Genomic DNA, 72,089 nt, shown 5'->3' on the forward strand with positions numbered 1-72,089 from the left:
AACTCCATGTGGTATGCCTATTTCTGAATTCGTATCCTTTTGTCTCTTATTGGAAGATCAACAGGCATTTGGGCCTCATGTGGATGCTCCCCACCCTTGTATACCTTAAGATGGTTGAAAAGCGCTCTACCCAGCTGCACATACATACCCCATCCAGAAAAAACATCAAATCAGTGAACAGGGTAAGAAAAAACTATAACAAGTTGCATGCTCGTTTCTGCTCAATTCCTACAACAATGTTAAAAGAACTCAAAAGTAACGGGGAAACTTTGTTACAACTAGTGTTAACCAAGTTGTTAGATGCTCTGATTATCTGGATATAGACACCAAATTGCTTTAAGATTAAGTTAAATCCAACGAAGTATGCCAGTACCAAAGTAAATCGAAAACATGCTGATAACATAAGAAACACTTGGTACCACTCTAAATACTAGATAAACCTATGTAGCTCAACATCATTCAGCCTATTATAAATCATTCTTACATAACCTAACAATAAATCATAGCGTAGTAGTACCCAGTTACCAAAGCAAGAAACTGTTACTAAGAGAAAGGTTATCGAGCCTGTTTCTGATGGAGGAGGTGGATCATTTTTCTTACTGTGTTGTCACTATAAAAGTTCAGTTTCATCTTCTATCCAATTTTGGGTTTTTATTGAATATAGAGGCAAGGAGAGACATGTATCAAATGAAAAGAAAATTAACTTACTCTTCCTTTCGGAAGCATTCCGCGAACAGCATGCTCGACTATTCTTTCAGGAATTCTCTGTTGGAGCTGATCAAAAGTTTCTACTTTCATACCACCGGGTCTTCCAGAATGTCTCCTATATAGCTTTTGCAATCTTTTCTTTCCAGATACAGCAACTTTTTCTGCATTAATCTTTGTTCACAGATGCATATTTGTTAGCCATGCCATTAATGTAACAGAGGACAACCATTTATAATAGACAACAAGCTGAAACACTCAAAATTGCAGGTTGTAAAACTCTCAAACTCCGGAAAATAGACTCAAGCAAGGGCATAACTCATATGCAACAAAAACAAAAGATCTAATCAAAACCATGAGGCTGATAATCAGACCAATCTCACAAGCAACCATTTTGGTGATAAGATAGTGATTTGGTTCAGTAAAATATCAAGTAAGTACAGGCAAAATTACACTCACAGCAACAGTAATAATAACTTTAAACTAATCTTGTACTGTCGCTTGAAAATCAACAAGCAGGTTAACTGGTTTCAGTTGGAGAAAAGATTAGGATACTTTATCACCCAATAGAACAAGGTCAAACACTAGTCATTGTGAGACTGTTAAGATCCACATCAACACCGTACTTGGTCAGTTGGTTGAGGGCCATTTAAGAGCCATTGAAATGTACGCTGTGCACATGATAACAAGATTAAATACTTTCATTCGATAGCAAGATTTAAGATCAAGAGATTGGAGAGTATAACAAATGGTGCGAAAAATTACGCAATAGTGGATTACTGGATGATCCACTTATCATGCATAACATGATCTCATATTCAGGATTAGTTGACCATAAGCACATCCATACTGGTAAACAATCTATGTTCTGTATAAAACAAATGTGCAAGACATACCAATCCTTCTACATGCTCAGTAAAAGTAACTTAACTTTATGCACATTTTGATTTTTGAATTATCAAACAGCAAAAAACTACATAAGCAAGCTATTTTCTAATATTTGCAACAGGTAACAACTTGTTCCTTAGAAACCAAACACGCAACTAAAAACTACAATTATATAAGGCCATCAGATAGCAAGTAGGATAATAAGCTACATACCACAATTACAAAAGCCCCCATGTCAACACTGGGAGTATAGGTTGCGAGATTCTTCCCACGAATGTGAATGGCGATGGTTGACGCCATTCTGCCCAAAATTAAGTCAGTCGCATCAACTACATACCATTTCTTCTCTGTGTTTATGTGATCAGCAGCTTTAGGATACCAGGTCTTGTTCCAAATGTCCTGAAAAAAATAGAGGTTTAATCTACAATAGTGAAGAAGGGAGATGAGATTGCAAAAAAAGCATAATACTGATACAAGCATACAAAGTCCTAACTTCACACTTTCTAAATACTTGCACAGAATCAACAAAATGCCAAAATAGAAATTGTACCTCCTCGGTCCTCAGATAATACTATCAGAAGCAAATGGGCTACATGATATAAAGGGGTGTTCCTTACTTAAAGAAAAAAATGGCAGCATGCTTCCAAGAGTACTTTCTCTTGCTCTCAGTACTCAACGTTACAGTTTTACTTTCAAAGTAAAGCCAATTATTAGCATTTTCATCTGATAGCATTTCCCCTAAGTTCAAATGTGGTTCCCTGACATTGAGTGTTTAGTGTTACGTTGTTCCTTACAATGAGCATCCATTCAATACTAGATACTCTCATACAAAATCGATAAGAATCAGCAAGTTATTTACACCATCTAGTAATCCATACATAAGAAACCTAACATAATTCAACTTAGATTTCACTAACATTGCATCCACTTAGCTCAAAATTTAAGAAAAAAAAAAACAAAAAAACATGGAATAAAATACGAAATTGGATAAAGGAAGGAAAGGGGAAAGAGTAATTTACTGGTCCGCCGATTTCAGAATCTTCAAACATCCATCGTTCATCTTTAGGTACAGCAGTTAGGTTTTGACAACGAATAGAAAGAGATTGCTGCTTAGAATTATTATTATTTAAGGTTTTAACTAAAAAAGAAGGTTTCACAGAGGCAAATGTGAAACCCAGAAATGGGGTTTTGTTGTTGGTTGTTGATAATGTTGATGTTATTGCCGACGACGAAGCGTATGGTAACGCCATTTTTGAACTCTACTTTTGCTCTCTCTCTCACTCTCACTCTATCTATCCCCTTCCGGATGTCTTTCTGGTTTTTGGACCTTCAGATTTTAGGACTTGTAGAGGGAGGAGTGATGGCTCGCTTTGGATAAGGTGAGGAGGGTCTAGATAAGTAAACACTGAAGCGCAACAATAGCGATTAAGTTGGATTAGGGCTACCCTGATGGGGCTCCGTACAAAAATGCTACTTGCCCCTATTTTTTTTATTTTCCAGTATATGCCGTGTCGCGAAAGTACTGGCTCATCGAATTCAGTCCCGAACCCATAGAGTTTCCTAAGAATTCCACATTTCCAGGTAAAAGGTTTAGATTAATGCCACATTAGGAAAAAGAAAATGATGTTGGGCGAAGTTTAAGGGTACATTGCAGCTTCAGCTCCATACTCGAAAATGCTACAATCCACGAAGTTCGGACACCTACTTCATTGGAAGATGGCTTTGTTGGATGGACCTTGGGTTCGAACAGACTACTAGTAAAACATGAGTCTTATTTTCTTCTCTCACGTTTTCTATACCTTTTGTAAGCGTTTTTTTTTTTATCAGTATAAGCATATCAGGGAACAAAATGAATAAGCCTTAGGCCTATTCTTATGCACATGCCAAAATAAATCTGTTTGGCATACCAACTGACATGGCAAACCAATTGTGTCACTATGGGAAAACCACGGAGCGGCCGAGTTTCTGGCGAGCGTTATTGACAATATCGTCAGCGATAAAGATGGCAAACCAATTGTGTCATTGTGGGAAAACCACGGAGCGGCCGAGTTTCTAGCAAGCGTTATTGACTCCAGCGTTGGCGTTATAATTAATATCGCCAACGTTCAACTTTATAATGCTTATGAATACCGCTCTTGTTCGTCTATCCTTCACACTTGCCTTCTCAACTTTTCTCTGCTCTTCTATTCTAAAGAAATTATCTTTCGTTTTACTTCTTAAACAAATATGGAGAAAAGAAAAAGAAACAGAAGAGTCAAAGGATCTACTAGTACCCCAGCCAGTGGATTAAGCTTTGTTGTGGATAAAAATTATGAGTTTGATAATGTTAGACAAGTAGCCGGTGATGGTATGTTCTCTAATCACCTATCTGACCATCTGGAGCGAGTTAATTCGATAAATATAAGAGGTGGATGGTCTGAGTTCCATACGATTTTTCAGTTACTTCCCCTTGTTGTTTCAAGAGAGAATTAGAAGATATCATTGGCGACATTTATATCATATACAACCTAGAAACCACAGGATTCAAGGAGTTCAAGTTATATTAGAACTATGGTGGAAGACTAAAAACACGTTCTTTTTCAAGGACTTTGAATACGGTAAGTCAGTTTTTTCTAGTAATTTAATTTTTAAATTATGTATTTTGTTTTATAAAAATCAACAAACTCTAATTATGAATAATTGTTGTTAATAGGAGTTACATCGATAGATTTGTACAGGTTAACGGGAATTCCATGTGCTGGAAACTTACTTCTATTTAACAAACTAAATTGGTTATCAGAAGATAAATGGAAACAGAGACTTCTTTTATACTCAAATGAATTAGAAGGAAATGATACATATAGACAAATAAAAGCGCATGGTTAAAAGTGGCTGGGTTGAAAAGTTTTTTGAAGCGTTATGCTAGGAAAATGGATGAAAACGGGGTAATTGGTAATCAATATTTGTTCCCTGACCATTATGAGGAGCTCGAACGTCTGTTTGTATTGGGGACACTAGGCCAATGTCTATTTCGAAATGCTAGCTCAGTGGTGTTAATTGGTTTTTTCGAAGCATTAGAAGATTTAGAGCAAGCACCAACATATGATTGGGGGTCTCCGATTTTAATCAGAGATTTACATGTCCCTCGATGATTGCTCGACGTGTGTCAAAGATAGTTTTAATGCTTTTTGGGAAGTTCTGGAGGTAAGAACCAATATTTTTCACACTATTTGTTTGTTATTTTCACATGGAAAATTTAGTAACCAATAATGATATTATTTTCAGTATTGGTGGTATACATGGTTCCGTGTTTCGGAACCTTCTCTTAAGAATCATACAAATATTTTTTCGGTCATACTGAAGTACGATTCCGAGAATTGGCAACGAGAACACATTGAAGATGATCAACATACTTCTATTGTTCATAAGATTCAACAGTTGTGTAGAACAAGCCTTAACCTTGTCTCCCAGCCGTATGAAGCAATACCTGAGTTCGAAGAAGAACAAGCTTAGAGAATGGTACAGCTAAGCCTTACGAGGATGGTGTTATACATCCCTATTTCTGAAAAGGGTGTTTAGTATTATGGTGAAAGACAACTTCTTCGGTTGCAAAGAAGATCAGTGATAGCCGTCAACCCCTATCCAAGTTCAGAGGTTTCCGAAGACGACTACTTGAAATTGATAAGGGAAGGTCATCATTGGAAAGAAGCTGATGAATTGATCCAGGAGCCAATGGACAGAAATGACTACCTATTTTGGTTTAACACTATTTTCAAGCCCAATATTTCCATGCAACCACAAAGTTTGGGTCAGATGGATTTCCCAGCTTTAGGTAGGATGTCACTTGCCGATGAATTTCTTCCTTCTCAACCTCCACCAGAGATGGGCGACGCATTTGCATATCCTTCTCAAAGTTCATCGTCAACTATGCCACCATTTTCTTAGGATGTACAGACTATATCCACTACATCTAGAGATATTGTTACTTATCCAATTGCTTCAAGTGCACTTGATCGGACTATATCCACTACATCTGGAGATATTGTTACTTATCCATACTTGATCGGACTTACCCATACTGGGGGGGGGGGGGGGGGGGGGGGGGGTCAATGCTACACCAGAGCAGTATCAGGCCCATTTGAACGATTATCATGCTTTATTACAAGGATTTCAGAAATTCCACTTGGTCTGTTAGGACATCCTCTAAAACTGGAATGATACATAAAACATTAGCATGACCCTTGGACAAAGATAATACACGTGAAATCTCGTCATCGATCTTATTGGGATTCACAATTTTACGCTCCTCGGTGATATTCATACAGGGAGCGCATTCCCCAATGATATTCGTATTAGGAACGTGCTCCTAACATGAAGAACCATTGTTCCAATAAGTGAAAAACATGCTAGTTGAAATTTCTATAAAATTTCTTAAAATCCACGATTTCCAAGTCTTTGGGTGTTATCAAAAACTAAAGTTGACTTTTGTTATCATTCTAGATTTAGAAGCAAAGGTGACATCACCTCTAACTTCATTTCACTTTTGTACTTCAATCATAAAAAAGAAATGGCTCTTATTTTCTCTTTCTTCTCTCATGGATGTCTTTTCAAGTTCAGTAATAAACTTAGAAGAGGAGTTTGATAATGACCAAGTCGATAAATTAACAACTACTCCTATTTGGTTTATATTACAAAAGTTGAGAAGAAAAATGGTGATAGAGGAAGTGGCGGAGGGTGAAAGTTCATATGCATATTTGGGTGTAGAGTGGATCCTTATATAAGATCATATTCAAGGGATCGTCAACATTTGATTGGTATTTTACCGGGCAACGAAAATCAAGTAAAGTGTTACGTTCTAAAATTACAACCACAACAACAACAAAAAATGAGAGAGATTTTAGAATAAAAATACGATAATTTAATAAGTTATTAATATATCGAAACATACCAAATTTAGATTTCAAAAAGTAAGTGTGTCCTCGACAACATGTATCCATATTATTATGTATGTTCGTATAATGAGATTTCAAAAATAAGTGGAGAAAACAATTTTACTATAATAACACAAGTATTTAGATATTCTATTTTAAAATAAAATTATTTTCTCTTTATTTTGTGACGTAATATCAGATAGTATATTGCATATTATGTGTCTAAATATATAAACTCTGATGTTAAAATTAGAACAATAAGAAAAACAATACAACAAAATCACTGACGAACTTCTTAACATACTACAAAAAATTAGAGTTAAAGTCCAATATTATATAAATGTGAACAAGAAACAAACAACTTTGGATTCTTATTTTAATAAAGCGCCATAATGTAGTGCTACACTACACTAATTATTAATTTATATATTAGTTGAGATCTATTGGAAGCTTAAATTTTTTTATTATCTTATAAATTTAGCGAGGTTTAATTTAGCACACTAGCCCAAATCGGGACTGGCAAAAAAATATTATTTTAGTGAAGTTATTAATTTATCACGGATTAATTTAACGAAATTCTGCTGTACAAGCAACTCCAACAACAAAGGCTAGAAAGATATTGCACCGTGAGTGGGATCATCTGAGATCCGCTTATTGGAGATGCGTGTTAAAGAGATGAAAAATGGTAAGAAGATGCACTGGACAAACATGTTGGCAAGAGGAGGGTTTCAGGAAGGTCAGAATCCCAAACAACTTAGAAGCAAATGGCAGAGACTTGAAAAAGCTAGAAAGATTGTCAGAACTCCCACAAGTGGAAGTTTAAAGAAGCGAAGAGGGCGGCGTAAAGGTGGGTAAAACTGAGGAGAGAAAGATGCACAAAATTAACTAAAATCTTGAGTGATTGTATTTTCTTAATCGTTTATCTAAGAAACTTATACAACCTCCATATCCGATAGATATGAATTTATAATAACCATATGTGTTAGGAATTGTTGGAAATCAGTGTAATAAGAGAGTAACATGACTCTCCAATAACAAGGATTAGATTAGCTTAGTCCCGCAACTTTTCAGTTAAATTTTATTTATTTACCCATTGTTTGAATTGTTTTTCTTATCTTGGTACATTTTATGTTATATTTGCTTACTTGGTATATACCATTTACCAGAATTACTTGTATCTATAATAAAAATTGTTATGTACTTTTTAACAATTATTTTTAATAAGTTTAGTATCCTTTGAAAAAGTTAATATGATATTTCAAACAAAACAAAAATATATATATATAACTTATGTTTGAACTTTATACACAAGAATAAAATTACTTTCTCAGATGTCTGTTTTTATCATTCGATATAACAACAACAATACTTGAATTTGATATTTTACCAAACACAATTTGATTACTTTTTTAATCAACTTTACTTTTAGTTTATATTTTACCAAACGCTTAACAGTTTCTTTACACAATACAACAATGCAATTCACAACAAATAAGCGCTTTTGTAGAAAATACAATACTTACCAAAAAAAAAACTTGGAGTTAGAATCTTTGAAAGGAGGTATTCGACTAATATGCCATAGAAACCCAAAGAGATAACATAAAAAAAAAAAAAAAAAAAAAACAAGAACATAAATTCTTAGCAAAATAAAGGAATTAGGTAAAGATCAGAAGGTCTGGAGACAAACATAAAATTAAAAAAATAATAATAAAATCCAATTGGGCATCTGTATAACCACAAAGTTTCATCATTGTTCTCCAAACTCAACTAGCAAGAACTTCTAGCATAGGGATGGGTTCCATTCGGCTTCCTTTAGAACCTTTAGTATCTCCTCTGCAAATACATTGCTCCCTTCTGAAGATAAATGAACTTCATCTCCATCCCTGACACCAATATCCAAACAATAGATAGGCATTAGACATTTAACTCTATTGCAAAAACAAACATAACTAAAGGAATTTGTGCATAAACAATTTGTAATCTTACAAGAAGCTAGTATTCATCCAATCATTTGCATTTGCGGAATTGCAATCCACAAAATCCAAAAAATTGAAACCCTTCTCCTTGCACAGATTCATACAAGCTTCTGAATGAATCCGACAATTCTCATTTGTTCGTACTAGTTCACTGAGGAAGAGGAATCTCTAGTTAGTATATAAAACAAGAATTAAGTAAATAGAATAAATTAGCATAGATTTTTTAAATGATAAGAACATATATGATTCTCCATGTTTCTTTCACGAAAAATGTCATCATTCATCGGTAAAGGACTAAGATATACAACACGACCTTTATCTGATAGGATCAGATACAAAAAAAAATGCTTAGAATATGGTCGCATTATCCATTTTCATGTGAAAGAGTTTATTGTAATTCATTCATGTGATAATGCACTTTAAACAAAATTAGGTACCTTAAGATGAATAACAATCTTTCGCATGTTATCAATGTATTCTGGTAGTGGGACATGAGGGCCTAATCCAGTTGGATAAGGCACAACTGAATCATTACCCCCAAAGCATACTATAACCAAAGAAGGTTGCACAACTACATCCTAAGAAAATAAAATGGAGCAGTCAATTGGCCACCAAACTGCATCCTAAAAACACATTTCCCTAAATCCCTTTTGTTGAAATTGAAGTCAAAGCGATGTCGTGTTGAATGGTCGATGTTCTCGAATTTTGAATAACAAGTCATGAAATAACCAATAAAATTTGAACAAACCACCATTAAAATGAAGAAACAATCGCTCTTTAAGCGAAGACATTCGCCCAAAAACGAAGATAAAATGCCCAAAATAGTGGAAAAATGTGTCAAGAGACACCAAAATAAATTCAAAAAAAATAATATTTTATTAAAATTGGCACGAAAAAAAATATTTCTCAGATCTGGTCCAACAACAAGATTATAGTGGCGACTATTAGGGTTTTAGAAAGAGGGGTTTGGAGAGATATAATTTTTTTGTTATGATTGACAAAAGTTACCCTTAAATCATTTCCAACTAATTTTTTATTCCATACATCATATTCTTTAAAGATTATATACCATTTTAATGAAAATTCATTTTTCGTTTAATTTTAATTTGATTTTTTAACTTAAAATTATACCTATAATAAAAATGGTAATTCAAAATACTCCATCTATCTTTTATTAGATTAAGTCAAAATAAGGAAATTGGGGAAATGTCATGACTAACCTTATTAAACAAATGATTATTACTAAAATTAAACCCAACATGTGTAATATATAAAAGAAACATTTATCTTGGTGATTTATAATGGACGTTTAATGGGTGATTTATCGGGCGATTAAAAGCCAGGTTGATTCACCACATGATTTCACCTTTATCCATTTGATTTTTCATTCTCTTTTACGTCTTTAGTTTTGTTTTTCTTTTCCTTTCGTTTTCCTTCGACTGCTTTTGGGTTTTTATTTTTTCTTGTCGGCTTAGGGTTTAGCTTTCCGACTAGGGTTTTTGTACAACTTCATAATGCCCACAACAACTCGATCTTCAGTCCCTCGCAACCTGCAGAATCCATCCCCAACACCATCATCTTCACAACAGGCAGCATCCCAGGTTTTATCTTCATCTCTTATGGAGGATGTTACACAGCAGAATGGGTCTTTCCATTGTCCTTTCAAAAAATTTGACGGATGTAATGATGAGGTGCATGGCAGAGGCTATTGAAAGGGTTCTTTCTTCAAGCATTTGCATGATAAATATCTCTACTCAGAAGAGAACAAGCGCAGTTGCAGGGATTTAATCTCCAACGATTTACAGGTCTACACAGCTTGGGAGAGAGTTCTTCTTCACCTACGTATGTGGCTATGCACTAAGTGCATGCACCTGCATGCTTGGAGGCTTCCATGTAAGGGTCAGGGGGGCTTTCACAGTGACATTATTGTCGTACCAATTAATGGAACATCTGCAGATTTTCTCATCCACGGATTAAGCAGGCCAGTTGGGAATACAGAGTTTGGTAATGATATTGCAGAGGTGGGTAACGATATTGCAGAGGTGGGGGAGGCCGTGGCAGTGGAGAAAGAGGTGATCTCTCTTACTCCAGAACTGCTTAATGCTGTTTTTCAGCGGAAATATACCACTGTTTCTTGCATACCGCATCAGTGCATACTACACTTTTCCAGGACATTGAAGGTTTTTCTCGATAGGGTGTTAGCTAACCCAGCTGATATGTCTGCATGGATACGGCTTATTTTGCTCCTCATCTGAACCTTGACGTTGTATAGACCTAAACACACTGCAGAAAAGAGGTCGAGCAACAGAAAGAGGCTTCAAGTTGCTGCCATACATCAGGCTTTAACGACCTGGAAAGAGCCCAATGGATGCTACACATTAATCAACAAGTTTCTGCAGTCGCCAAGACATCAGTAGACTAATCCGGAGGCAAAAAATAAACCAAAAGTGGCCAATTTGAATGCTTGCAGGGAGAAACTAGGCTACGGACATTATACAGCTGCAATCCGGGTGTTGTCTTCGAACGTTATTGCACCTCACAACGAGAATACCTTTTCCGAATTGCAATCTAAACACCCAGATGCTCCTCCACCTTCTATTCAACAAGAAGCTAGCAGCTTTGACCCCATCATGGTCGACTCTAGGGAAGTCCTTGGTGCTATTGAGAGCTTCCCTAGAGGTACTTCTTGTGGTCGTGATGGTTTGCGTGCACAACACCTTATGGACGTTTTGAGTGGTGCAGCAGACCTAGTTGTGGATGAGTTCGTGGCTTCGATTACAGGGGTTGTCAATCTTTGGTTGGCAGGCAAATGTCTGGTGCTTTAGGCGAGCTCATTGCTAGTGCACCACTTACACCAATACTTAAACACGGGGGCGGGCTCAGGCCTATCGCAGTTGGTACTATTTGGCGCCGACTTGTGTCTAAGGTGGTGGCTTACTCTTTCGGCAAGTCCATGACATCTTATTTGGGGGATCATCGATTTGGTGTTGGTGTACCGGTCGTGGGAGAGTATTTTACATGTTGTAAATGGACTGCTGGAGCTGAAAGGTCATTCAGATAGGATGTCAACGATGCTTATTGACTTCTCTAATGCCTTCTACATGGTGTGCAGAACTCATCTCATCAAGGAGGTTCGACTTCATTGTCCAGGTATTTCACGTTGGGTTGAGTTTTGTTACGCTAGACCTGCTAGATTGTATTATGACCAACATATTTTGTCTCCTACGCTTGGTGTCCAACAAGGTGATCCTCTTGGTCCCCTTTTGTTCGCTCTGACACTTCATCCTCTCGTGAAGTCCATTGCACCTCATTGCAAGCTTGATTTACATGCTTGGTACCTTGGTGAAGGTACTATTATTTGTGATAACTGGAGATGGACAAAGCCTTGAGTATAATAGAGTATTAAGGGCCGACTAGGGGTTTACATCTTTATTTTAAGAAAACTGAAGTATTTTGGCCTTCAATGATTCTCAAAGCATTGTTGAAGGTGTTTTCCCCAATAATATTAGTAGGCCTAGTAATAGCGTTAAACTGTTGGAGGGGCCTGTGAGTATGGATTTGAATTTCATGAGTGACATGGTGTTGAGCAGGGTGAACAAGACATCCAACTAATGTCTGGTGATGGAAACTACCAATTGCAGCTGGTGTGTCCAGATTGAGATGTCATTGTTGTATTTTAAGAAAACTCAAAGACCCTCAGAGTGAGATGTCATTGCTTCATAATTGCAGCTGGTGTGTCCAGATTATATTTTGCAATGCATACTACCAATTCCTGCAGCTCTGCAACAAGCCATTGATATCTTTGATGACCATGTACTCCAGTATTTGAGACTTTTAGTCACTGGTGATGGAACCGATATAGGCCTCTGCAGCATAAACTTTCCACCTTGCCTATCAAAGATGGTGGTCTTGGTATCTACACATGGCGGACACTCGCACCTATCGTTACCTTGCCTCCCAGAGTCAGTCCGCTTTGGTGCAGAAGGTGATACTTGGTAGCTTATTCTCAACAGATAAAGGTTCTGATTATCAGTTGGCTCTTCAAAATTTCGTTCAGGTATGTGGATTTCCTTCCAATTATTGTGTCGATGATACTGGCCCCCCTTCCATGCATTCCCTAACAGTCACTTATTTTGATACAATTAAGAAGAAAATCCATGTCCAATTTCGATGTCTGCAAGAGACTCCATTCTGTGGAAATGTAACCGGGTCAAACATGCACACGATTATCTTTTGGCGGTACCCATTATCGGGCTTGACCAATGCCTTGGGACCAGACAGTTTAGGGCGGTAGTTTGCTACCGGCTTGGCATCCCCTTGTTTGTGGACGATGGTTTGTGCTCGAGTTGCAATAGACCTATGGATATTTTTGGTAATCACGCGCTCCATTGTGCCAAAGATGTCGGACTCAAGTTTCGACACGACCTTGTATGTGATGTAATCGCGGACATTTGTTATAAGGCTGGTGTGCCTGCGCGCAAAGAGGCTGCTTTGGGTTTTTTGTCAGATGATAACAAGGATTTACGTCCCACGGATATCCTTGTCCTGAACTGGAAGAATGGCCAAGATTTGTGTATGGATGTTACAGGTGTCTCGCCCTTCAATGGTGAAGGTACTCGTTTGTTCATTCCTTGAAAAGCTATTTCGAAAGTCGTATTGCGTAAACGTACTAAATATCTGGATGTATGTGCTTCACATGGCTATGGTTTGAGTGTTTTAGCCTTTACTACTTTGGGGGAGCTTGGTGAGGATACTATGTGTTTTTTCAAATGTTTGAAGAATTGTTTAGTTAATAATGATGCTAGTAGTGGTATAGGCAGTTTTGTTTTTCATAGACTAGGTATTGCTATTGAAAAAGGTGTTGGAGCCCAGCTTGTTGCTAGGTTACCAACCAAAAGAAAGGGATAAATTATGTATTTTTTTGTCTTAAAAATATATATTTGTTTTTTGTTTTATCTTGGTTAAAAGAAAATTAAAACAAATGTCATGGTTATATAATGGATTTTGTACTTATATTATGGGTGTTATATTTGGTTAGATTATGTATCAATATGTAGAAGTTTTATTAGGAATCTTATAGCCATAAATGTTTTTATTTAAAAAGGGAATGAACATCAATAGGACATATGTGATATAGATTTCATTTCTTTATGTATGTAGATATTATTTAAGATTCTGGATTGGGTTTATATTAAAAACGATTTTATAATTATAGAAAATGAAGGATATATTGGGTAGTTTAATGAAAAAATATGTCCACAAACAGAGCGAACAGATAAAAAAAGAACGATTAATTGGGTGATATGAAAATTAATTGGGGGATATCTTACTGTTCATGTGGCATGGTTTTTCCATGCCGGCAATCAAAATCGGCATGATTTTTCCATGCCGACATGAATAGTAAAATATCCCCCAATTTGGTGTTCTAAAAAAAGACGGACCATAATAGAATAGAGGACAGATAAAACAAGACAGAGGGAGTAATACTTTTTAACATCGATAAGTAATTATTTTTAATAAGTTTAATGCCCTTAAAAATGTGAATATAATATTGTGAATATATATATATATATATATATTATAAAAAGAAGTGGTGTTTGTGTACACTGACAAATCCGACCATCGATTTCGTCATCCCACGGCGCAGATCGAAGGTTGGGCGACGTATTTTCGATCGTCGGATGCCTGTGTTTGCCGATGCAGTTACGCTTCCGTTTATATTAGGGTTTCCTAATGCTAACTGTAAGAAGATATTTTAGCCTAAATACAACTCTATCTCCTTCCCGACTTTCCTAATCCCGATAGTTCTCTCGAGTTTCTCTTCTTTGTGTCATCGACAAACCTTAAGAATATATATTTTGTTTGTCTTCCGTTAATAACATCTTAAACTCATCTCATTGCACTGATTCATACAAGCTTCTGAATATATCTGTTCTCATTCGTTCATGATAGTTCACTGAGGAGGAGGAAACCCTAGTTAGTATATAAAACATTTTAATAAGAACTAAGCAAACTGAAGAAATTAACGTAATTTTGTAAATGATAAGATCCAATATGATTATACATGTTCCTTTTACGGAAGATTTTATCATTCATCAACGGAGGACTAAGATATATAACACGAGTTTTATCTAACAGGCCCTGATACCGAAAAAAACGGTTAGAATATGGTCGCATTAACCATTTTCATGTGAAAGAGTTTATTTCATTTCATTCGTGTGACTTCGAACAAAGTTAGGTACCTTTAGATGATTAGCAATCTTTCGCATGTTCTCAATGTATTCTAGTAGTGGGACATGAGGGCCTAATCCAGTTGGATGAGGCGCAATTGAATCATTACCACCAAAGTATATTATAACCAAAGAAGGTTGCGCAGCTGCATCCTAAGAAAATAAGATGGAGTAAGTCAATTGGCCATCAAACTGAAATTGGTTCGGTGAAAATATTTAGTTTAGGAATTTTGATCTTCATAAGGGCAAGTCTTATGGTGGAAGAATTTCATCTTCCAAATTACATGACATCTCACTATTTGGAGTACATCCTCGATGTGCAAGTCTAGTGGTGGAAATCTTTCAAAATGGCAAAAAGAAAAATAACTCTCTCTAAGCTATTCGGATTAGTTCCAAACTTATGATTCTGCAATTGGCCATTCACGTGGTTAATTTCTCTCGTTTTTCTATTTTTCATTTTAATACTACATTTGTCCCTAAATAAATGACCTAGCTCAAGTTTGCACAATTTTTAAGGAAAGGTGGAGAGGGGAGTATTTTTAAGCATTTTTTTTTATTTTTTTAATAGGAAAGAAGGTACATTAAGGACTTAAACTTTAAATTATCGTTTTTTGTTATAGGGTCTACGGTCCATGGATGTGCGGCTCAACTAGATCATAGGGTTTCCCTTTAGATGTGATAGACGCATTTATGTGCCTGAATTGTCCACGATTTTATATATTGTTAGTGCTCAGTTTTGTATTTATTTTATGTTTTTATGTCTTTGTAGGTATTTTTGGAGAAATAAGCTTTTGCGAAGAAATTGACTCTAAAAGTAGTATTTACACCTCCGGAGAAAAGTACTCAGGGCTCCCCCCAAAAGTGTTAAAGGCACCCAGGAATTTTGCTATTCGCACCCCGAAAATTACTATATACACCCAAATTGCTAAAGGCACCCTCAGACTAGATAGGGGAACTTCATCTTCAAGCTTTTGAATTTTGTTTTTGTCGGGAAATATTGGGGAAAAACAACAGAATTAGGATTTGTGAATTAGTGGCGTTCGAGTGAGATTAAATGGCTGAAATTTGTTGGGATTGTTTGTTTAAGCTAAACAGGGCTGCTAATGGTCTTAGTTTTGATCATAATTGGCTGGATGGTTGGGAAAAGAAGTGCAGTCACATGCAAAATTAGGGTTTCAAATTTGGAGGCTTTCTACTAAGACTAAATTGCTGAAAAAGAAAGGGTTTGTTCCAAATACTTAAACAACGCTGAATATGTTCTTTGTTTCTATCATAGTTAGATGGAAACCTAGATTTGGAGAAAGAACAGATTCTCGGGTTTATCTTCATGCGGAAACTCTGTTAAGAAATTGGACGAGTTTGAGTGAGACTATACCACTGGATTTGATTTCTTTGGGCCTGTTTGGATCAAACAGGGCTGGTAAGTCCTTTAGAATCGAGAAAATATGAAGGAGTACGTGGATTGGATAAAACAATGTAAATAGAATATTCACGGGATTGTGTCAGGTGGAAACGTGTACTGCACGTGTTAGGGGATCTCGAGCAACAGTTTGGAGTGTGAAGGAGTTATAAAAGGGGACTATGTCTGTATGGGCGTCGTAACCACAACAAATTAATAAAGATATTTCCCACTAATTAACTGGTAATATAGCGGTTGTAAGAGATCGTTCCCACAGAGAGCTGTGTAATTGATAGGTTATTTGTATTAGCAAAACAAAGTAAATAACAAAGGGGGGTTTTGGTTTTAAGATTAATAAAAAGATAATAATAAAAGAAAGATGATCAAGGAATCCTTCGCCGTTACCAAGCGATAACTGGATTAATATACTTATCTATTGTTCGTAAGAACCATTCATCACCAACCGTGGAATAACATCCAGCTCAGTGTTATCCCCAAAACTCCTTGTACCACGGATGCGGAAGCTCTCCAATATCAGATTCTATTCAACCGAACCACCAAGTAGTAGCTCACTCAAGGTGTAATCCGACGAATGCTTTAGGTTTTGTGAATTAGGTTGATCCTAGTAGTTAAACTCTTAGCTCAAGGTTTACTTGCTGGTGTTGTCTTCACACACGATTGCTCCACAGAATCCCTCTGTAAGGTCTCGCGATTTCTACTTGTGTAGAGAGTTAATCGACGATTACTTATCTCATAACTTCCACTAGCAATAGAACAATCAATATACTGATCTAGTAGGCCTCCCAAATCAATATAAGAATCACTCATAAAGACAAACGATGTTGATAAAAACTCTCAATAGATTTGTATTATTAATGAAGCTTCACGCTTAGAACATTGAATTCATCCTTAATCAACAAAGGATTTAGCTACTCATACTACAAAGAAGATGATAATGGTGGTTCCCCCTAAAGGGGTAAACCCTAGGTTTTGATGTAGAACTTGTGATATGAGATACGATTATTGATAGATATTTTACATAACCTAATACCTTTTTATAGGTTTACATTGCTTGGCTTCCAAGTATTTAGTTAGGTTTAAGAACCTGACCCGAAAATATGACCTAACGACTCCAAACGTGCCCTTAGGCCTTCCAAGGTGTGAATACACGTTTCCCATTTGATAAGTTCGCGTACCCAGTCCGCAAACTTCAAATTCCAGCAGATATTTTCAGAAATAAGTCTGCGAACCCCGTCTACATATCCAGTTCGCGGACTTCACTGTCTTCGGTATTCAATGAAAAATGTTTTGGCCACAACTTCTTCATCCGAACTCGGAATGACCTCATTCTTTTTGAATTCTTTTTATCTTTCAATTATATTCAATATGATGATGAGAAATCCTTAATTTTAATGAGTTAAGATCGGTATTTGGCTTGAGTCTTGATTATGAGCGTTTTGCTCCTTTTCGTCGCACTTCTTCTACTTGTCCTGGACTTGGGCACTTGGATACTTGGAATTCTTCTCTTCATATCTCTTTTCAGCACTTTGTATCTCCTTTGTGGATGATTCACCTATTGGAGGAAAATAAGAGAAAACCAAAGTAATAATACGAAAATATGCAAGAATAATAGCTAAAGCAAGTATGGAATGGATACTAAAATCATATGAATTATGCATTTATCAAATTCCCCCACACTTAGCTTTTGCTAGTCCTCGAGCAAACTAAATAAAACTAACCCTAAATACAACAAATCCATCTCGTTGAGGATACGGTTACTCTTAGCATGAATAACATGCCTTTAAACCCCTAGGTGTCCCTAGTGGACGAGTCATAGTCTCGTAAGGGCTTACAAGAGGTATACCCACAAAACCTACTCCGATTTCTCGCCTTGGAAGAACCACTGAGGATATACACAAAGCAAAAATCCAAAAAATTAGCTTGCATATGTTCTTTAGCTGCAAACATTCCACATACATTCCAATCCGCACACATAAGCAATTACTTACGTATGACATTCAACCTGATTGCAAAACTCTACTAAGATAGTCATCGTACTTGTTGCAACATTTGTAACAACACTCGCATACTGAAATCACATGAATAGATAAGAAAATGGAATAGAAAAGTGAAGTGTGCAAATGTTGACTAAAGTGAAAGATGTTACCCACAATACTTGTATGAATGTCGTCAAAGGAGATTTATTTATAGCGCACTAGTTGAGAGAAGCACCAATTTAACTCGACCACATGATTAGATACTCTAAGAGCATGTTCCTTTTCAGCAAGTACATGATAGTTGCCTTGGATCCTGCGTTCCACGCTTGCTTAGGCGACAGAGACAGGGACAACGTTTCACACATACTGCTATCAAAGTGTCAAGAACCTCATCAGTAGTCTCTTTGACTTGCTATATAATGATGATATGGTTTTTGTTTTCATCGACTATGATTATCCGCGATTCCGGACCTACCATTTATTAGTGTTGATAAATGAAGAGGAGCCTTATTTATATATATATATATATATATATATATATATATTTCTTCTCTTTTTTTTTCCGGCTCACACTTTACTCTTTAAGAGTGTAAGACAATTGTCTTATGGGGCTTTCAAATACTCAACCAATGATTACCTTGCTACAACATCCACGGCAGTATCAGGATCCCACCAAATCACTTTAGAGAAACATATAACTGCAAAAATAAAAAGAAAGTGATTCAGTAATGATTAATTGCGAGGATGACTCTTTCAAACGACTACCATAGCTTAGTTTCGCATTCAATTATGAACGTATATATTTAAGAATTGAAATAAATGGAACTTAATCTATAGCTGTAAGAACTGTTTCAACCTAAAAAGGTTTAGTGTGCCATCCTAGATAGCTCATAATTAACTCCAACAGATGAAGTCTCAAGAATGCAAGAAATCAAATAGTATGATTTATTTATTTATTTGTTTTTTTATGCAATCCAAACATGCTTAAATACTCCCCCACACTTAAACTCAACATTGTCCTCAATGTTCAAAACCGAAAATTCTGATTTCTGACATAACAGCCCTGAAAAACTCAAACATTGTACCAATAGGTAGGGAACTAGGAAAAACATCTTAAACGAAAGTTTTTCACCTACGTCTTTTATATGACATGTCAAAAGTGCACAGTGTTTCGAAAAACGGTATGACTTTGATAGCCTCCGTACTGACTGACATGCAATCTGAAAAAGTTCTGGAAAAATACCGAAACTCAAATGTCCAGGCCTATCGCTCCAAATTAATAGGCTCCGAATTCAAATTTTCTTTTTGGAAAAGAAAGGTATGTCTGTCCTATTTAAAATTTTGGGTTAACCACTCAAATCGGACTCTGTATGAAGTCTCGAGACCTGTTTTCGTGACAACTGCGCAGTCAGAATTTTCTGACGAGAATTCGTCAAAACTTTCATTATAGAAATAGGACTTGTAAAATCTAATATGGGAATGCAAGATATGATATGAAAAACTAATAAAACTAAAAACAAAAGGATATAAATACAAAACCGATGGGTTTCCTCCCACGAAGCGCTTGGTTTAACGTCGTCAAATCCCGACGTTATTGTTATCGTCCGTACACAACCAAATCTTCGTCACTTCCAAGTACTCCAATGATTCTAAATGTGTTCAAATCAACATCATAGTTGTTGAAGATCCATAGCTATAACAATGAGAAAACAGTTGCTCTCAATCATTGTTATACAGTGTCATAGTATTATTACACAACATCAAAGTTCAATTGTATCACAACTTTAATAACAATACTAAGGTGATATGTATCACTCCCCCTTAGTCAATACTTCATATCACAATGAAAACCACACCCCTTACATAATGATCCGTAAACCATATGTATTTGTAGTGTGAACTACACATTAATTCTCCCCCTTTTTGTCAATATAAATTGGCAAAGGTACGAAAACTAGTGGGATCCTCATGAAATTTTCATAGAGATACTTCATGACCAAAAGAAAACAACATACCAACTTGTTTCGATGAATTCACATAGTCGAAACTTAGTGTATTCATCAAGGAGTTTATAAAGATACAAGAAAACTCCTACAATATTCCACAGCCGCACTCCCCACAAAGATTTGGCAATTAAGCACAAGTTCAATTAAGAACTGTCCCCCATAAAATGTCGTTTCCGAAAGAACAACAAGAGCGACCTTACTTTTACAATAAAAGAAGGATTTCTTTGGACATTAACAAATCACATGAAACATGAATTTGTATCTGAAAAAGCGGGGGTCTAACAACACCACCCAATAATTCGATTATCAATCTGTATGGACAAACTCCGAAATACTTTGCTAGAGAATCAACTAGACAGTCAGACTCAATCTAGATTAAAGTATCCCAAGGAGTCAATATCTCTCACTTGTTTTGATTTACTCAAGCTAAAACAATAGCGAGTCTTTAATCAAACACAAGGAATAACTTGGACGGTACCAAAGACCAATATCCAAGGATCAATCAATATCAATCAACAACCAAAGGTTGGATTTCCAATTGATGATCTTAACGCACAACCTGTATTATTTCAATTATATAAAATATAACGCGGAAAAGAAATAACACAGACACCAGAAGTTTTGTTAACGAGGAAACCGCAAATGCAGAAAAACCCCGGGACCTAGTTCAGATTGAATACACATTGTATTAAGCCGCTACAGACACTAGGCTACTCCAAGCTAACTTCAGACTGGACTATAGTTGAACCCCAATCAGTCTCCCACCGATCCAAGGTACAGTTGTACTCCTACGCCTCTGATCCCAGCAGGATCCTGCGCACTTGATTCCCTTAGATGATCTCACCACAACTAAGAGTTGCTGCAACTCAAAATTGCAAACTTGATAATAAACAAATCTGCCTCACACAGAAAAGTCTATCAAAGGATAAATCTGTCTCCCACAGAAAAACCCTAGGTTTTGTTCCGTCTTAAGATATAAAATCAAGGTGAACAGGAACCAACTGATAATCCGGTCTTATATTTCCGAAGAACAGCCTAGATTAATCAATCACCTCTCAACAATCCTTCTTGACTACAAAAGCGGTTTGTCGAGGAATCACAAACAGTGAGACGAAGATATTTGTGACTTATTTATCTTTCCTATCGGATAACTCTCACGGCCGCAAGCCAATCAAAGATTGTACTCGTACGATAGAAGATGCAAGATCAGATCACACAACTACGATAAAAGTAGTATCGGTCTGGCTTCACAATCCCAATGAAGTCTTTAAGTCGTTAACCTGGTTTTAGAGAAGAAAACCAAAGGTTAAAGGAGAATCGACTATAGCGAGCGCACTAGTATCACACATACGTGTGGGGATTAGTTTTTCACAATGCTAGATGTCTCCTTTATATAGCCTTCAAATCAGGGTTTTTCCTTAGTTACAAAGCAATCCACATTCACCGTTAGATGAAAATCTGATTTAGATTCAAGCTAATATTTCTCAACCGTTAGATCAAAAACTTAGCTTGTCACACACACTTGGGTAGACGTTTACTGGGTTTGTAAAAACCATGACCAAACGTGTACGTGTATGTTGGTTCAACATAGTAACCCAAAATGTTAACCATATGAGCAATTCATATTAACCTAGTTCTTCTTCACCATAACTAGTTCAATTGACTCAAATGAACTAGTTATAGAGTTCTTCAATTGTTATGAGATCTTATGTAACTACACAAGACACAATTGAAACAAAGATGATTCGATTCGATGAATCGGCTCATGAACTTTATAGCCACGGTTTTCATAAAGCATTCCTTAGTAATTTAAGTTTCATGTTCAGAGCACATCTTTAGATCATAACCACTTAAGCTCACAAACAAGTTTGCGGACTTAAGGCAACCGACAGAGTTTTCCAAACTCAGAAGAAAATCTTGGCAAAGAGACTTCCGCCAGTTGGCGGACTAAACACGCAAACGAGTTTTTGGAAAATCCTAGCAGAAATTCTCGGCAAAAGAACTTCCGTCAGTTCGCGGACTGAGTTCGCAAACTGAATTCGCGGACTTGGCAAAGCCAATTCCTCCGATTTATCTCAATCAACAAAGTTCGAGAACTTCGGATTAAGGAATACATGGTTATGTAATCTAAACTCTCATTCCAATCATTGAGAAATTCTCAGAGGACGTTATATGGACGTTATTCACAGATCGTTTCACGTCAGAGCAATTCTCAAAGTAGTTGAAACTTTTCATGACTTTCGTCACTAAGTGAAGATAAACTTGACCAAAGCGAAACGCTTTACCAACACACGATTTTGAGAAAAAGATAAATAATGAATACTCAGCTCGAAATGTCAAATGTGTATGATCCAGTCTATATAGCATATGACTTTTTGTCTCATAAGAAGTAAGAGATAGAATAGATAAACTTTTGAGTGATAGATAAGTTCAAGTCTCCACATACCTTTTTGTTGATGAAGTTCCACGGTTCCTTGTGTAGATCTTCGTCATTGTATGATGAATCGCCATGAAGTCCTTGAGCTCAACTACACTTTTATATCCTAGTCCGAGACTTAGATATAATAGACTAGAAATCAAGACTCATAGTTTTGATCACTAACATTGACAAACATGCTTGATATAGCAACGCATGCGAGGTCGACCGAGCTATGCTCTAACAATCTCCCCCTTTGTAAATTTTAGTGACAAAACTATTAATACATATAGAATACAAAAAATAAACTTTAGTGGCTCCTATTCCATAGTATAATCTTGAACGTTCCTTGAAATCTTCGTCCTTCCAAGTACCCCAATGATCCCAAAGGTTGTAAGTTTAGCACCACCGTTGTTGAAGATCCGTAGCTATAACAATGAGAGAAATTGAGATTCTCGATCATTATTATACAGTGTCATATTATCATTATGTAACATCAAAGTCCAATTGCATCACGACTTTAACAACAATACTATGGTGATATGTATCAATCCCCCTTAGTCAATATTCCATCTCGATCATGGAAACCACTCCCCCTTACACAATTATCCGAAAACCATATGTATTTGTAGTGTGGACTACATTATTTCTCCCCCTTTTTGTCAATAAAATTGGCAAAGGTAAAAGAACGGGATCATAATGAAATTTCCACAAGAAACATTTCATAGACTAAAAGAAAAAAAATACATACCAACTTAATTTAGATGCAATCATAAAGCCGAACCCCGCAAGATATTACCATTAAGCACAAGTTCAAAAGAACTCTTCCCCATTTGATGTCATTCCCGAAAGAACAACAAGAGCGACCTTAATTTCGAAAGAAAAGAAGGATTTTTTAATTGGACACCAAAAACCATGGAAATGATTTTCCATATCCAAAACTCAACCAAATTAATCACAAGTAAACCCATGATTAATTTAATCGGAATACGCAACTAAACCAAACCAAAAAAGTGATCAATTTAATTGATTGTTCTCAGCATAAGAAAACTCACGGAGCTACGACTAAGATAACCACACGGAGATGACTGCCTTAATCGTTCAAATACTCAACATAATGAAAACTTTACGGAATATACGACTACATAAACCAATAGAACATGATTAGTATAGCCGTTCATATACTCAACACAAGAACTTGTGGAATATATGAAAAACTCGACTAGATTAATTACAAGAGAACCTATAATTAATCTAATTGGAATACACAACCAAACTAATCATCGAAGCAATCAATTTAATTGTCAAAATATTTTGCTCGACAAAAGAAGACTTTCGGAGCAAATAACTAAATAACCGATCAAGATGATTAATTTAGTTCAAGAATGATCAACATATAGCATTTCATGGAACAAACAACAAGGCCAATATTAATCGACATAGTTGTAAGGTTATCAACACAAGATACACAATAGAGCCTTCATGGTAACACATAACAAAATGGATCAATAAAGATCAATACCGTGGATAACATACAAGGATCTATTCTATTTTCCATCATTATTTACATAACGACATAATAGACTTTATCCTTGTCAAACAAAAGATTTCATCCTATTTTCCATCAAATAAATGACTGCATAGGCATAACTTTTGTAATTGTCAAAAGTCCATTCGTCCTTTCATCAATACGAACATCAATTTATGAACGACTTTACTTTTGACACAATATGGGACCTTCAAGTTCACGGATGCAAACAATACATATCCCATAAAAATATTGCAATACTTCAAAACAGATTAATATTGCAATAATATCATCCTCCAAATATTTTTAGAATTTAAAAACCAATAAACCTAAAAAATAAACATAAGAAGATGAAAACAAAAATAGCTATGTGTAGTCACAATCTTCGCTATTCAAATATCTAGTTATTCTTCCAACTAATCCAAAAAGAAGACATACTAGGTATATAAAACAGAGGACAAGCTAAAGGGAAACGGATTCCGGTGTATCCTCAACCGCGAATAGGAACACGGGAGGTTCAGGATCCATACGAGACAAGAAGTCTTCAAGCTTGTGATTGACAATCTTCTCAGTATCAACGAAGAGATGATTCTCTTTTCGAAGATCCTTGATTTGAGATTTTATGAGACCAAGGTTAGACACAACCTTTTCCAACTCAGTTTTCACCATATCAAGACCTTTAAGAGTATCAACAAGCTGTTGTTTTGCTTCCCCAAAGTACTTGAGAGAGTCATGAACAACTTCAACAGAAATCATATCATCCTTTTCAGCATCTTGGTGGGCCCGGGAAAGCGTATAAAATTGAAGCGAAATGAAACGGGCCTACAGTAATACCGCAAGTGCACGGTCGTCAGTTGTAGCTCGTGCAAGTACGGGTCGATCCACAGAGACTGGGTGTGTTTTGGAGTTTTCTAGCTATTTTGGGATCTAAATTGCTATTGTTGGGCTTTGGGTACCAATGGATTTTGGTAACCAATGGGTTATGATTGTGCTTTGGGCCTTTGAGTTCTTTGGGAATGAACTGGGCTTTAGCTTTAGCCTATCAGTAAACTAGGATTTGGAGAGAACTGTAGACTGGGCTCAATGATCTTGAAGTGCTCTTGGGCTCAGTGGTTTTGAAATGAATTAAACTGGGGTTTTGATGTGAGCTAAGCTTTGATTGAGTTGGGCTTTCACAGTGAACTGGGCCTGTCTTTAACCTTAAGAGTTTACAGTGGGCTTAAAGCAGAAGAGAAGTGACAGAGCTGAGAGCAAAGTGGGCAGTAACAAGAGAGCAGTGAACAAGAATGGTAAAGAAAGACAGTGAGCAAACAGAAAGTGACAGTGAGGAAGTAACAAAGTGAAACAATGTATGTACAAGGCCAACATGAGAGGGTATTTACAGGGTAGTGACAAGAGAGGACTGGTACTGTAGACAGCACAGGCAAAGGAAGAGAGGCACAACAGCAGCAGTAGGGTAATGCAGGCTGGGCAGGGAAGCAAAACAGGGCAGAACAAGGCAAAACAGGGCAATATATCAAAGGGAAAGTGGACAATGGCAATGGAGATAGTGTCATTATATACAATGTGGCAATATATACAATGATAAAACAACAGTGATCTACATGTGCATATTAACAATAGCATGGTAGTGGCAATGTGGTAGTGATAAATCAAGACAGTTGCAAACCAAGGCCTAAGCCAAGGGCAATGGCAGGGGAGCAAAACTACAGATACAAAACAGAGAAACAACACAACTAGGTTATGAATCCACCTTGTGACCTAGCCAGATAGTGTAATTCTATGTTAAATCCCTGTCCCTAATGGATCTAGGTGAAGGTTCAAGCCTGCCTATGTTCCAGGGCATACATAAATGGAATGGAAAGATAAAAAGCTTGCTCAACTGTTTACTCCTAGCATTGACTGTCTTTTGACAGCACAATCAATCACAAGCACAGTTGAGCACTAATTTCCTCCATTTCTCAATCAATTCTATTTACAAGAATTATAACCTATCATTCCACCACTAACAGTGACTTAAGGCATCATCTCAGCCTAGCTATACACATACACATGTGAGCTCACAAAACAGCAACAAAAAAAAAACATTTACTAAACAGAGAACTACAAACTAACATGTGAACTAGAATGAAATGTGAATTAAAACATAAAACAAACTGAATTGAAACAAGATAAACTAAAACTGAATTTGGAATTAAAATTGAAAATTGAAAATTAAATCTACAAATACAAAACAGGGAAGAAAAATATACCCAAGAGGAACTGGCTAGTCCAGCCCTCATGGGGATACACTGGCTAGTCCAGAGATGCCGAATTTTACAACCCCTAACACCCTTTTATAGTTACAACAAAAAAATTCCAAAATCCCCAAATCAGTGAAATTAGGGTTTTACAAAAAATCCTTACCTAATCTCTGAAAACGATTGATAGCTCTCACCCATGCTTCCTTGTCGTCTGCTGATGCTACCCATGCCTTCGATTTATCCTCTAACCTCACCTATTTCATCAACTCCTAACCTAGGGTTCCTGTGAGATGAAACGATTAGGAGGTGATGTAATAAGTGGCTAGAAAAGTATGTCTTGGTTGTTAGAAGTGATGATGGCTCGAGTGGTGGTGGTTGAGTGATTTGGGGGGAGAAGATGGTGGTGATTGAGTGATTTGGGGGAGAAGATGGTGGTGATGGAGACAGCGTCGCTGTTGCAGAAGAGGGGAAGAAGGAGATGGCTCGATGGATTTTGGGCTAGGGTGTGTTTGTTTTGGGTATAGGGTTAGGTTGTTCAAGTGTGAGGCGGGTACAACAAATCTTGATGTCTTGCGAAGCTGAGCCGTGGGATAATATCTTCTGGGACGGATCTAACGGCGAGATGGAGACAAATCAAGAGAGACCGTTGGATGCCTGATACAACGAAACTGACGGCTCAAGATGGAGTTAGGTGCTGTAGTGTTAGACAGGATCTTCAGACTTTGATGTAATGGCGATGCTGCGACCGTAGGATGCTGAGATGATCCAATCTGACGGCTAGAAAGGGAAACGGGTATGGATATAGGAAATGGACTTGGGTGAGGGTTTTGGGCATTGGGTATGCCAAGCCCATATCTTCTTTAAGAACAATTCTTCCTCTTCAAGCCCACTTCTAGCCTTTTGGTCTTGTGCACAACATTCTTCGCGGCTTCCTTGTGTAATTCCTCCCGGCTTTTCACTACTTTTCTGCTCTTTTCGCTCCGCTATTCATCCAAACTTTATTTATTACCTAAAAATGCAAAATTAATTAATAAAAATATTTATTCTTGAAAACTTTGAAAATACAGAATATGGGATAAAATGTAGAATTAATGCACAAAAGATGAGTTAAATGCCAAGAAAAATATATAGAAATATGCACTTTTTAGCACTCATCAAATACCCCCAAACCTGAATTTTACTTGTCCTCAAGTAAAACAAAACTAAGGAAATCCTACATATACCACTGTCGCTGGTCTCTCGAATGCATTTAGCATATGCACTAAGCCTTTTAAACCACTAAGTGTCCCTAGTGGACGAGTGAAGTCTCGTGAAGGTTTGCTTAGAACGTACCTACAAAGTTCTAGGACAAAATATAAGCTCAGATTCCATCAAATGTGACATGTGCAAGACAGTAGAAGCTCACAGCAAAATGGATATGTCAATCTAGCTATCTAAGGCACAATCCTAGCATTGATAACAACTAAAGACACGTGATAAGAGTGTAAAGTGTATCTACACATGTTTCTAGAATGACCTGAAGTTATGACTACTAATCACCAAGAGATAGTTTTTAGGCTAAGAACCGAATTCTAAGCCAAGCTAGCTATCCGGCTTTACGAGAATTGTGAATGTTCACCCAATGAGTTGGTGATATTTCAGTTTACCCGCGTTATACATCGATGGCTGCACCCTCCTTGCTTATTACAAGACTATTTACAACAAAAATATAACTCTTTACATGACTCTTATTTACATTGATTACTCTCTTTTATTTTTGGAACAAGAGAGAACTATTGTCTTTAACATGATAAAACATAGAATAAATAAATACTTGATTTTTTTTTATTTTTTTTTTTATTTTTTATTTTTTTTTATAAAAAACTTTGATCTTTACAACATCATGACACTTTTGATACATGAACAAAAAGAAAAACATAATTACATGACTCTTAGCAAGAGGTGGCCCTTATCGAATGCATCCGGTCAAATTCTATGGTTGCTTTTTTTAACGTATCCTCCAACTTCTATCCCAGCCAACCAAAGAACAAGCTAGTCAAGTCTCATTCAGTATTCTAAAGTGATTGGCAATCTAACTTCCTATCAAACACCTTGAAGATCGAGGCTATACATGTATTGGTAGATCGTGCGCGTGCAAATTTCTTATCACTATGTGAATTGTGCTAGAATCAGGGTGCCTAAATATCTAGACTAAGACTCCTAATAATTACATATTTGCACAAGAGTCAACATTTCAAGGTAAATGAGCTCCATTTTTTTTTTTTTTTTTTTTTTTTTTTTTTTTTTTTTTTTGAATTTTTAATTTTTCAAAAAGAAGGAGTTCTGTTTTCAATTATGGCATATTATCGTGGTATCTACTCTATACCCCCAAACCTAAACTAAACATTGTCCTCAATGTTTAAAATATGGAAAGAATTAAAATGCAACATATGGAAAGGGACATGCTGAGTAGAGTAAAAGGAGAGAGAATACCCGATTTCGGCGAAAGCAGAATTAAAACTCCGTTATCCAAGGCAAAACTCCAACATATTCGGAGTCACAATGGATGAGCACAAAATATATACAAAAGGAAATTTAACTAACACATTATCTACAAGAAAATTTGGTTTTTAATGGGATTGGACTTTTTGGGAAAAATTTGGTTTTGTCGGGAGTGAAAACTTTTTGGTTTTTTAGGGAAAAAGGCTTTTTGGTTTTCAATGGGAAGAAAACGCAGCTACTTATGTACAAGGGTGGACCAGCTTAGTCCACATAGACTGGGTCCTCCAGGTTGGTTGTTTCAGTGTCGGGTGGGAATGGTTCAAGGAATGGTTTTAATCTCTGCCCGTTGACTTTGAAAATGTTCTTGTTGGAGACATCTTCAAGCTCTACAGCTCCATGAGGGAAAACTGTGCGTACTAGGTACGGTCCCTTCCATCTGGAACGCAGTTTTCCTGGAAAAAGATGTAACCGGGAGTCATACAGCAAGACTTTCTGACCAGGAGTGAAGGATTTGCGTAGAATACGCTTGTCATGAAATATCTTCATCTTCTGCTTATATAACCTGGCACTGTCATAAGCCTCATTTCTCAATTCTTCCAACTCGTTGAGTTGAAGTTTCCGTTGAATTCCAGCTTCGTCCAGAGAAAAGTTCAGTTGCTTGATTGCCCAATAAGCTCGATGTTCTAACTCCACAGGAAGATGGCACGGCTTTCCATACACTAGACGATAGGGGGACATGCCAATTGGTGTCTTATACGCTGTTCTATAGGCCCACAAAGCATCATTCAATCTTATTGACCAATCTTTCCTAGACGGGTTAACCGTCTTTTCTAGAATGTGCTTGATTTCCCTATTAGACACTTCCACTTGTCCACTGGTCTGAGGGTGGTACGGAGTAGCAACCTTGTGAGTTATTCCATACTTGCGTACTAAAAACTCGAAGTGCCTATTGCAGAAATGTGAACCACCGTCACTGATGATAGCTCTCGGGGTACCAAAACGTGAAAATATGTTTTCCTTTAAAAAGGAAAGTACCACCTTGTGGTCATTTGTTCTGGTTGCGATGGCTTCTACCCACTTGGAGACGTAGTCAACGCGACTAAGATGTACAACTTGCTGTCAGACATGGGAAATGGACCCATGAAGTCGATCCCCCAAACATCAAAAATCTCAACAATCAGAATAGGATTCAATGGCATCATGTTTCTCCTTGAAATGCTTCCCAGCTTCTGACAACGTTCACAGGCAACACAGTAATCATGGTCCTTGAACAACGATGGCCAATAGAACCCACTGCAAGATCTTTGCAGCGGTTTTCTTGGCACTGAAATGGCCTCCACAGGCTTGGTCATGACAGAAAGATATCACATCTTTCTGTTCGGTGTTGGGGACACATTTCCTAATGATTTGGTCTGGGCAGTACTTAAACAAATATGGGTCATCCCAAAGGAAATGTTTAACTTCAGCCAGGAATTTAGAGCGGTCTTGTCTCGACCAACGTGAGGGCATCCTACCTGTAGCGAGGTAGTTAACAATATCAGCAAACCAAGGAAGGTCTGAGATAGACATCAGCTGTTCATCTGGGAATGATTCTCTAATCAGCTCAAATTCATCAATAGACTCTAAAGTTAATCTAGACAAATGATCAGCAACCACATTCTCACAACCTTTCTTATCACGGATTTCGAGATCGAATTCCTGTAATAATAGTATCCATCGAATAAGGCGAGCTTTAGCATCCTTCTTGGAAAGAAGATACTTCAAAGCCGCATGGTCTGTGTATATGATGATCTTAGACCCTATCAGATAAGATCTAAACTTGTCTAATGCGAAAACGACGGCAAGCAATTCCTTCTCGGTAGTTGAATAATTGAGTTGGGCATCATTAAGGGTTTTGCTAGCATAGTATATCACATATGGTAGTCTATCAACTCGCTGTCCTAAAACAGCACCAACAGCATAATCAGAGGCATCACACATAAGTTCGAACGGAAGCTTCCAATCGGGTGGTCGGACTATAGGAGCGGTGGTGAGAAGGGTTTTTAATTCCTCCCATGCCTTCACACAAGCAGCATCGAAATTGAAGGCAACATCTTTGGAGAGAAGACTGCACAGAGGTCTGGAGATTTTGCTGAAATCTTTGATGAATCGCCGGTAAAAACCAGCATGACCTAGAAATGATCTGATCTCCTTCACAGAGCGAGGTTGTGGTAGATGTTGAATGAGGTCAACTTTAGCTTTATCCACTTCAATTCCTTTTTCTGAGATGATGTGTCCTAGAACTATTCCTGAATTCACCATAAAATGGCATTTTTCCCAATTTAGAACAAGGTTCTTTTCTTTACATCTGGATATCACGAGGGCAAGATGCTTCAAACATTCGTCAAACGAGGAACCAAAAACAGAGAAATCATCCATAAAGATCTCGAGAAAACTATCTATCATGTCAGAAAAAATGCTCATCATGCAACGCTGAAAAGTAGCAGGTGCATTACACAACCCGAAGGGCATACGTCTATAAGCAAACGTCCCAAATGGACACGTGAATGTAGTTTTTTCCTGATCTTCCGGAGCAATGTGAATTTGGTTATAACCGGAAAAGCCATCTAGAAAACAGTAGTGACTGTGTCCAGACACACGTTCTAGCATTTGGTCAATGAAAGGGAGCGGGAAGTGATCCTTCCTTGTTACTGTGTTCAACTTCCTGTAGTCGATGCATACTCGCCATCCTGTGGTTGTACGAGTAGGGACTAATTCATTCTTGTCGTTCTGAACTACAGTAATGCCTGACTTCTTAGGCACAACTTGAATGGGACTAACCCATTGCTATCGGGAATTGGGTATATGATACCCGCATCAAGCAGTTTCAGGATTCTCCTTTGACTACATCTCTCATGTTAGGATTAAGTCTCCTTTGCATTTCCCTAGATGGTTTGGCACTCTCTTCAGATTAATGTGGTGCATGCAAATGGTGGACTATTCCTTTGAGGTCTGAGATGGTCCATCCTAAGGCCTCCTTGTGTTCCTTAAGTACTTCTAAAAGCTTACTTTCCTGTTCCGTGTCTAAACATGATGAAATAATGACAGGTAAAGTATCATAAGAACCTAGGAATGCGTACTTCAACGTACTAGGCAATGTTTTCAATTCAAGCTTGGGTGGCTCAACAATGGATGGAATGAGCTTGGAATCAGAGAGTAAGGGTGGTTCCACTTCATATTTCCTTTCAGTGACGTCCATTTGAGGTACAGATTCGAGCAGAGATAGGACGTCACTACAGTATGCATCATCATAGGAATCTGAGTTAAAGTTCTCCATACATGCTTGAAAGGGATCGACGGATAGAATGTTAGTCAACGAATCTTGTATTAATCCTTCAATCATATTAACTTCATGCACATCATCATCATCAAGATTCACAGGTTGTTGACTAATATCGAACACATTCAATTCTATCGTCATGTTGCCAAAAGACAGTTTCAACATTCCGTTACGACAATTAATATCGCATTGGACGTAGCTAAGAAAGGACGTCCTAAGATGACTGGAATGTGACAGTCTGGGTTTTGTACAGGTTGAGTGTCTAAGACAATGAAGTCTACGGGAAAATAGAATTTGTCAACCTTGATCAAAACGTCTTCGACCAATCCACGAGGAATCTTGACAGATCGGTCTGCCAGTTGTAGAGTGATAGATGTTGGCTTCAACTCCCCAAGACCTAACTGCTCATAAACAGAATATGGCAGAAGGTTAACACTTGCACCCAGGTCTAATAACGCTTTATTGACCGTGTGTTCTCCTATAGTGCAAGAAATTGTTGGACATCCTGGATCCCTAAACTTGGGTGGAGTTTTGTTCAGAATGATGGAACTCACCTGCTCAGCTAAGAAAGCACGTTTGTGCACATTGAGCTTGCGCTTTTGAGTACACAAGTCTTTGAGGAATTTGGCATAAGCAGGGATTTGCTTGATTGCTTCAAGAAAAGGAATGTTGATGTTGACTCTCTTGAACAGATCTAACATCTCATTGTAATGGGTACTTTTCTGTTGATAGATCAATCTTGAGGAAATGGGGCAACAGGAGAATGAGTTGGCAAAGGGACATTCACAGCAGTAGAATTGTCAGGCTTTCCAACTTGCTCAGATTCTTTGGTTTTCTGGGGTTGTGGAGACAGCGTGGAATTTGTATCAGATTCATTAGGTTCGCCCACTTGTTCTCGATGACTTTACCACTTCGGAGGGTGGTAATGGCATGGACTTGATCGGAGAGGTTTCCTTGCAGGATGATGAGCCTGTTTGAAATACTCTTTGGATTTTGTTGGGGTTGGCTCGGAAGTTTACCCTTTTCTCTCTCACTTATGGAATCACAGATTTGACCCATCTTTTGATCAAGACTTTTCTGACTTTGCACCAGACTCTGGACAATCTCCTCGATGTTGGATAGTCTCTTGTCGGTATTGTGTTGAGGATATGATTGTTGAGGGTTTGATTGTTGTTGAGGGTTTCTCGGGTGTTGATAACCTTGATTGTTCTGATATCCCTGATTGTTTTGATAGCTCTGATTGGGTTGAGATGGTCCTCCCTGAGTGGGTCCTTTGGACCATGAAAAGTTAGGGTGGTTTCTCCATCCTGGATTGTAGGTCTGTGAATAGGGGTTATGCTCTTGTTTTTGAAACATGGCATGTGCCTGTTCAAGCCTAGATTCCTGGACTGCAAGCAAATCGGGACAATTTTGGAATTGATGGTTGGGATCGTTACAAGCGGCACATACAGACGAAGCGACATGTTCTCGGAGAGTAGTGGTGGAAGGTTTTGAATTTTTATGTAGTTCTAACTCTTCTAATCTCCTAACTATTGATGCCATGTTTGCTTTTCCCTCGAAATTTGCTTCAATCCTAAAAGCCTTAGCTTCTGATGTAGTCTTTCTGGGTTCACGGATGGATTCCCACTGTTGCGTCTTTTCAGCTACTTCAATCAAGAAGTCCCAAGACGCATCAGCAGTTTTGTCTACGAATAGACCATTGCACATCGACTCAACAGTTGTTCGGGTGGACACATCTAGACCTTCATACAAAATTTGCACAAGTCTCCATTTTTCAAAACCATGATGGGGACATTGGAGCAATAATTCATTGAATCTCTCCAGGTATCTAGCTAAGGTCTCACCCTCTAATTGCACAAAGCTATTGACTTTGACGAATTGTCGCAGTCTTGTGATTTGGGAAAAACTTTTTGAAAAACTCCTTTATGAGGTCATCCCATGTCATGATGGATTGAGGCTGTAAAGCATACAGCCAGGCCTTTGCCTTATCTTTCAGGGAGAAAGGAAAGAGCCTTAACTTTAGGATTTCATCGGGCATTTGAGTGAAACGCAGAGTTCCACAAATCTCCTCGAATTCTCTCACGTGGTGATAAGGGTTTTCATTCTCAACACCTCTAAAAATAGGAAGCATTGTATTGTGCTCGATTTCAGCTCATAATGGCCATTAACATGGGTTAGCACAATACAAGAAGGTTGACTGGTTCTCGTTGGGTACATATAATCCTTGAGTGTACGGGGTTCTCCCATTTTTCTGGTTGATCTGGACTGTCTCCCTCAGAACTTAGAATTTTGATAGGTTCGTCTGGGTTAATTCTAACAAGTCTGTTTGTTTGGTCTCTGTAGGTCACAATCATGTCCTAGCAGGTACCTTAACTAACATTTTAGTCAGAGCAATCGGAAACAATTTTGGACCACAAAAAGGCCCAATATTTGGTTTAAATTGGGTTTGATGATTTGGTTTTGAGTGGGTTTTGGTTTTAATAAGGGATTTTGTTTTGGTTTAGAGATTGGGCTTTGGAAATTTTTTTTTTTTTTTTGAACTAAACCTAGCATAAATTAGCACAACCATAAAAGAAAATAAAAACAATAATAATAATTAAGACAAGCCCATAAAAGAAAAAGAAAAAGAAAAGAAAAATAAAGACAAAAAAAAAATAATTACAATCCCAAATAAAAAAAAGAAAAAGAAAATAAAAGAAAATAAAAATTATTACAATCCCAAATAAATAATTAAATTAATTATTACAAGCCCGAATTTGAATTTAAATGAAGCCCAAGTGGGTTAACTCATGGGTTAGGCTTACTTGATTTCTGGAGGGAAGCCCAAAAATAGGCTTTTGGTCCCCTTTTAGTTGCACATCCCAGTTGGGCTTTAGGATCGTCCTAAGTAGCTCACGCCCAAGCCCAGCAACAGTTGGAGTTGGTTCAGCAACACGAGCCCAGGAGGATCAGCTGCGAAGCCCAGGAGCAGAAGATCACGAGCCCAGCAACAGAAAAAGGCAGAGCCCAGCAGCAGCAGGTGACTAAGCCCAGTTGCAAAGTTTGGCGAAGCCCAGCTCAGGTGGCCAGTAACACAGCTCTGCAGCAACTCAGTGGCACCTGCAATGATAGTGAAGAAGCTCAGACAACTCAGTGCAATGATCACAGTGCAATCATTGTAGTGCAATGATAGCAAGGCAGAACTGCAATGATTGCACAAGCAGTGTGCAATGATAGTGAAGAGGCTAAACAGAAGTTGCAATCATTGCAGTGCAACGATTGCAGAGGTTATGCTGCAATGATCTGGTGCAAGTATGCAATGATTTGCTGCAATGATTGCAGGTCAGGACAGCAAAGTAAATCAGCAGCAGCAAGCACCACTCCCCGGCAGCGGCGCCAAAAACTTGGTGGGCCCGGGAAAGCGTATAAAATTGAAGCGAAATGAAACGGGCCTACAGTAATACCGCAAGTGCACGGTCGTCAGTTGTAGCTCGTGCAAGTACGGGTCGATCCACAGAGACTGGGTGTGTTTTGGAGTTTTGTAGCTATTTTGGGCTCTAAATTGCTATTGTTGGGCTTTGGGTACCAATGGATTTTGGTAACCAATGGGTTATGATTGTGCTTTGGGCCTTTGAGTTCTTTGGGAATGAACTGGGCTTTAGCTTTAGCCTATCAGTAAACTAGGCTTTGGAGAGAACTGTAGACTGGGCTCAATGATCTTGAAGTGCTCTTGGGCTCAGTGGTTTTGAAATGAATTAAACTGGGGTTTTGATGTGAGCTAAGCTTTGATTGAGTTGGGCTTTCACAGTGAACTGGGCCTGTCTTTAACCTTAAGAGTTTACAGTGGGCTTAAAGCAGAAGAGAAGTGACAGAGCTGAGAACAAAGTGGGCAGTAACAAGAGAGCAGTGAACAAGAATGGTAAAGAAAGACAGTGAGCAAACAGAAAGTGACAGTGAGGAAGTAACAAAGTGAAACAATGTATGTACAAGGCCAACATGAGAGGGTATTTACAGGGTAGTGACAAGAGAGGACTGGTACTGTAGACAGCACAGGCAAAGGAAGAGAGGCACAACAGCAGCAGTAGGGTAATGCAGGCTGGGCAGGGAAGCAAAACAGGGCAATATATCAAAGGGAAAGTGGACAATGGCAATGGAGATAGTGTCATTATATACAATGTGGCAATATATACAATGGTAAAACAACAGTGATCTACATGTGCATATTAACAATAGCATGGTAGTGGCAATGTGGTAGTGATAAATCAAGACAGTTGCAAACCAAGGCCTAAGCCAAGGGCAATGGCAGGGGAGCAAAACTACAGATACAAAACAGAGAAACAACACAACTAGGTTATGAATCCACCTTGTGACCTAGCCAGATAGTGTAATTCTATGTTAAATCCCTGTCCCTAATGGATCTAGGTGAAGGTTCAAGCCTGCCTATGTTCCAGGGCATACATAAATGGAATGGAAAGATAAAAAGCTTGCTCAACTGTTTACTCCTAGCATTGACTGTCTTTTGACAGCACAATCAATCACAAGCACAGTTGAGCACTAATTTCCTCCATTTCTCAATCAATTCTATTTACAAGAATTATAACCTATCATTCCACCACTAACAGTGACTTAAGGCATCATCTCAGCCTAGCTATACACATACACATGTGAGCTCACAAAACAGCAACAAAAAAAAAAACATTTACTAAACAGAGAACTACAAACTAACATGTGAACTAGAATGAAATGTGAATTAAAACATAAAACAAACTGAATTGAAACAAGATAAACTAAAACTGAATTTGGAATTAAAATTGAAAATTGAAAATTAAATCTACAAATACAAAACAGGGAAGAAAAATATACCCAAGAGGAACTGGCTAGTCCAGCCCTCATGGGGATACACTGGCTAGTCCAGAGATGCCGAATTTTACAACCCCTAACACCCTTTTATAGTTACAACAAAAAAATTCCAAAATCCCCAAATCAGTGAAATTAGGGTTTTACAAAAAATCCTTACCTAATCTCTGAAAACGATTGATAGCTCTCACCCATGCTTCCTTGTCGTCTGCTGATGCTACCCATGCCTTCGATTTATCCTCTAACCTCACCTATTTCATCAACTCCTAACCTAGGGTTCCTGTAAGATGAAACGATTAGGAGGTGATGTAATAAGTGGCTAGAAAAGTATGTCTTGGTTGTTAGAAGTGACGATGGCTCGAGTGGTGGTGGTTGAGTGATTTGGGGGAGAAGATGGTGGTGATTGAGTGATTTGGGGGAGAAGATGGTGGTGATGGAGACAGCGTCGCTGTTGCAGAAGAGGGGAAGAAGGAGATGGCTCGATGGGTTTTGGGCTAGGGTGTGTTTGTTTTGGGTATAGGGTTAGGTTGTTCGAGTGTGAGGCGGGTACAACAAATCTTGATGTCTTGCGAAGCTGAGCCGTGGGATAATATCTTCTGGGACGGATCTAACGGCGAGATGGAGACAGATCAAGAGAGACCGTTGGATGCCTGATACAACGAAACTGACGGCTCAAGATGGAGTTAGGTGCTGTAGTGTTAGACAGGATCTTCAGAATTTGATGTAATGGCGATGCTGCGACCGTAGGATGCTGAGATGATCCAATCTGACGGCTAGAAAGGGAAACGGGTATGGATATAGGAAATGGACTTGGGTGAGGGTTTTGGGCATTGGGTATGCCAAGCCCATATCTTCTTTAAGAACAATTCTTCCTCTTCAAGCCCACTTCTAGCCTTTTGGTCTTGTGCACAACATTCTTCGCGGCTTCCTTGTGTAATTCCTCCCGGCTTTTCACTACTTTTCTGCTCTTTTCGCTCCGCTATTCATCCAAACTTTATTTATTACCTAAAAATGAAAAATTAATTAATAAAAATATTTATTCTTGAAAACAATGAAAATACAGAATATGGGATAAAATGTAGAATTAATGCACAAAAGATGAGTTAAATGCCAAGAAAAATATATAGAAATATGCACTTTTTAGCACTCATCACATCTTCATGAGTATAGGAAAAGAAGCATGAGGTATTGGGATGATCTTCATCTACAAGTGTTCTCTTCCTCTTGGAATCAACCTTAACACCTTTGTCAAGAAATCCTTTTGCAAAACCACCATAACAAGAAAAGGAGGAAGACATTCTTGAAAATACGAAAACAACCAGGATTACACGTACGTGATTTGTAATCCTAAGAAGTTGGATATTTATTCTTGGGGACGACCATTTAAGGTTTTATCAAAAACATTGACTCGGGTCAGAACAGAATCCGTTCGAGTACAACAAATACCCATTGAAAATAAAGTCCTTAAGGCATTTGAAAACATGACCTAAACACAAATTTTAAGACTCTATCCAATAAAATCTTTTGACTTAACCAATACTTGTTCTTGGAGGATCTGTCAACATAAGTATTGCCATGGCCGATAAGAAAATAGCCTAACTTATCAGATGCAAGCAACAAGTATACCTGTTTTTAACATAAACTTACTCAACAGGGTTTTTTACGAGTAAGATCTCGAATCTTGTGATTAATTAACACAAGTACGAGTCATAGGCTCATTAAGAGTTTTGTGTTTTTGGTTAAGTTTGTTTTTCCTCTTAGTCTTAGAGAGGGATCCTGTCTGACATGAGAAATTATCATAAAATTTACTGTCATCAAAATAAAAGACATAGTTAGAATTCTTACCAGAAGTGTCTTGACGTGAGGAAAAAGATAATCTATTGACAAGCTCTTTGTATCTTACAATTATCTCTTTAATGTCTTTTCTCATCTCATCGATTTTCCTTCTTCTGGGATGACTTTCTCAACATGAACAAGGTTGCTTTTAGAGACAGGGCGTTGAACCTCCTTAGGACGATGTTTATTAAGATGTCTATTCTTCCCTTAAACATTGGAGGATCTCAGTGTACTAACTTTCCTGGTAGCATACAAAGGATATGTACGAAATCCAATTGGCTCAATCATATGGATGTCAGTCACACCTTTGAGAAACAAATTTAGGGTGTGTTGCAGTTGAACTAAGGAGCCTTTATTCAACTTAGAGTTTCTCTTTTGTCTAACAGAACTCTTGGTCTCACAGACCAGACATACCTTTTGATCATAAGAATGATTTGAGGATGTTGTCTTAATATTATCATCAGAAGATTTGTCTCTTTTACAGAATGTCCCAAGTTTGGTGGTAACATTAGGAACACATGTTTTTACTTCCGATAGTAAAGCATCAGAAGTTCTTGATACGTTAGATTGCTTTGAACACCCTTGAACGGAGAGTTTATTCAAACGGCGTTCAATATCCAAGGCATCTTTTTCGAGGCAGGCCTCAAGATTTAAGCATGAAAATTGATCTTCAGCATCATCATGGACTTTGCAATTTATTACAATACCAAGCAGAACATTGACATGGTGTTTTAACTAATCCAATCTGACAGCTTGAATTCTAACAATATTTAGAATCAACTTACTCTCTTCAACTGTATCCCATTCATTAGAAGAGAAGGTCTCTTTCGAAGGGAGATCAAAAACACACATGCCATTGTTTATCAGTCTCGTCGAACCACAAGGTTTTTCTATATTCGAGATTAAATAGCTTTTCTCTTTAATAGAATTAGACGAGAGAGAATCTTTATTACTGGTGACGCGTTTATCAGAGATAGTACTCTTGTCCATAGAGTCAAATCGCTACAAACACAGACCGATGAGGTCTTTAATGTGTTTGCCTGATATGATACCAATTGAAAAAGCGGGGGTCTAACAACACCACCCAATAATTTGATTAGAAATCTGTATGGACAAACTCCGAAATACTTTGCTAGAGAATCAACTAGACAGTCAGACTCAATCTAAATTAAAGTATCTCAAGGAGTCAATATCTCTCACTTGTTTTGATTTACTCAAGCTAAAACAATAGCGAATCTTTAATCAAACACAAGGAATAACTTGGATGGTACCAAAGACCAATATCCAAGGATCAATCAATATCAATCAACAATCAAAGATTGGATTTCCAATTGATGATCTTAACGCACAACCTGTATTATTTCAATTATATAAAATATAATGCGGAAAATAAATAACACAGACACCATAAGTTTTGTTAACGAGGAAAACGTAAATGCAGAAAAACCCCGGGACCTAGTCCATATTGAATACACACTGTATTAAGCCGCTACAGACACTAGCCTACTCCAAGCTAACTTCAGACTGGACTATAGTTGAACCCCAATCAGTCTCCCACCGATCGAAGGTACAGTTGTACTCCTACGCCTCTGATCCCAGCAGGATCCTGCGCACTTGATTCCCTTAGCTGATCTCACCACAATTAAGAGGTGCTGCAACCCAAAATTGCAGACTTGATAATAAACAAATCTGTCTCACACAGAAAAGTATATCAAAGGATAAATCTGTCTCCCACAGAAAAACCCTAGGTTTTGTTCCGTCTTAAGATATAAAACCAAGGTGAACAGGAACCAATTGATAATCCGGTCTTATATTCCGGAAGAACAACCTAGATTAATGAATCACCTCTCAACAATCCTTCTTGACTACACAAGCGTTTTTTCGAGGAATAACAAACAGTGAGACGAAGATGTTTGTGACTTCTTTATCTTGCCTATCGGAGAACTCTCACTATCTCAAGCCAATCAAAGATTGTACTCGTACGATAGAAGATGCAAGATCAGATCACACAACTACGATAAAAGTAGTATCAGTCTGGCTTCACAATCCCAATGAAGTCTTTGAGTCGTTAACCTGGTTTTAGAGAAGAAAACCAAAGGTTAAAGGAAAATCGACTCTAGCGAGCGTACTAGTATCACATCAGGGTTTTTCCTTAGTTTTGCACAATGCTAGATTTCTTATTTATATAACCTTCAAATCAGGGTTTTTCCTTAGTTACAAAGCAATCCACATTCACCGTTAGATGAAAACCTGATTTAGATTCAAGCTAATATATCTCAACCGTTAGATCAAAAACTTAGCTTGTCACACACACTTGGGTAGACGTTTACTGGGTTTGTGAAAATCATGCCCAAACGTGTACGTGTATGTTGGTTCAACATAGTAACCCAAAAGGTTAACCATATGAGAAATTTATATTAACCTAGTTGTTCTTCACCATAACTAGTTCAATTGACTCAAATGAACTAGTTAGAGAGTTGTTCAATTTCTATGAGATCTTATGTAACTACACAAGACACAATTGAAACAAAGATGATTCAATTCGATGAATCGGCTCATGAACTTTATAGCCACGGTTTGCATAAAGCATTCCTTAGTAATTTAAGTTTCATGTTCAGAGCACATCTTTAGATCATAACCACTTAAGTTCACAAACAAGTTCGCGGACTTAAGGCAACCGGCAGAGTTTTCCAAACTCAACAGAAAATCTCGGCAAAGAGACTTCCGCCAGTTCGCGGACTAGGTTCGCGGACTGAGTTCGCGGACTAAACACGCAAACGATTTTTTGGAAAATCCCAGCAAAAATTCTCGGCAAGAGAACTTCCGTCAGTTCGCGGACTTGGGAAAGCCAATTCCTCCGGTTTCTCTCAATCAACAAAGTTCGAAAACTTCGGATTAAGGAATACATGGTTATATAATCTAAACTCTCATTCCAATCATTGATACATTCTCATAGGACGTCATATAGCCGTTATTCACAGACCGTTTCACGTCAGAGCAATTCTAAAAGTAATTGAAACTTTTCATGACTTTCGTCACTAGGTGAAGATAAACTTGATCAAAGCGAAACGCTTTACCAACACACGATTTCGAGAAAAAGATAAGTAGTGAATACTCAGATCGAAATGTCAAATGTGTATGATCCAGTCTATATAGCATGCGACTTTTTGTCTCATAAGAAGTAGGAGATAGAATATATAGACTTTTCAGTGATAGATAAGTTCAAGCCTTCACATACCTTTTTGTTGATGAAGTTCCACGGTTCCTTGTGTAGATCTTCGTCGTTGTATGATGAATCGCCATGAAGTCCTTGATCTCAACTACACTTTTCTATCCTAGTCCGAGACTTAGCTATAATAGACTAGAAATCAAGACTCATAGTTTTGATCACTAACATTGACAAACATGCTTGATATAGCAACGCATGCGAGGTCGACCGAGCTATGCTCTAACATTATCCAAAAATCTCAGTTGAATTAACCATAAGAAAATGATTCAATTGGTCAAGCTCAACATAAGAGAACTTACGGAGCCGCACAGTACATACACAAAGATGTGGATCCGGGAAAGACCAATATTGCGGAATAATCAAAGATTCATTCTATTTTTCATCACTATTTGCACAATGACATATAATAGACTTAATCTTTGTAAGCAAAAGTTCATCCTATCTTCCATCAATATTTACATAATGACATAAAAGGCTTAACTTTTGTAGTCAAAAGTTCATTCTACCTTTTATCAATATTTTCACACCGACATGTAATAAAGTTAATTTTTGAGCATATATGGGACAGTCAAGGTTCACGTACGTAAACAACATATCCCATAACAATTTGCAATATATAAAACCAAGATTAATACTGCAAAAATCATCTTCCAAATAACTTAGAACTTAAATAAATAAATTTAAAAACATTGCAAGATGAAAACGTTGGCAATAGTTATGTGTACTCACAATAATGGTTATTCCAAACCCTAGTTATCCTTCTTAAAAACACAAGAATAAATTCTCATAAGAAGTTTCTTAGACAATAATCAAAAGAACAAAAACATCAAAAAAAACTTAGACACGATCAGGAACCAAAGAACGGACAAGGGCGAGTTCATCAGATGCTTTCTTTAGCTCGTTTTTCAGAAACACAAGGTTCTTTGATGCAATTTCAAGTTGTTCACAAACGACCTCAAAATCTTAAAGAAGATTTCCAACCAATTGAAGAGACAATTGAACTGGAAGATCTTTTGCATTATCAATTTATTGAAAGTAAATTATGGAGATGGGTTCTTCGTGAAGTTCAAAAACTTTGGCATCATCAAACCTGTCTTCCTCATTGCATCCTTCCATTGTGCACACCAAAAATCCAAGAGAAGTCTTGACGTTACCGAGCAAGTATATATCAAAAGAAATCCTTGATATATATTTAAGTGATTTTCACAAGGAAACCCTAGGGTTACTTGTAACCCTTTGGTAACGGGTCGGGTGCACAAAATTCATGGTTATGACCCAAAAATCAAAAACCAGGGAACCAGAAGAGCTAAAATTTAGGAACATGTTTTGACAGAACAAAAACAAGTTCTGAACATATGACAGAAAACTTTGGTTCACAAAGAGTGCAACACAGAGTTGGAAATCAACTGTCATTGAGGAAGAGCAATGTAAAGTTTTAAACAAAGCATCAGACGGAAAAAGCACAACAACTGTCCGGAGCAAGGCTCATAAAGAAGGACCAAGATAAAAACAAAAAAAATGGTACAACACGGACCATTTCTCAAGAAAGAAGCATCTTCTTGAGAGTTATGTGTATCATCTCATGGTCTTACAGAGGATACACACAAGGAAATGGTCAAGTTGTAATATGATGAACATGAAGCTCATCAGGGGTATTGATATTCTCCTTTTCACTTCTTTGACATAAAACAGAAGCATTATGTGAAACTTCAAAAGAATTAACAAGAGAAGGATAGGAGTTACCTGAACCAGCTGATTTTCTCGCCTTCTTGATCTTGCGCTTGAAACTGTTGATACTGGTCTTGAGTTACGAAACACGATTATTGATGTGAATATAATAGGGAACACTTATTTTAGGAGCAGGATCATCTTTGAAGAAAAGAGAGGAGTTTGAAGTTTTCTTCTTCCTTCGAAACCTTTTTCTCTTTATAGACCTTTCAGAGTTATCAGTCATCCATATAACATTGTTCTTTTTACAGTTGTAAGTAAAATTTATGTTATATTCAAAAACAGGAATTGGCCCATCACAACACTTTTCTTGATTGTGATATGAATTCTAACAGTACATTGAGAATTAGCGGGTTTGATTACTTCTTTAGACATCCATACAAGAATGTTATGAAGTTTTTCATTCCGTAAACGAAGATGAAATCTTCTTTCAATGTGACATTTCTTTCCGCAATAATAGCAGTTGACATGAATGTTTTTAACCGTTCTCAACTGAGCAGTCCTAGAGGGATGACATTCTTGGTTTCTTGAGACATTTGCTGCTGAAGAGAGTTTTTCACTTTTACTGTCAGTGAAATTTTCAGTTTGAAGAATGTTATTAGGAAAAACAAAATTGATCTTACCAGTACTTGGAGCGTCAACAGCTTTATATCCCAGACCACGTGTATCACGATGTTCTTTACATGCTCCTAGCATAGAAGACAATTTTGTAGAGCTAGAATTGAGTTTTTTCAAGTTCTCTTCCAAATATTTAACCTTCTCAAGAGAATCACTAAGATCAGTCTCCAATTGTTTCTCTCGGGTGAGAAAAAAATCTCTCTGTCATTTAAACAATTTTGTTGAGAGTCATACCTTGCTTCGGTTTCTGCAAGTCTTTCTTTCAACACAAAGAGATTTTGACGAAGTTCATCACATTCAGAATTCTTTGAATGCATATCTCCCTCACGAAATTTAAGAATAAATTGTAGCAAACTATAACCACAATCATATCCTTTAAAGAGTTTTCTCATTTTCATGTTTTCAAGATAGAGAGGAGTCTGAAATTCAGCCTAACAAGATGTTGACTTTTCTTTCTTTAAGAGATGATCGAAAAGCTTGATGTATTGTGAGACTTCCTCATCAACATCTTGTCCCTATTCTGAATCACTTTCATCAGAAAGTTCATCCAATTGTTCATCTAGGCGTGCTTCCCAGTTATACACAATTTTAGATGATGGAGAAGAGATGAGAGATTTCTCATGAAAAACAAAACTTTGGACCAAGTTAGAATGTTTCTGAATTGGCGATGCGTTGTCTGAGATATTATCGTCCATAGTCAGATCGCTACAAACACAGACTTATGAGGTCTTAAATGTGTTTGCCTGCTCTGATACCAATTGAAAAAGCGGGGGTCTAACAACCACACCCAATATTTCGTTCGGCAATTTGAATAGATAAACTCAAATATACTTTCAAGAGAATCAACTAGACAGTCATACTCAATCTATATAAAAGTATATCAAAGAGTTTATATCTCAATTCCTCAATTCTATCTGTAATCAGCAAATAGGAATTTGCGAGCCCGATTGAATAAGAGAAATAACTTGGACGATATCACAAACCAATATCTAAGTGTCAATCAATTCAATCAACAACCCAAAGGTCGGATTCAAGAAATGATTGAACTTAACACACAACTTGTGATATTTCTATTATATAACAAAATATAATGCGGAAAAGAAATAACATAGACACCAGAATTTTGTTAACGAGGAAAACCGCAAATGCAAAAAAACTCCGGGACCTAATCCAGCTTTCAAAACCACACTATATTAAGTTTCTACAGACACTATCCTACTACCAATGAACTTCGGACTGGAATGTAGTTGCGATCCTTACGTCTCTGAACCCCAACAGGATTCTACGCACTTGATTCCCTTAGCTGATCTCACCCACAACTAAGAGTTGCTACGACCCAAAGTCGAAGACTTGATAGACAAATCTGTCTCACACAAAAAAGTCTATTGGAATAGATAAATTTGTCTCCCACAGAATACCTACGAGTTTTTTGTTCCGTGTTTTGATAAATCAAGGTGCACATGAACCAATTGATAAACCGGACTTATATTCCCGAAGAACAACCTAGTATTATCAATCACCTCACAGTAATCTTAATCGTATGGAAGCGAAACAAGATATTGTGGAATCACAAACGATGAGACGAAGATGTTTGTGACTACTTTTAATCTTACCTATCAGAGATAAATCTCAAGCAAATCTTAACAAAGGTTATACTCAATCACGATAGTAGAAGTAAGATCAGAACAAGCAACTAAAGAGAAAATAGTTGGGTATGGCTTCACAATCCCAATTAAGTCTTTAAGTCGTTAGCCTACAGGGTTTCATGAAAAACCTAAAGTTAAAGGAGAATCGACTCTAGTCGCAACTAGTATCACACAAAAGGTGTGGGGATTAGGTTTTCCGGTTGCTGGAGTTCTCCCTTATATAGTTTTCAAATCATGGTTTGCAATCTAAGTTACCTTGGTAACAAAGCATTCAATATTCACCGTTAGATGAAAATCTGATTAGACTCAAGCTAATATCTTTCAATCGTTAGATCGAACTTAGCTTCTTATACACAAATGAAATGTACCTTCATCTAGGTTTGAGTAACCGTACCTAAACGTGTACACTAGGTTGGCTCAACAGTAGTTAACCGAAGTTAGCTATATGAACACTCACATATCAACCTTATTCATCTTAACCACAACTAGTTCAAATGACTCAAATGAAACTAGTTATACAGTTGTTCAATTGCTATATTCTCATAGAAGTATACAAGAACACAATTGAATCAAAATCGATTTGATTCACTCGAATCAATTCATGAACACTATAACAACGGTTTGCAAACACAGCAGAAATTCCCGGACCCAAACCCGTCGCCAGTACGCGTACGGGTATGTGTACTTAGGTACTCGGAATTTCACAACTAACAGGTACGTATACGGGTATGCATACTATAGTTCCGGTCATGGATCACATATATGCAAGAACACATACTATGTTTATAATCCAATGATGGTTAAGTGTTCTAAACTCTATTTCAATCATTGAAACATTCTTAGAGGATGACAACAGCTGTTTTCACGAACTATTAGCATCAAATCAATTTTCAAGTTATTGAAATAATCATTACGAAACATTCCAAGTCTACACCAAATGATTGTATCACACAAACCATGTAAGATGTTATTCGGCGATTTTCACATGATCATCTTTTGACTTTCGTCAAGAATACAAGATGAACTTGGTTGAAGCGAGAGCTTACCAACACATATTTCGAGAAATATGTAAGCGAGTTAAACTCAGCTCGAAATCTCAAATGTGGATAATCGAATACTATATAGTAATACGACTTTTGTCTCAATATAGGATATAGAGTAGAAATAGACTTTCCAAGTGATAGATGAGTTTTAGTCTCCACATACCTTTTTTTTGATGAAGTTCCACAAGCTCTCCTTAATAGTTCTTCGTCTTCAACTGATGAACGCCGTGAAGTCTAATGCTCAACTACACAATCTATCCTAGTCCAAGACATCACTATAAGTAGACTAAAAATCAAGACTTATAGTTTTGATCACTAACAATCACAAACAAGCTTGAGATAGAAACGCTTGCGAGTTCGACCGAGAAGTGCTCTAACATTACTAATACGGCCACACCACTTATTTAATACCTCAAGACTCAATGTCTAACACATAGTGGTTTCCGTCCCACTAGCTTAAAGAATTTAAACTAGTTGTTGAACTATTTCCTTATAATGTGACTATGAGGATTGGATCATCGAGCGCAGCACTGCTCAAAATTTGTTTTCAAGATGAAACAAAGACGTCACAAAATCTCTACATGTACCGAGAGATAATCACACCTTGTTAGAATCCAAAGAAACCCATGCAAATGGATATCATGTGGAACCCCACAGTTATGAGAATGTAATTGATTGCATCTTTTATAGTCTCTAATATATTTGGAAGGAAATATATTTTAGAGAAACTAATGAGTCAATCTACTGAAATGTAAATCACTATAGTATTTGGATTATTGAATCCATATTGACTCCGACGATAAATATTGGGAATTGACTCTTACGGGATTTGGGCATAACCATAAAGAAACTTTGGTTGTGACATGATGATCGTTTTGAAAGGACTCATACGAGCATCACTTTATTTGAGTGAACAAAAACGGGAGAAAGATTGACAGAATGTGAAACGACGACATATATCTTAATAAGTATTCTCTAAAGAACTAGATGCACACACCCCCCCCCCCCCCCCATTATGCTTTTAAGTAAGAGAGCATATTAGTCATTTCACTAAGTCTTCAGTAAAACAGGATCGAGACCATCCTAAGATGAAAATGGTAAACAATCCGTATTACAAAGAAACAAGGTGATGCTTAGAAAAATATCCATACAAAATGCAGACTATTAAAGTGACTTATGATTCTGGTGGATGTTTTGACATTTTGAACTAGTTATAGTTCCCAAGAAATTTTGCGTTCGGAAAACTACTAGTACATATTATACATGTAAGGGCTCACCACCCCTTGTAAGTGCTATCTAGTGCACATCAAAAGGATTTGATGGTTATTGAATATTTAACAGGAGCAGAGCATCCTATACCTCATAGTCTCGCAAAAGATATCATCAAAGGTTACAAATGATGTCTAAGGCATGGTTATGCGTACAAACTTACCTTTAACTGTTTGGGAGATATGCAATATTAAACGCATCTTTACATAAATCTGTTTTAAAACCCAATATTAGTCAACCTTTTCTGCATACTAGTTAGAAACTGGATATAAGCCTGACATTCGTATTCTTATGTATTTTTGGTTGCACTATATATGTGCCATTACGAGTCCACATCGTACTATGATGGGTCACGAAAATGATTAAGTAGTTTTGTTAGAAATGAGTTCCCAACAATTATACACATTTTAAAAAATTTGGCAGGAGATCTCTTACCGCTAGATTTGAAGGTTGTCACTTTAATGAGACAGTCTTCCTGTCGTTAGGGGGAGATAAGAAAACATATTTTTTAAGGGAACCACAGGAATTGTCGTGGTGTGTTCCCACTGTGTTTCATATTGATTCTTGTACTTCAAAAATGTAAATGTGAAGTGACAAAGAATAATCGATTTTCAGAGTGTATACTGATGTCGCTTAAGTGATGAGATCACACATACCAGCTGCAAACCTACCTGCAAGGTTACAAATCCTCAATAAGGAATATACACCATTGACTAAGGTGTTGTAACCATACTTAGTTGAAGTGTGGTTGAGGTCGTGGCTCCATAAATGAAGTTGGAAAGACCACTTGGTTCGATCAATCCTCACCTAGAAAGGAAGTAGGTGAGTAAGGCACAACTTATTTATATCATCAGAAATCATCTCATAAGATTTTATCTGAATATGTCCATGAATCAAACTGGAGGATGGTCCGAAGTTTAGTGATTCCAGAGAACAATGACATCCCAAGTGGATTATGAGTATGCGCACGAGTCAATGGAAAGATCATGCGAGCATATTGATGATTCATTTCATATATACTTGCTTAAGGAAATAAAGCAAGATGAGATCGAACCAATCTCTTTGTTGCTTAATGTCAACGAAGAGCATATTTGGCCTATACAATCCAGGTAGAACTTGGTTCTTTGGCAAATATACAGGTATTTGGTGTGGTAGTGCTAACCAAACAAGTGTAAAGCCTATTGGACATACATGATTAATTTTTCGCAAAGCATAATGAGAAGAAAGCAGTCTTAAAGTATAAAGAATCGCCTTGTGGCGCGAGGTTTCTCACAAAGCCCTGGAATTGTTCTCTTGTAATGAACGTTAAAGGGTTCACTAGTTAGTTAGATTGGTAATTTCAAAAGGACTTAAAATGCGGCATATGTATGTTGTTATTACGTATCTCTTAAAGAATCAAGAGATAACAGATATTTACAAAAGTACTTGATGGCATTTTGTTGCCTAAATCAAGTGAATCTAAACCAAAAAGTGCATTTACATTTATATGGAACACTCACTTATAGATTGAAGTTGTTAGAGCACTGCTCAGTCGAACTCGCAACCGTTACTATCTCTAGCTTGTTTGTCAAGTTTAGTTGATCAAAACTACAGTCTTGATTTCTAGTCTACTTATAGGAGTTTCGGACTAGGATAAATTGTGTAGTTGAGCTCAGACTTCACGACGCTTACAACTGAAGACGAAGATCTAATGAAGAACTCGGAGGAACTTCATCAACAAAAGGTATGTGGAGACTAAAACTTATCTATCACTCAGAAGTCTATTCTATGTTATTCTATCTCATATTGAGACAGAAGTCGTATAGAGATATAGAATTTCATATCATACACATTTGTTGTTTTGAGTTGGGTGTAACTCGCTTATCTATTTATCGAAATATGTGTTGGTAGCTTTTTGCTTTAGCTACATTCATCATTATTCTCGACGAGTTTAGTTGTCACCAATTTATTTGTTGGAAACTAAATAATAAGTCAAAAGATGATCATGTGGAAATTGCTTTGAAATATCTTGCATGATTTGTATGAGACAGTCATTTGTTGTCGACTTGAAAAGTTTCGTATTGATCATCCGATCATTTGAAAATTGTTTATAAGATAATAGTTTGTGTGGGACAGCCATTGTCGTCTTCTAAGAATGTTTCAATGATTGAAATGGGAGTTTAGAACTAAAACTCATTTCTGGAAAACATCACAGTATGTGTACTTAGTGTACAAACTGTTTTAGTATGATTCAGGTCCGGAAACCAAGTTTGCATACCAGTATGCGAACGGTTTTAACTGTTAAAGTCTGGGAACCAAGTTTGCATACCAGTATGCGAATGGTTCTACCCGAGTTAGGTCTGGAACGACAGTTTGCGTACCAGTTTGCAAACTGTTGGTCAAGGCCAAAGTCCGGAACTAATTATTGAGCCAATTGGTATCAGAGCAGGCTTATATCTAACGAAAGAGTAAAGCATCGTCTTTTCACTTTGGTTAACTATTATTGAGCCAAATCAATATACACATTTAGGTACGGTTACCCATATTTAAATGAAAGTATATTTCATTTGTGTGTGACAAGCTAAGACCATCTAACGGTGGAGAGATATTGCTTTGGTTTCAAGCAAACTTAGCTTGTATCTTAAATCAGATTTTCATCTAATGGTGAATATGGAATGCTTTGTTTCTAAGCTAACTTAGCAAACCCTGATTTGAGAGGCTATATAAAGGAGAACTCTAACAAATAGAAAACCTAATCCCCACACCTCCTGTGTGATACTAGTTGCGACTAGAGTCGATTCTCCTTTAACCTAGGTTTTTCCTAAAACCATTATAGGTTAACGACTTAAAGACTTCATTGGGATTCTGAAACTAGATCCAACTATTTCTCTATACTTGCATATTCTGATCTGACTTGTTCTATCGTGTTGAGTACTATCTTCTCTAAGATTTCCTCAAGATTTATCTCTGATATGTAAGATATAAAATGTAATCACAAAGCTCTTCGTCTCATTCTTTTTGATTCCACAATAACTTGTTCTACTAGCATATAGTTAAGTTAATGTGAGGTGATTGATATTTCTAGGATGTTCTTCGGGAATATTATATTATCAATTGGTTCCTGTGCACCTTGATTTATCATAATACGGAACAAAACTTCATAGATACTTCTGTGGGAGACAGATTTATCTATCAGAATAGACATTTCTATGGGACACAGATTTGATTATAAGTCTTCAACTTAGTTGTAGGTTAGATAAGCTAAGAGAATTAAGTGTGTAGAGTCTTGTTGGGATTCAGAGGCGTAAGGAACACAACTGTACCTTGATCAATGTGATATTGGTTACGGCTCAACTACATTTCAGTCCAAAGTTAATTTGTAGTAGGTTAGTGTCTGTAGCGGCTTAATACAGTGTGGTGTTCAAAACTGGACTAGGTCCCTGGGTTTTTCGACACTTGTGGTTTCCTCGTTAACAAAACTTCTGGTGTCTTTGTTATTTCTTTTCCGCATTATATTTGTTTATATAATTAAAATATCACATGTTGTGCGTAGTTCAATCAATTGGTGAATCCAACCTTTGGTTGTTGATAGAAATTGATTGACACTTGAACATTAGTTTTTGATACCGTTCAAGTTATTTCTCATATCAATCGGGCTCACAGATTTCTATCTGTTCGATTGCAGATTGTATTGAGAAATAGAGATACAACTCTTGGATACATTTCCTTGATTTCTCATTTGTTCGTACTAGTTCACTGAAGAGGAGGAAACTCTAGTTGGTATATAATTTTTTTGTAATAAGGACTAAGTAAACTGAAGAAATTAACATAAATTTTTAAAATGGTAAGAAAAAATATTTCCTTTCACTAAAAATTTCATCATTCATCGGCGGAGGACTAAGATATATAACACGAGTTTTATCTGACAGGCTCTGATACAAAAAAAAAATGGTTCGAATATGGTCACATTATCCATTTACATGTGAAAGAGTTTATTGCATTTCATTCGTGTGACACTGCACTTCAAACAAAGTTAGGTACCTTAAGATGAAGAACAATCTTTAACATTTTCTTAATGTATTCTGGTAGTGGGACATGAGGGCCTAATCCAGTTGGATGAGGCGCAACTGAATCATTACCCCCAAAGTATATTATAACCAAAGAAGGTTGGACAACTGCATCTTAAGAAAGTAAGATGAAGCAAGTCAATTGGCCGTCAAACTGCATCCTAAAGACGCAGATTCTCTAAATCCCTTTTGTTGAAAATGAAGTCAAAGCGATGCCGTGATGAAAGGCCGATGTTATCAAATCTAGAATAACAAGTTATGAAACAACCAACAAAGCTTGAACAAATCACCATCAAAGTGAAGAAAAAATCGCTCTTCAAGCGAAAACTGTCGCCAAAAAGCAAAGATAAAATCACCAAAATAGTGAAAAAATGTTCAAAAGTCACCAAAAGTAAATTAAAAAAATAATATTTTATTAAAATTGTCGCGAAAAAAAAATCTCGGAGAAAAGGGGTGTTGGAGAGAGAGAAATTTTTTGTTATGATTGACAAAAGTTACCATTAGATCTTTTACAAATAATTTTTTATTCTTTGCATCATATTCCCAAATTTCTTTATATACCATTCTAATGAAAATTTCTTTTTTTGTTTAATTTTAATTTGATTTTCTATCTTGAAATTATACCTGTAATAAAAATGGTTATTCAAAATACTTTTCAAAAATAATAAGTAATTATTTTTAATAAGTTTAATACCCTTAAAAAAGTTAATATGATATTGCTAATTAAATATATATATACATGTTTAAACTCTATATTGCGAATTAAATATATATATATATACATGTTTAAACTCTATAAACTAGAATAAAACTATTTTCACAGATGTCTGTTTTTGTCATTTGCTACAACAATACTAGTTGAACCTGATATTTTACCAAACACAATTTGATTGCTTTTTTAATCAGCTTCACTTTTAGCATACAGTGCAACACACAACCGAAAAGTGCTTTTGTAAAAAGCACAACATTACCAAAAAAAACAAAAAACAAACTTGGAGTTAGAATCTTTGGAAGGAGGTATTCGACTAACATGGCGTAGAAACCCAAAGGAGACAACATAAATGAATAAAAAAAAGGAAAAAAAAAACAAAGACAACATAAATTTTTAGCAAAATACATGGATTAGGTAAAGACCGAAGGGCTGGAGACAAACATAAAACGAAAAAAAAATTAATAAAATCCAACTGGGCATCTGTGTAACCAGAAAGGTCCATCAGTACTCCCCAAACTCAGTTGATAAGAACTTCCAATGTAGGGATGGGTTCCATCCGGCTTCCTTTAGAACCTTTAGTATCTCCTCTACAACTGCATTGCTCCCTTCTGAAGATAAATGAACTTCATCTCCATCCCTGACATCAATTTCCACACAATAGACAGGCATTAGGCATTCAACTCTATTCAAAAACAAACAAAACTAAGGAATTTGTGCATAAACGATTTGGTAATCTTATACGAAGCTAGTATTCATCCAATCATCCATCCGCTGAATTGCAGTCCACAAATCCACAAACTTCAAACCCATCTCCTTGCATAAATTCATACAAGCTTCTGAATATATCTGGCAATTCTCATTTGTTCGTACTAATTCACTGAGGAAGAGAAAACTCTAGTTGGTATATAAAACATTTTAATAAGGACTAAATAAATTGAAGAAATTAACATAAATTTGTTAAATGATAAGAACATATATGATTGTACTTGTTCCTTTCACGAAAGATTTCATCATTCATCAGCGGAGGACTAAGATACATAACACGAGTTTTATCTGACAGGCTCTGATACAAAAAAAAAAAAAGTTAGAATATGGTCACATTATCCATTTTCATATGAAAGAGTTTACGGCATTTCATCCGTGTGACTTCAAACAAAGTTATGTTACCTTAAGATGAATAGCAATATTTCGCATGTTCTCAATGTATTCTGGTAGTGGGACATGAGGGCCTAATCCAGTTGGATGAGGCGCAACTGAATCATTACCACCAAAGTATACTATAACCAAAGAAGGTTGCATAGCTACATCCTAAGAAAATAAGATGGAGCAAGTCAATTGGTCGTCAAATTGAAATTGGTTTAGTGAAAATTTTTAGTTAGGAATTTCGATCCTCATACGGGCATATCTTATGATGGAAGAATTTCATCTTTTAAATTGTATGTCACCTCACTATTTGGAGTACATAAGTCGGAGGAAATCTTCCAAAATGGCAAAAGAAAAATTACTTTAAGTTATTTGGATTAATTCCAAACTTATGATTCTGATTTTTAAAGGGGGCCACTGGCTATTCACATGGTTAAATTTCTTTTCTTTTTTTATTTTTCATTTTAATATTTCCTCTGTCCCGAAATAGATGACCTAGTTCAAGTTTGCACTATTCTTAAGGCTAGGTGGAGACGGGAGTATCTTTAAGTATTTTTTACAATTATACCCTTATGGATAATAACTAGTAAAATTCAGAAATGATGTATCTCTAAAGCTATACCACGGATATTTGAAAACTTTATATCATTGAAAAACATTTTAAAACACCTACATAACGAGTATAAACATCGCTATTAAATTATAAATATTTCTTATACTAACAATAATTAATTAAAAATGTAGTTTTAAAATTTTTCCCTTTGTTTAATAATATAGATCATCTATTAGTGGGACAAAATTTTAAAATGAATAGGTCATCTATTTAAGAACAAAAGAAGTATCAGACATACATTCCAAATTTGAATAAAAACAAATTAGTGATTTTCAGCATACACACACTCCAAATTCTCTCTTAATCTCTATATTCTCTCTCCCTTTCCCTCTCTAATCCTATAGAAAAACCCAAGCCATCATCCCCCTTCCCGTGCAGGTTTCTCTAAATTTCTTGCTTTCAAGTAGGTTAGTAGAATTATGATTTAGTTTTATCGCTTGTCTTTAATGTTTTGTTGTTGTTTCGGCTTTCTCCTTCGCTTTCATAGCGATGTTATATGTGTTCTCGTAAAGTTTCTTCTTGGTCTTCATGGCCTTCTTGATGTTGGGTTTGTTATGGTGAAGAGCTTCTTCGAATCACACCGGCAGAAATTGAATGTCTTTTTCAACAAAAGAAATCTAAGAATTCCGTTGGTTTTAGAAGTTGTCAAGATTAATATGAGCATCACACTCTCTTGTTTTGAGAGTCATCTCTTTTTAATAAGAATATCTATCTAATGGTGGGATTTTATTCCAATCACCATCCTCTTTCTGATTTAATCGGATCTCTACATGTGTTTGAAATTTTTTTCGGTATTCCAACTCTCTTCTCAAAAGAATATTTGAATGTAGTTTTTATTACTTGTATTCTTGTTCTTGATGTTCTTAACTATAATGTAAGAAACTTTTATCAAAAATAAAATGAAATAAAGGAGTATAAACCAGTTATTTTAGTTAAAGGCTTAACCACATAAAACATAACACGTATATTTACCTTAGCCATTTTTTAGGCATTTTTTATGAACGCTATTCCTTTTTAGAGTTTTATGAACGCTATTTAGATTGACGTTAAACGTCATTCAATTTTGCGTTTTCGCTTGGAATCCACGAAATCTTGGAAGATGGTTTGGAAAAAATGTGGAACATCCCTACTTGGAAGTCACTAGATTTGACATTCCACACTTTTTCCAAGATTGAAATAACTTCGATTCCACCATAAGACTTGCTCTAACTTGTGTGATACAAACCAATACAAATTAAACTCACGCCATACCTTGGGGAATACTTGATGAATGACTTCAAGTGCACGCCTTGAGTTCCAACCATTATATCCACGCAACACAATATCTGCCTGAATAAATTTCGTCGGATAAGAACCGGTCAGTTTTGTAGTTGCTACAACAATCAATTTTTCTGTACCATTTTGGGTATTGGCATACAGATCTTAACAAGAAAGTGTACCTTGCGCGAGTAGATGTCAGCAAGAATAGCACCCCATCCCCCATCTCTATAACTTAATTGTACAATTGAGGACCCAAAGAGCACAAACTGAGGCCTTTCTGGTCCTACCATCTCTCTCCCCCTCTCCCTCTCCCTCTCCCTCTAGTCTCTAGTGCTGTTTTGTTTCTCTAAGCTCTGCATAGAGAGAAGAAGAGCTGAGAAAAAAGTTTATAGAGAAAGGGAGTTGTTAAAGTCTGGCACTTGGTTTACTTTAATACCATGGAAACAAGGAGAATGCTTACCCTGAGCACTCTAGTGCTTAAGTCTATTTTATTGCCACTAGAGATTTGTTTAATTGGAAATGCTTGCCTTGACTACTATGACCAAGCCAACTGATCCAAAGGGTACAGCTCTTTTTTGGTATGAGCTGACTTTCTCTTGCTTGTGTTTTGACAATTCCCAACTGATATGCCGCGCACTAAGAACAGACTTAAAAGACATGCATTCGTTTTCTGAATTGCAGTCCACAGATCAACGACTTCTATTTCTCATTTACAAGGTAGCTAAAGAGATTCGGATAAAAATCAACTGAGGGTGACATTTATAGATGAGCCGTGAAACTGGCTGTTGGCGTTTTAAAGCTTATCATGTCCTTGCCAAACAATGATTTTTCACATCAGGCTTGGGGAAACTTATTGTTACAAGGAAATATAAAATACAAATGAAGACATTATTTGTTTTCTGTTATAGGTAAAAGGTACAGTTGGATATTTTATTTTCGTCGCCTATTTCGTTTCTTAAACTCGAATCAAACTCCAGCACCAGCTAGGCGACGTCTTGTTGCATTTGAAACAGATACTTGACCCAGCTTGTCGGCTTCACTGGTCACTAATCGTTCCTTCACGGGCGTATAATGTCGAAGCCACACTCCGGTATAAACCTAGAGAGTAGAAAAGTCAGATATAAATACCCAGATTTTCAGTTGTATAAGTAACATAGAAGGAATATGGTCCAAGGACAAGCAACCTTGGATGTGCAAATTTGCAGCGACATGGATTTTTTAGGCTCTACAAGTAGAATGAAACATGTATAACAACACATGGTTCCCAAAACAATTTGGGGAGACTAACCTGTGCTGGTCTCATGATCTTCGTATCAGGGTCATCTAGAGACTCCCGCCAGTGGGATAAGTACCCGGCCATGCGAGGGATTGCAAACAGTACAGGAAAGAACTCCGTTGGAAATCCCATAGCTCTGGTTAACAAAAATAATATCAGTGATGAAAAGAGATGAAAACAGTACAAAAATAAGAGATGAGAAGACAGTTTCCCGGGGCGCACCTGTAAATTAAACCCGAGTAGAAATCCACATTTGGATAAAGTTTCCTCGTAACAAAATATTCATCTGAAAGTGCAGCTTTTTCCAATGCTACAGCTACCTGCAAGTAAGAACTTCAGTAAAAAACCCCAATTGCTCAAAATAAAAATGCTCTCTGGTTTAAGATAAAGCAGGGTAACATTGTATTGATAATCTAAGCAGACTATATGCGCTTTCAGGAGGATTTTGTCTCTTAACAGTTGTACGAAAGCTTATCAGACAACAAACTAGAACTGTAGGGGGTGATATATCGAAATTTAATCTCTCTTAGTTAACATTAATAAATTATTAATTCCACATTCAATCAAAACAACGAACTCGAAACATCTCCCAGCTCCCGACTACAAACTGCAATAAAAAAAATTTAGGGAGAGAAAAACTACCTCAATGAGCGGATCTCTTCCAACAATAGAAAAGACTTCCTCTGCCAGTGTTCTTATGACTTTAGCACGAGGGTCATAGTTCTTGTACACACGATGACCAAACCCTGACATCTTGCGCTTCCTGCATAATACAAGAATATATGCATGATTAACACTATTTCTCTCTTATGATCCAGGGAAAAGAGGAAGCAAGTACATTATAACACACCTGCTTTTCACATCTTCAATGAAGCTGGGGATGTTCTCGACTGTTCCAATCTCATTTAACATCTTAAGAACCGCCTGTAATGTTAAAGTTTGAAAACTGAGTAATGTATATAACAACTAGGTTTTTCAAGGTGACAGGATAAAAAAACCACAATGTTAAGTCCATATGCTTTTTCTATCTCGGATGCTGAAGCACCAAATATGAGTAATATTAATATAAATTGAAGTGCAACCTTAAACCTTTGAGGCTGTAAAATCTCAGCTCGAGGTACGGTGTCGTAATAGGTAAAGAAAAGAAGAAGAAAGGCGGACTAACCTCATTTGCTCCGCCATGAAGAGGGCCATACAAAGCTCCAACAGCACCAGCTAGAGCTGTGTAAACATCCACGCCACTGCAAATTGGAAGTTAGTTATGCAAGATTTTGAGGTCAGATTTTGTGTGTAGTTGTGTCATCTCAAAAGTTAAAAAAGAAACGGGTGAGATGAAACTTTTCGGCCCAATTCATAAAAAATAAACTATATCTTCTTGCAAAGTATAAACGAAAGATAGCTCTAGTTACTAGTTAGACTTCGCCAAATAGTAGAGATTACCAGAAGAAACTTGATAATGGTGGCAAAAAATGACTAAGAAATAAATAAAGCATCAAAGAACAAGATACAACGCCATGAAGAAGAAAAAACAGAACATAACAGATCAGCATCAACCTAGGAATAATGTATACATAATAGCAAATGCATGAGACTCCAATACCCAAAAAAAAAAAAATCAAAATGTAAACATGACAGGGTGAACCAACATCAACTCTTACAGAGAGAGACAAACTACGTATGCAGCTTTACTTTTTTTAATAACTTCATTTACAGAATGTAATGTGGCCATCCCAGGGCTTACATAATTTCTTTTCTCTTTTTTCTTTTGCTCCATTTTAATAAGCTTTGAAGACCATACCATATTTGATAAACATCATCTGGGAAAATATCTGAAAATTTATAATTCAATACCTAGATGCAAGATGCCGGGCAGCAGCAGTGGAGCAATTCATTTCATGTTCTGCATGGAGTATGAAGAGAACATCTATAACACGAGCTAGGCGAGGATTGGGCTTGTAGGCCCTGTTGCCTCTGCAATTTGTAAGGGAAAATTTTTAATACACTGGAAGGAAGTCAAAATCCCCTCAGACAACTAGACTTGCTCTATCACAGAAACTTTTAGCTGAACAATGGCCATGTAAGCATCAGAAATATCCTTGTAACTACTTGCATAATTTCTATAAATTACTATCAAAGATGTCATTCCAAGTTTTAAACCACGGAAATGATTTTATAACACATGAATGTAGAAGCAAGACAGAAGAAAAACTTACAATGAGTCCAGCATGTATAAGAAGTTCTCCGAATAAGAGAGATTACTGGAAGGAAGAACAGGTGGCCTACCGGCCATCCTTAAATAAGCTGCGGCAGCAATAGTCGGTGCCTATATATACCATATGAGCTTTTTGACATTAGTTGGGACACCATGGAAGTACAAATTAAAACACTTAAAACTAATGTTGCAGTAACAATTGAAACTTGCACTTTTGCACCCTTAGTAGGCAAAAGATAAAATAGAATAGGCAGAAAGTGTAAAGAAAACAAAACAAACATACCTTTCCAAGTATACGTGCGATTTGCTTATCCCTCACTTGTTTCGAATTGTAGAGATCTTGACCCTGCGTTAGAGAGAAATGATTTAACATCATGGAATTCCGTATAATTCCACAGCTTTTATTGATTTTTCTATCTAATTGTTTTTCTGGCAACAATTCAAAAAAATTAACAATGGCATCAAAGTTAAAACCAGTTTTACAAATGTGCATTGTTTACCACTTCTTATCATAGCTTATAATACAGTCCCTATAGTTTTCTCAACCTACTGTTCAGCTTATAAAGGAAACACGGTGTTACTTCAAAACTATTTGTCGCGTCACTGTGATATAGCCAAAGAACCATCCATTTACTAGGTGGTTGAAATTCCTAGAAACAGGGTGATACTGTGTGTTGTAACAAACATAAAAACATACCAACTTACCGTAAGAGCAGGATTTGCATCAGGGTGGAAGACAGACAGAGCGCTCATTGCACTACATAACACTCCCATTGGGTGTGCATCATGAGGCATTGCCTGTATGATATCCTGCAAACATAAACCACGAAGAAACATTGTTAAATAAGATAAGGAAATCTCTGCTTAAATCATCACAGCAACGAGTTCCTCTACAGGTAGAACTATCTCATTACATCCATGCGAAGTAAGACAAAAGGGTGTGTAGTGTACCAGAATTCCCTGAGGAACGGCTGAATGTTGAGAAACTGCAAATTCCCAATCTGCCAATTGGTTTCGAGCTGGCAAATTTCCGTACACTGGCAATGCACATAAACAAGTTAAATGCTAGTATCAATCAAAACAAATATATCCTGTAATAGAATAGGATGATTATGTCTAACGTATAAGACTTGGATGGTGCACACATATGACAAAGGATAACACCTAGAAGCCTAGCAAGACGAAACAAAATAAAATGTTAACAAAAAACTTACTTAAGAGATATGCAACTTCCAGAAACGAACTATTCTCAGCCAATTCTTCAATTGGGTAGCCTCTGTATCTAAGAATCCCCTCATCTCCATCAATATAACAAATCGAAGACCTGACCGGTGCCGTGTTAAGATATCCCGGATCATAGAGTTTAAGCCCTTTGTCAAACCTCCCAGTCGTTACCTATACAGAACAAAATTGTGATCCCAAAAACCACACACCGATTAAAAATCAATTGAAGAAACCCTAAATTAAGATTCAAAGTGATCAGAATTTCACCTTCTTCAAATCTGTAGCTTTGATAGTCCCATCTTCAGAAACCTGAACTTGATATTTCTTACCAGTTCGTTCGTCAATGATTGTTAATGAACCTTTCAAATCCCCAGGAGGTGGAACCATTTGTTGTGATGAAACACATGATGTTTCAAGAGAGTGTTGTTGAAATTGTGCTGTTGTTTCAGTAATCAAATGAGCTGATAAAACACCTAATCTTGCCCTTGCCACCATTGATGACGGGTCAAATCTCTCCATTCGATCAGACCTAAAAAAAATCGAGCTAAGAAAATGAAATTGCTTATATAATTTACGTTTCCGTGTTTTAATGAAATCGGAATTCTTAAATGGGTGTGGGTGGTGGGATAAGGTGGTTTATTCAAGAAAAAAATGATCAGAGAAATAACTCAAACTGAATTGAAACTAATCCAACGGTTAGTACATTATTGAAATTTATTAACCTACGGTTCTGAAATGGTTGTGTGTTTTAATATGGTTGGGTGTGTTGTAGGAATATGCGATAATAATGAAGGTTGCTTTTCCTAGGAAGTTTAAACGTGTAAGATGAAGATGATGATGACGATGATGTATATCGGGAGGAAGGTGGTGGTGTCCACCTGTAATGAAGGCTGTGGATTAGTCAGCCTTATTGCTATGACTGTTGGATTTTCTTAGAAATGGGTACTGATAAGATTGGACGGTGTGTACTTGGGGATTTTCATGAAGAATTCCGTGGTGCCGCGGTGGTGGTGGCTATATTTTGTATTTTACATGGAATATTGATATTTCTTGGGATGCTGAAAATCTGTTACGACGCAGAGGGATTGCGCTGACGTTGACTTTGAATTTGAACATCAAGAGTCAAGACTCAGGAGTATGCGGCTATATGCATCGAGGCTCAGTTATAGGCGAGCTTCTTGAGAATCAACTTAGGGTCTGTCTGGGAGTTTGGAAACGCGATAACATATTCTGAAAAGGTTTATCTTAATTTAATTTATGATAATCTTGTTAATGGTTAGTTTTAATAATGTTTATCTAAAATTCTATTTTATCTTGGGCTAGGTTACAGAAATAAGTTAATACAAATAATTATTTCTTAGACAATTAGTTATTTTAAAGGAAAATAACTGTCTAACCCAGGTGAGGATACAAGTATCCCAGGTATTTGGAAGAATACCTTAACCTCACTTTTTTATCTTCCTAAAATCAAGAAAGGTTTAGTAATCCTTATCCAGGATTGGAATTGCAGTGAGACAAACATATTTTAACAGTTTTTTACTGGATAACCCAATCTAGGATGGGATATCCAAGATACCAAACACGACCTTAGGTATAACATACACAATGACCATGATTGTTAAAGGGGTTGCCGGAATTAGCAGGGATACCATTTGAATGATCCGACGGTTAGGATCAGAACTCTTTTGTCTTATATGAAATGGTACTCCCTGCTAATTTTGGTAACCCTTTTTTAGCAATCATTCACAATGACATTTCAATTTCTACTTTATCGACTATCAAAGCGTGATGTGAGAACTCCTCGCGCGCTATTGGCGTCTCAAATTTTCAAACCTAGCTTTTCATTTTGCGATTTTTATTTGTTGATGGTGTAGATATTAGTTTATTTTGTTTCGTCTTTCTGTGATCTAGTTATTCTAGGCTGGTTTTCTGACTTGTTTACAGTTAGATGTTGTTTGTTTTCGGATGTTAGTTTTAGGATAATTTTTATATGTCTTTACTTAGTCCCTGTAATCCCTAATCTCGTGACCCTTCCTTTAGATTGGGTCTTTGGGTTCGTTGTTTGTTGTTTGATGGTTGCTATCCACAAGAGTAGTGTTATTCTGTGTCTTTTCAGTTGGAAATAAAGTTGCGTTGTGTTTTCCTGTGAGCTTTCTTTATATCATCTATTGAAGATGGGAATCAAGATGGAACTTTTGGTATCTCTTCTTTGGGGGGAGATTTCTATCAGATGGTTATGGTTATTATTAAAAATGTTATTCTTCTGAGTTGTGAATCAAGTTTCATCGATTCAAGTTCTCACGTAAAGGCGGGTGCCATTGTTCTACTGTTACGATTTATTTGTTCGATGGAGATTCTGGGTAGTGATTCGGGTTACGGGATATAATATGGAAGTCTCTTAGTTGTAAGATTTATTTGTTTGGGATTCTCATTGTAACTTCGGGGGTTTCCCTATTTATTAATTAAAAAAAAAGACTAAGATGAATTTTATTAGATCTGGTCAAAGAAGTACATTTGTAAAGAGTTTTAAAGAAACTACTCCAAAATAAAATAAAGGAGTACCAATTTCACTTTATGACACATCAGAAAAAAAAAACGGAAGTTGAACAAATTAAGACTTTTTAATTTCATTCTTAAGGGTATCAACTACTTCTATAAAGTATTTTCTTCAATAAAAACTGGAAAATAAATCTTAAAACAACTAAATACAAACAGACAATAATTCATATCATTCTGACAGTGCCTCGCCTACAATATATCAGATGTTTCTTTCATGAATAATGCTCATAAAATAACTTCTTGGAAGACAATAAATTTGGTTTTTTCAGGATCTGTAGTTAAGCCTGATGAGGCTTTGGCTTGTCTGCATTCCCCATTAGCATCCATGAGGATAGCTACTTCGCCATATTTCCTGTTAAGTGATCAAAAAGAAGCACCCATTAGTAAGATTTTTATGTTTTCCTAAGTAAGCATTCAAAACTATTAGCGTTTATATTCCTATTTATAATCGTAATGGGGATTTATCTTTCTTACAGGTATATGCAAGAAAGAATAATATTTCATTAACAAAGAATATAATTCTAAAGGGTCACTCTTATATTTTTTAAAGATAACACTACACATATGTTTTCAAATAAACCAAGCAATTTGTGATAGAAGAATGCTATATACCCAATCTTGAAAAGAAATGTAGTTATTATCCAAATACAAGACATTACTATTAAAAGCAAACAAAACTGCAAAAGCAAACAAAACTGCAAAAGCAAAAAGACATTTGAGAAACATGTGTAAAGCATCTTTATCATAGCTATTCTTACACATGTAACAAAGGAACGAAGCCTTAGTAGTAAACCTAGCAAGCATGTTGTTTAAAGGTAACACGTTAGAATATGGCTTCTACAAAAAAAGTTTAACTCTGATTATTAATCCCCCAAATGCTTTTCCATATTGGATTTGTGTTACCCAAATTAGAGGTCAAAGTTCTATACACAAATTTTATAGTGAGTGTACCATATTTAGTATTAAGCCATCTTAATCCATCTACAACATTATTAGGGACCGGAAGTGTCAGAATCATTTTAGTCATTTCAGGAGCAAAAATATAAATAAATTAAGAACCTCACAATAATTTTATTGATCGGGTTCATTGTCAATCACAACAGGATAAATGGGAAAATCTGCATGAGGAATTCATAGTTTAATCCATATGTGTACATTGGAGCTTAAAAGACAAGTCTCAAATGCAATTAAATCTTCAAAATTTCATATCTTTCATAATACTATCCCATATTCAAAATATGCAGATTATTTAGAATGAATTAAAAAGTCCGAACGACGCAAATATTTAGTTTTTAAAAGCTGGACCCATATAGGAGATGGGATAGAAAGCACACTCCAAGCAAGCTCAGTTAACATGAATGAAAACATTAAAAAAAATTAGGATTTTTAAAACCATGGCTACCTTGTAATTTAGGAACGCAAATGCACTTCCAACTTTTGGTGTATATCTAATGTTTAGGTTCGATTTTATCCACCAAAAGTCGCGTTGCATCGTATCCATTTTACCTAAGATTTCATAAGGAAACTAAATATTACGAAAGAAGGAAACGCATATGTAACTAACAGTCCTTCATGCTTGTGAGAGAAGTTTGGATTTCTAACATTTTAATAAATTATAAGTTCTTTCAAGTAGTGGTTCAGAATTTAAGGCATTTCAGGGTTCAGGGTTAAAAAACAGTGGTGTACCAAGGCATTTTGCATCTTTAGAAATCTTTTTAACCTTAAAAATATTGTCAATCAACATACAATTCTTATGATGAACCTTAGGAGAGATACAAAAAAATACATGATTTTTGAAAATTAATACCTTGACCACTTGATGTGCAGAAAATATTCAAAACTTCATCAAGCAATTGTCAAACATGAGTAAGATTAGCTTTACCAAACACAAAACAATTATATGCAAAGAATAAATAACTAACACAGGTGTTAGAAAGAACAACTCTTAGTCCTTCTATTTACCCTCATTTTCAAACTTAGTAAACAATCTGGACAATCACTGAAAAGGAGAGGGTACCAAGTACACCACCAACTTTTTCGTTCGGAAACCTTATGTATATGGGTTGTAGAACAAGTTTGCCTGGACGATACCACAAATCTATATCCAGGTGTTAACCTAATATGTATTCGAACTTTATGTTAAACAGATTCAAACCCAAAAAAAAAAGTCTTATAATATATATTTCAAGATACAAATTTTCAAGAATAAATCTTGTATTTTCATCAAAGTCTTTTAAGCTTAAAAATTGTCCAAGTTAATTAACGTAGTACATGTGAAATTTTTATTCTAAAGATAAATAATATAATACGAAAAAGAATTAATACAAGACACCGGAAATTTTGTTAACGAGGAAAACTGCGATATTAAAAAAAAACCAAGGACGTAGTCCAAAATTTGAACACCATACTATATTAGGCTTCTACAGACACTAGCCTACTATCAGGCTTCGAAATGGAATGCAGTTGAAACGAACCGACCCATCAAGCAATTCAGCTACATTGTGTACCTTACGTCACCTGGATATCGAACGAACCTACGCAACTTGATTCCCCTAGATGACTTCCTTTACAGTCCTAGGAGTCTGCTTCAACCTCAATGAAGACTTTTTGGCTATTTTGCCTCTAACAAAAGCCTATTTGATTTTCTTCAGAAAGATATTCAATCAAGATTATGGAAATCTATATGATATGATCATATCTTCAAGGAAAACAAGATATCAAGCACACTCAACGATTAGGACAACTTACTCTCATCAAAAGCTATATAGATGCCTAATCAATTCTAACTCACAAGAATAATTATAAACGAATCAAAAATGAAGTATTTTAGGTTTCCCTCTTGTGAAATCAAAAAGTTTGAGACGAACAATACCTTGTGATTTTTATCTATCTTGTTCCTGGTCGGAAACTAAGAATCAGTAAGAACAAGATCCACATATCCGAAAACTGTCAGGTAAAAGATAGTTTTGATCGGGATTCACGAATCCGTTAGTGAAGTCTTTCAAAGTCGTAAACCTAATACAGCTTCACTAGAGGAAACCTAGGTTATTAGAGGACGACTCTAGCCGCAACTAGGATATATAAATGCCAGAATTGATATTCTAGTTTGTAGAAAGTCCTCTATTTATATTGATGAACAGAGCTTGGTAGCTTACAAACAAAGATTGTTCGTGAACTATTTTCCATGTTTACAAATTTCTTTGTAACCAAGCAACCTAAGGTTCTCCATATAGATTGTATATGTAAGCATGTGAGAAGTTTTCTTTGAATCACAAAGAAGAAATATATAACTGTATATTAGTCGAAATACACATTAGGCACCAAGTAGCTTGCCAAGGAACAATGGTGTTAAGTAGTTCTGAAACCGAAAAACATATGTTAGAGTTTGATATCACAAGAGCAGTTCGTGAAACTGTCCAAAATAGTTCATGAATAATTTATCGTCTCGTAACTCATGAACCTTTTATAATTGACAAATTCGCGAACTGTCCAAAACAGTTTGTTACTTGAATACAAAAAGGTATATATCCATGAATTTTTAAAACCACCAGTTCGCGAAATGCATGGATCAGCTCGTATATTATTGAAAGAAAAGTTATCCAAGAATATCTCAAACTCGACCAGTTTGCGAAGTTGTTAGAGCGTTTCTCGGTTGAACTCACCAAAGCTTTGGTATGTCAACTTTCATTGTCATATTTTAGTATCAAAACTCAATTAGAGTCGCTTGATTAAGATTACTAGATTCAACTTTGTTTAGGTTAGACTAGAAAGTCTAGGAATGTTGAGTCATACAAGTATTACCTTGAAGACCTGAAGAACGTGATGACGTATCGATTACAAAGAAGAAATCATCCTTCCACTTGAGGTTAATAATACTGACTTGACTTGATTTCATTCCCACCATTACTTTCAAGTCGTTTAAGATTGAAAACATAACATGCGAAGTTATATTTAATACTCTAGAATGACTTGGTCATATTATTACGGTCAAAGTGTCAAGGAAGTATATTGATTAAGAAGTACAACGTTTATCTTTTGAACTTCGTAAATGTGACATCGACATAATCTATGACTTGAATGTGTATTGGATATAGGTGTGATTTCATCCTGGGAAACTATGTTTCATTACATTTGTTTAAAGGAAGTACATATAAGAAAACTTGTTTCGTAATCGAAAAGAAATCAATAGGTGTTTTGGTCCGGTTTCCTATGAAGATCTATTGGATGACCAATTCGAACCTAAGGTGGGAATTCAGGCAGAACCGATCTTAACTTATGTTAGGATTCAAGGTAGCACTGACCCCTACCTACTTTGGGATACATGATAGAACCGTCCTAGCTTTTGTTAGGAGTCTTGGTAGAACCGATCCTTACATATATTGGGAATCTTGGTAGAACAGATCCTAGCTTTTGTTGGGAGTCATGGTAAAACCGGTCCCTACCTGTATTTGGAGACTTGGTGGAATCGATCTTAATCTTTGTTAGGAGTCATAGTAGCACCATTCCCAAAAGCAAAACCGATTTTCAACTTTCACATATTATTTTACGGTTTTGTGTGAGTTTGGAATTAGGGTTTGCTAAATAGGAAATTTTTAGATATCGACATAATTTGAACATGTACACAATTCTTGTCATTAATTGTTCAAAGATACTCCTTAGTACTCAAGGTGATCCCAAACCGAAATATTGAGAATCTTTTAATTAAGATTTTTTGAATGATATGTTTATGATTTTCCACCAATCAACACATATCTCTTGAAAAACTATATTAGTTAAGTTCTAAACTAATATTATATTCATTAATAACTTACATCCAGTTATATGGAATCCTACAAATCTCTAGTTGGTAACCTAGCAACAAGTTGGGCCCCAATACCTTTTTGGATAGCAATACCCAATCTATGAAAAATAAAACTGCCTAGACCACTACCAGCATCATTACTAGCTAAACCATTTTTCAAACGCTTAAAAAAACATACAATATCCTCACTAAGATCCCCTAAAGTAGTGAAAGCCAAAATCCCCAAACCATATCCATGTGAAACACAAGCATCAAAATATTTAGTATGTTTGCGCGAAATTGCTTTTGAAATAGCTTGACCTGGAATGAAAGCACGAGCACCCTCACCGGTGAAGGGTGATACACCTGTGACATCCATACACACGTCTTGGCCATTTTCCCAGTTACAAACAAGGATGTCCGCTGGACATAGATCCTTGTTATTATCTGACAAAAGACCCAAAGCAACCTCCTTGCGCGCAGGCATACCAGCTTTGTACAAAGTCATGGCGAAATTTGAGGCTGACGTCATTAGCATAATGAAGTGCATGATCACCAAAATATCCATAGGTCTATTGTAACTAGAACACAAGCCATCTTCGACAAATAAAGGGATACCAACCCGATAACAAACCACCGCTCTGAACTGTCTGGGCCCGAGGCATTGATCTAACCAGCTAATAGGCACGACCAAAAGATAATCTTGTGCATGCTTGACCCGGTTACATTGCCACAGAATGAAATCTCTTTCAGGCAAAGAAAATTGGACAGGGATTTGCTTCTTAACCGCATCAAAATAAGTGACTTCCAAGGAGTGCATGGAAGGGGGATCAGTATCATCGACGCAATAAGTGGAAGACAAACCACATACCTAAATGAAGTTATGAAGAGCCAACTGATAAACAGAGCCGTTATCTGTTGAGAATAAGATACCAAGAATCACCTTCCGCACCGAAGTAGTCTGACTCATAGAGGCAAGATAACAATAGGTGCGAGTGCCCGCCATTGTGTAGATACCAAGGCCACCATCTTTGATGGGAAAAGTAGCCAGCCTGTGATGCAAAGGCCCAAAACCATCTCCATCTCCCGTGACTAAAAGCCTCAAATATTTGAGTAAATGGTCATCAAAAATATCAGTACCCTTTTATAAAGCTGCAAGATTGGTCGTACGCATAACAAAATATAACCTGGACATCCCAACACAATTGTGGAGTAACAACATCTCACTTTGAGGGTCCTTGAGTTTTTTGATGACGGACATTAACTGAACGGTCTTGTTCACCCTGCTCAACACCATGTCACTTATGAAGTTCAAGTCCAGACTCACAGGACCCCCCAAAAGTTTAACGCCATTACTATGCCTACTGATCTCGATGGGAAATACACCTTCAACAATGCTTCGTGGATCAATTGAAGGCCAAAAGACCTCAGTTTTCTTAATGTTGAGATGTAAACCCCTATTATGCCCTCCCGCTTCTATTATACGCAAAGCTTTGGCTACCTCAAGTGTGTCACCGATGATTGTGCCATCATCAAGGTATCAGGCGTGCAAATCAAGCTTACATCTAGAAGCAATGGACTTCATAAGAGGATGAAGTGTCATAGAAAACAAAAGGGGACCGAGTGGATCACCTTGCTGGACGCCAAGAGCGGAAGACAAAATATATTGGTCGTAATAAAGCTTAGCAGGCATAGCATAACAAAATTCAACCCAACGAGAAATACCTGGACAATGAAGACGAACCTCCCTAATAAGATGAGATTTGCACACCATGTTGAAAGAATTAGAGAAGTCAATAAGCAACATTGACATCTTATCTGATGACCTTTCAACTACAACAAACCTTTTACAGCATGTAAAATACTCTCCCTTCCAACCGGCATACCAATACCAAACTGATGATCCCCTAAATAAGATGTCATAGCCTTACCGAAGGAGAAGGCAGCCACCTTAGAGACCAGTCGTCGCCAAATAGTACCAACCACAATAGGCCTAAACCCACCACCGGGTTTGAGTAATGGTGTAAGGGGTGCATTGTCAATGAACTCACCTAATGCATTAGGGCATTTTCCTGCCAACCAAGTTGACAACCCCAGTAATCGAAGCCAAAAGCTCATCCGCAACTGCCGCTTCTACCCCACTCAACGCATCAATTAAATGTTGATCACGCAAACCATCCAGACCACAAGAAGTACCTTTGGGGAAGCTCTTTATGGCGCCAAGGACTGCCCTCGAATCGACCGTGACGGGGTCACTTCCGACAGCTTCGGTTGGAATCGAAGGCGGAAGGGCGTCTGAATGTTTATATTGTAGTTCATGTAAATTATTCTCGTTGCGAGGGGCGACACCGTTGGAAGACAATAATCTAAGTGCAGCTGCATAATGGTCGTAACCTATTTTCTTCTGTAAGGCAATGAGATTAGCACATTCTGGCTTCTTTTTATTGGCATGTTTGGAGGTTTGCTGCTGGCCTGGTGAGTGCAACAACTTAGTGATCAGCGTGTAACACCCGTTAGGTTCTTTCCAGGCCGTAAGAGCCCGATGAATTGCGGCAATCTGTTGTCTCCTCTTATTGCCAGACTTCTCCTCCCCAGTTTGTTTAGGTATGTATAGCATCAAGGTGCAAATTGGCAGTAAGATTAGTCGAATCCAAGCAGTCATATCCCCTGGTTTAGATAGTACTCTATCAAGACAGGCTTTCAAAGTCCTAGAAAAGTGCAATCTGCACTGATAAGGGATGCTGGAAAATGTCGTGAACTGCCTTTGTAGTGTAGCATTAAGCAACTCAGGTGAAAGATAGAAAGACTCATCTTCCACTGCAATATTAACACCACTGTCTACAACAATTGAAACCTCAGCAGGCCTGCTCAAACCGTGAATAAGGAAGTCTGCGGAGGAGTCATTGATTGGTCCGGTGATGATATCGTATGTACCCCAACCTGACACCTTACACGGAATCCTCCAAGTATGAAATTTCATGCATTGACTGCATAACCACATACGTAGGTGAAGAAGAGCTCTTTCCTATGCACGGTAGACTTGCAAATCAGTGGAAATGAAAGCCCTGCCAGTGCTCTTGTTTTCTACCGAGTGAAAATGCTTGTCCTGCAGATGCTTGAAGAAATACCCCTTGACGTAACCTCTGCCATTCACTCCATCTAGACAACCATCAAAATATTTTGAACGAACAATGGCAATGCCCGTCATTCAATCCAGTATCTTCAGTGGTAGAAGAATTCGCGGCAGGTTGAGGTGAAGAAGAGGGTAGCTGTGAGGTGCAAGAAGATCGAGTCGAAGCAGGCATGATAATGAACTGTTCTTAAAGAAAATAACCGAAACCCTAAAAAGGAAAAATAAAGCCTAGTCCGAGAAGAAAAACTAGAAAGAAAGAAAAGTGCGAAGGAAAACCCAAAATACAAATGGGAAAACCAAAACAAAACTGCAAGAAGAAATCCAACCTAAAAAGGAAAAAGGGAAAATAATTGGGGATGAGAACAAGCTGATGAAAAACTCATGGCTTTCATTTTTTATTTTATTTTTTTTCTACCCAAATCTACCCATTTGGACGTCCGTTTCTCATCATAATTAAGCTAATATTAGATATTTTATAAAGAGAGATTTCGAAATTTCAGGTTGGATATTAGTTGGAAATAAGAAAACCGAAATTAGGTACTTTATTGCATATCTTGAGAATCTTTCGGTTTTGGAATTTCCTTGTTGCCAAATAACATTTGTCTATAAATAATTAAGCTTTCATTTATTGCAAACAATCCTAAGAGCCAGGAAAACTTCATTCGTGTTGTTTCTGGTGGAGTCGACTATCCGGAGAGGAAACTACCCTAATTAGGATAAATATCTTACGTCTGTGTTGGTGCAAAAATATGTATCCCAACAATCTTCGAGATGTGTGTATATGGATTGTATCTCCGCTGTAGATCTGATTCCTCCAGAAATTGTTGA

The 72,089-nt window shown here is 36.8% G+C and overlaps 4 protein-coding genes across 4 annotated transcripts in view; all 4 read right to left on the reverse strand.

The window, feature by feature from the left end:
* LOC113356377 (50S ribosomal protein L13, chloroplastic-like) overlaps positions 1–2,972 on the reverse strand; it is a 3,165-nt gene extending 193 nt beyond the window's left edge. The window contains exons 1-4 of the mRNA XM_026599487.1: positions 2,613–2,972; positions 1,807–1,992; positions 709–879; positions 1–134 (exon numbers count right to left, since the gene is read on the reverse strand). The exon at positions 1–134 is cut by the window's left edge and continues 193 nt beyond it. Coding sequence (XP_026455272.1) covers positions 18–134; positions 709–879; positions 1,807–1,992; positions 2,613–2,843 — 705 coding nt within the window. The 5' untranslated portion in view covers positions 2,844–2,972 and the 3' untranslated portion in view covers positions 1–17. The remainder of the gene's footprint in view (positions 135–708; positions 880–1,806; positions 1,993–2,612) is intronic.
* A 5,311-nt stretch (positions 2,973–8,283) lies between these two features.
* On the reverse strand, positions 8,284–39,627 carry LOC113359535 (GDSL esterase/lipase CPRD49-like). Its single transcript, XM_026603149.1, has 6 exons — positions 39,556–39,627; positions 14,722–14,862; positions 14,580–14,620; positions 14,268–14,321; positions 8,490–8,630; positions 8,284–8,386 (listed from the first exon to the last, which is right to left on the reverse strand). Exons 1-6 carry the CDS (start codon positions 39,625–39,627, stop codon positions 8,284–8,286), a joined length of 552 nt encoding a protein of 183 aa, XP_026458934.1.
* A 13,935-nt stretch (positions 39,628–53,562) lies between these two features.
* LOC113359536 (GDSL esterase/lipase CPRD49-like) lies at positions 53,563–56,367 on the reverse strand. Its single transcript, XM_026603150.1, has 6 exons — positions 56,257–56,367; positions 56,069–56,146; positions 54,229–54,369; positions 54,048–54,124; positions 53,801–53,938; positions 53,563–53,692 (listed from the first exon to the last, which is right to left on the reverse strand). The coding sequence occupies exons 1-6, from the start codon at positions 56,365–56,367 to the stop codon at positions 53,563–53,565; spliced, it is 675 nt and encodes a 224-aa protein (XP_026458935.1).
* Positions 56,368–56,813: 446 nt separating this feature from the next.
* LOC113356378 (citrate synthase, glyoxysomal-like) lies at positions 56,814–61,608 on the reverse strand. The gene is made up of 13 exons (XM_026599488.1): positions 61,057–61,608; positions 60,780–60,960; positions 60,517–60,602; positions 60,271–60,375; positions 59,849–59,911; positions 59,567–59,676; positions 59,205–59,324; positions 58,519–58,594; positions 58,204–58,277; positions 57,996–58,116; positions 57,576–57,673; positions 57,366–57,489; positions 56,814–57,175 (listed from the first exon to the last, which is right to left on the reverse strand). Exons 1-13 carry the CDS (start codon positions 61,306–61,308, stop codon positions 57,044–57,046), a joined length of 1,542 nt encoding a protein of 513 aa, XP_026455273.1. The 5' UTR covers positions 61,309–61,608; the 3' UTR covers positions 56,814–57,043.
* Positions 61,609–72,089: the final 10,481 nt, after the last annotated feature.

The sequence above is a fragment of the Papaver somniferum genome, chromosome 3 (genome assembly GCF_003573695.1).
Source record: "Papaver somniferum cultivar HN1 chromosome 3, ASM357369v1, whole genome shotgun sequence".
In the NCBI taxonomy this organism is placed as follows: domain Eukaryota; kingdom Viridiplantae; phylum Streptophyta; class Magnoliopsida; order Ranunculales; family Papaveraceae; genus Papaver; species Papaver somniferum.

Bases quoted from the DNA above. Each gene is read 5' to 3' on its own strand.
- LOC113359535 (XM_026603149.1), bottom strand. From the start codon at position 39,627: ATGGCATGTGTGTTTTTGATCTCCCTTCGAAAGAGACCTTCTCTTCTA. The intron at 14,621-14,721 runs GTACCTAACTTT...TTTCGGTATCAG, and splicing joins AGATTGCTAATCATCTAAAG to GGCCTGTTAGATAAAACTCG. The intron at 8,387-8,489 runs GTAAGATTACAA...TATTGGTGTCAG, and splicing joins TGGATGAATACTAGCTTCTT to GGATGGAGATGAAGTTCATT.
- LOC113356378 (XM_026599488.1), bottom strand. From the start codon at position 61,308: ATGGAGAGATTTGACCCGTCATCAATGGTGGCAAGGGCAAGATTAGGT. The intron at 59,912-60,270 runs GTAAGTTGGTAT...TCTCTAACGCAG, and splicing joins ATGCAAATCCTGCTCTTACG to GGTCAAGATCTCTACAATTC. The intron at 58,117-58,203 runs GTGTGTTATAAT...TGTATTATGCAG, and splicing joins ATTGAAGATGTGAAAAGCAG to GAAGCGCAAGATGTCAGGGT.
- LOC113359536 (XM_026603150.1), bottom strand. From the start codon at position 56,367: ATGGTAGGACCAGAAAGGCCTCAGTTTGTGCTCTTTGGGTCCTCAATT. The intron at 56,147-56,256 runs GTACACTTTCTT...AAATTTATTCAG, and splicing joins CTGACATCTACTCGCGCAAG to GCAGATATTGTGTTGCGTGG. The intron at 53,939-54,047 runs GTACAATCATAT...TCTCTTCCTCAG, and splicing joins ATCTTTCGTGAAAGGAACAA to TGAATTAGTACGAACAAATG.